At 37.6% G+C, this 72,089-nt stretch overlaps 1 protein-coding gene across 1 annotated transcript; it reads right to left on the bottom strand.

Moving 5' to 3' along the window:
- Nucleotides 1–43,468: 43,468 nt before the first annotated feature.
- LOC139733412 (uncharacterized) lies at nucleotides 43,469–62,856 on the bottom strand. Its single transcript, XM_071644238.1, has 4 exons — nucleotides 62,764–62,856; nucleotides 49,017–49,309; nucleotides 45,316–45,447; nucleotides 43,469–43,654 (listed from the first exon to the last, which is right to left on the bottom strand). The coding sequence occupies exons 1-4, from the start codon at nucleotides 62,768–62,770 to the stop codon at nucleotides 43,475–43,477; spliced, it is 612 nt and encodes a 203-aa protein (XP_071500339.1). The 5' UTR covers nucleotides 62,771–62,856; the 3' UTR covers nucleotides 43,469–43,474.
- Between the last annotated feature and the right edge of the window lie 9,233 nt (nucleotides 62,857–72,089).

Raw genomic sequence — 72,089 nt, 5'->3', positions numbered from 1 at the left:
CCCCATGCACCCATACAATATGAGAAATGAAGCAACAAAATATTCAATGTGGCACAGGTATAGATAATGTCAAGCTGAACACATCCATGTTATGCATAATAATTAATTCTTTAATTATTGCATGTTTCAAATTCGATTTGCCGTTGCAGTTTAGTTGAAATATTGTGAAATGTGATTTTTACGGCGTTAAGCGCCCCATTTGTATGTAAGTGGAATCAAAATGTACATTTGACAATACACTAAGCTTTAGATGAGTCGAGGTCAATTCAGCTGGGAAATCACTTAACTCAAGCAAAACAAAAGCTCATGATTTTTCCTCTGCAGTCAAACTGCATATTTTTACTAAATCCGCGCAAGTCGACACATTTTTCTCGGTTCTCAAGAACTTCGACTTGTCAAAGGTTAACTGTTAAGAAGAATTGTTACTTTTTATATATTCTGAAAATGGATGAGACAATTCTTGATTGGCTCAATTTGTTATTTGTAATAAGTTTGCACATCGATGGACATATTGACCGATTGAAGGTTTTCTAATGATACGATGTCAGTGATATATACAGTGAAAATGTGCTGAAATATATAATTGGCCAAAAAAATAAACATTTGTGTTATTGTGCTTATATACAAGTGAGTTGTACAGTAATATGGGATTAAGAACTGTATAAATTCTAAACATGAATATTTAATATTTGCTTTAAACAACCCAGTTGTATAAAATTACTTTTAAACAACCCGGTTGTATAAAATGACTTTTAAACAACAGTTGTTCAGAGTTTTAAACAACTTTTTTTTAAACAACTCAGTTGTATAAATTTACATTTAAACAACAGTTGTTTAGACTTTTAAACAACTTTTTTTAAACAACCCAGCTGTATAAAATGACTTTTAAACAACAGTTGTTTAAATTTTTAAACAACTTTTTTAAACAACCCAGTTGTTTAAATTTCTTTTAAACAACAGTTGTTTAGAATTTTTAAACAACAAAGGGTTAAAAGTTTAAACAACTACGTGTTGTTTAATTTTTAAACAACAGTTGAGCGATTCACCGGTTAACTTGTGGTTGTTTAAAATTTTAAACAACCTTGTTGATTTTTTTCTAACAGTGTGGGGGCGCTGTTAGCACAAAAAAGGAGCACGTGAACCTCCACTTTTTATTATTTTTCTGGAATTAATAAGCCTTCTTCTACAATTTGGTCATGTTTCGTGAAAATGACATGGGTCTTGAATGTACAGCATAACTTTTATGAACCTTGTCCTTTAGTTCACCCCTAACAGAAAACGTCCCTGTTTGTTTGTTCATTTCCATCTGAGAAGATGGCTGGATATAGCCCATATTCAGCTACGTTATTAAGCTGGTCTTCCATGAGGTCCAGTTGGATGTGAGATGGGACCACTTCACCGGGTTAAACACCCTGCTCTTTGCGATGAATCTGGATGAATGAATGAAGCGGGATCTTTTACGTGCGTGAGTTGTTACTCTCTCATACACGGGACCTCCATTTTATGTCCTATCCGAGGGACAGTGTTTTGCCTCTTGCTAGAGGGGACGGTATGCTTACACACAACATTGCTCAGTCCAGACTCGGATTCGAACCCGGGCCGCGTGATCGTGAGGCAGACGCGCTACCGACTGAGCCAACTCACCGCCCTGACAAGGATTTGAGAGATTTCGGTGTTTTCTGCCGTGTGAGGGCGCTGCTTGCTCAAGAATGAGAATGTAAACCCTAACTTTAAAACCTTTTCCTCGTTTTGGGTACCTTTCTCTGCAATTCTTGCAAATTTTGAGAGAATAACGTGGATTTTGAAAGAAGTATGGGGATTTAAGTTTGTCATTGCAGATTTTGTTGCCAATCATGGTCTTGATCCTGTAACGCTATCAGTTTGGTACTGGACTTCAGATTGTCACATTCTTCAAAGTCCCGTAGAAGAAAAACAAGCACAAGAACCTGTGGTTTTATTTACATATTTGGGCTTCGGATGGATCAAAGTTAAGGTATGGAAAGTTTGAAGAAAATGACATGGACTTCACTTTCACTGAGGAACGTCCTTAAACTATTTCAGCCAAGAAAGCAATACATTATTGGATTTTTTAATAGCTGTTGTGCTGATGCTGTCCAGGTGGCATCAGTTCACGCCTTCAAAGTCTTAAAGGGGCCCTGAAATCCAAATGCATGTTGATTTGTGTTGATTTCAGATACCCTCAACATCACTTTGCGTTGAAACGAATATCTAGAAACATTCCATATTTTAACAATATTTTCTTCTATTTTTCTTCAGATTACTTGGGAACGCCCACAAACAATCCTTCCAAACCAATATTCTTGAGATGACCTCATCTGTCAATCATTGCTAAAGTACTGAAATGTTTAACAAAAGACCTTGGAATGCACCTTCCTTTCGACTCAGCATAACTTGCATGTTTCTGTGATATTAATGTGACTAACAAAAGATATAGCGAGGGAACATGCCGAGTATACTAGGACCCCACGAAAGACCACTGTCGCCCAGCCATCTTCTCAGGTGAAGAATCCCGGAAACAAACAAACAGAACCTAGAACATGAAAAGAACCTGCTCTTTGTAGATTAGCTGTGTAACCGCTGGCTACTTCTGTCTGCATTTCTCATGTTGTCATCGGCTACTCTTTGTGAATTGTATTATCTGAATTCTAATTTGAATAATCAATAGATAATTTACTAATGATACTTGCACCTGATTGATTCCTTCGTTGACCATGATTTGTAATGAAATTAGATTCTAGATATCCCTCAGTCGTCAAGTTCCTTGCAGCTCCGGAAGGGAAAAGCGACTGCACCTGGACTGGGTATGGAAAAACAAACAAACAAACAAACAAACAAACAAACAAACAAACAAACAAACAAAACAAACAAACAAACAAACATTGCATCAGAAACGGTCCAGCTAGTAGCTAGGGGGAACATGTAATGTCATGTAGATCTAACGTTAGACGTCTATACCATACGGTCTAGATGTAGATCTAGGTAACTGTATCTGGTACGCCTTTATTACATATAGGAAAAAGGCAGCCTACAGGAATAACGCTAGTCTAATCAAATAAAGTTTTCACATCAACACAGAGATTTGTAATGTAGAGTAGCACCTAGGCTATAGTGTCTAACGTTAGATACTCTCCAAGGGTAGACACTAGATAGAGTGTGGAAGGTAGTTAAGAGTTTTAGAACAGTAGGACCTACTAACAGTTACGAGTTAGAGGCCAATCTAACTTTTGTTAGATTTCTACTAGGCCCTACTAACACTAAACAGTAACAGTTAGGGACCTAACAGGTTTTAGTACTTTTACTAAAGCAGTACCGTAGTAAAAATCCCCCCCCCCCTTCCCGGTGATTTTATTTCTAGGCCCTGCCTAGCAGAGATCCTGCCGATCTTTGGCCCCAACATTAACATTATAACAATTGAAAAAAAAATAGAGCCAGTGAAAGAAATTACGAACTTTCTTCTGATATTCATTGAAGAGTCTAACTTGGAACAGTCTGAAACCTGCTTCGTCATGTTGCAATCTGCTGACTCTGGTAGAACCCATGGCCGGCGCAGCCGTGGGGGCCGTGGGGGCTGGCCCCCACACTTTTTGTGCACCATACAAAGGAATACTAGTACATAAGGTGTCATCACTTTGGGCCCCCACACTTTTTTCAACCCGGAGGCGGAAGTACGTAAGTGGCACTAAAATAGAAATAGATAGATATTTTTTTTTTTGTTTGTTTATAACACCCGGAAATGGGAGGGGAGAGAATGAGCTGAGGCCCTTTTGTTGTTGTTGTTGTTGTTGCTTGTTAGCTGAAGAAACCCGGAAGTGGGCCCCACACTTTTGAAAATGCTGCGCCGGCCCTGGAACCTAACGTTAGTGTCGCACTTTGGCTTTGCTATGTGAGACGGAGTGCCGTACAAAATGTCAATTTGTCAGGCAGTTTATGTATGTGGATAATGTAGATATGGTCTAACAGTAAACATGTCGTTAGAAAAGTGATCATAAATTCATAGATGGGTGTTCTAACTATTGCTATTAAATTTACTACTGCTATCCTCGGACGTGATACTGATAGTGATACTTTTATAGGCCTACTCTAACTGGGTTACCCTGGCCTAGGCTAGGGCCTACCTGCAGCATTTGAAGTGTGCATCTAACGTTAGACCGTAGACGTAATGCTAACAAAGTTAAAATAGGACTAGTATAGTAACGTTAGAGAGGTCTAACGTTTATGCATTAGATCTAGCATTGTTAGTTGCGTTAGTCTAATCCAGGGGTGTTTCATAAAGCTGCTCGTAAAGTTACGAACAACTTACGAGCGACTGGTAATCAGTTTTGATGTGCTAATACTGCTATATTAATGGGTCCTACTCAGAATTTCCATAGATACTATTACTAAATGTTAGGCCTAATTTAGCTCAAGAACCAGTGATCACCAGTCGCTCGTAAGTTGTTCGAAAGTTTACGGACAGCTTTATGAAACACCCCCCTGATTGCATAAACCGTCCTCCCCGTGGATACATCAAATTGAACTCTTCACTCATCTCGGGCTCAGGATTAAATTCTTTGATGGCTCTAACGTTACTGTTACAAGTCTTCGACTTACTGGGCGTCATCATACATAGGTAATTCGGTGTTTACAAAATACTATCGACTAACCTTGTTATATATCTACACCTTGCTACTTACCAAGTATGGAAGCAGTTTCCCCCACGTAGGCGCCTACCAAATATCATTCACGTGCAAATAGATGTTTATACGCTGAATTCAAAGCAACTTGTAGTTGTATGCTCTTCAATTTTCAGCAGAAAATACTCGCTATCATCATCAAACAAAGAACACACTAGCAACATCGCGTGCTCTCTCTCGTCTCGTCTTGTTTACGCGGAGCGAGTTTAATTGCGCGCATCACCTTGGAAAAGGTGACGACATGAATGGCTTCCCACCACCACTGTCATTATTCTGCGCTTGTCTCATGACGTAACAAAGCAATGGCCTGAAAAAAAAAAAGTTGTAGTAGGCCTACATAACTCTAGTATAGAGTCCGAATCATGGCCCCCTTTTTGTTTTCTTTACATATACGCAACATAAATTACACCGCCGACCAATTTTGTCTACGTTTTCCAAAATGTGAATGTACACGATAAAATACATCTTCTACTTTATACCAACAAACACATAACGTTTTCAGAACGTTTCCTAAAGATTCTTTTTTTTTTTGAGGTTCCGTAGGCCTACGTCCTTGTATAAAATGGACGTTTTTAAAACGTACGTACTACGTCAAAGTTGGGACTTAGCATTTACCGCAGCTAGACAACAGTTTTGTTTTTTGTTTTTTGGAAAACGTTTTAAAAACGTCAATGTACTTTGCAAAACGTTTTCATTTTGTCTGGCACTACGTCTCCGTCGTTTATAAACGTCCACAAAACATTTTTATTAGGTCTCCTACGTCGACTTCGTCTTTAATGACATTGATATTGATAATATTAAATTGAATGATGAATTGATTAATGATCCTCTCCACATTGCAAATATTTTTTTCTCAAAAATAGGCGAAAATTATGCTCAAAATATTCCTGCAACAGATATTCATTTTACTGAATTTTTAGGTCAGCGTAACTCAGATTCCATATTTGATATTATTGATATAATTTCTTCTCTTGAAAATAAACGGTTTTCTGGTTATGACGAGATACTTTTAAGTAGGTAATTTTGTACTTAACCCTATTAAGCTCAAGCTATTTTGACCCCTCGCAGGCACAAGGGGGGGGGGGGGGGGGGAGGGGGGCACAATGTGCCCCCTATATAACTTTTTTTATTATTTGATGTATCATCGTCATATTTGGCGCGTTGGTAGAGTAACTCATACTCTACATGACCGTATATTTGAATTTTCACAAGGTCACCCATGGAGGGCGCTATTTACCAAAATATAAAGAAATACATAGGAAATATGCTAAAAACATGATTTTTCTGTATAATTTCTTTATCCCCATTATATATGTCTTATTAGAGACCAATCATTTTCATATTTGCCACAAATGATAAGCAAGTGAAATTTCATTATTTGTTATGGTTGAAATTTCTCAAGGTCACCACATGGGGGCGCTATTTATATCAACATAGTGGTACATTATGAGACCTGAGATGAAATGTTTGAGATTGGTACATGTATAGTTATGACATTTCATATTTGCATAATACTGGAATTTTGAGATTGCAAATTGATAATATGATAAACTAATGATATCAGAGGCATAACTTGGGTGAAGGAATCAAAATAACTCAAAATATAAGGGCAATCTTTAGAAAATATCATTTTTTTCAATTATCTCTATTATATCAATTGTTTTATGCCTTTGTCACATAAAAACAAAGGAAATAATAAGAAAAACTTTCCAGGACCATAATTACTTCGAATTTTGCTCCTTCAACAAATTTCAGCCAAGAAACACCGATTTCATACACTGTAATGCTGTTAAATGAAATGGGAACAGAAAAAAGATGCAAAATCTGACTGACATGGTTGTCAGTTTATGGTTGCCATGACAACCAGCAACATCAAATATAGCTAAATTATATATCAAAATGTTTGTTATAAGATTTTATGAAAAGTCACCAAATTTGGTTGAAATCGGATAAAGGGCGAAGGAGTGGCAAACGAAAATCTGGTAGGGGGGCACAATGTGCCCCCCCCCCCCTTGGGCTTTTTAGGGTTAAGGGTGTTATTTCCTCGGTTGCTGATCCACTTGCTCATATATTTAATTTGTCAATTTTTAACGGTGTGTTTCCTGATGAAATGAAATTAGCTAAAGTAATCCCGATATTTAAGGCAGGTGATAAGTTTGAAGTCGGTAATTGTCGCCCAATTTCATTAAAATTATCGTCGTTGTCTAAGGTCTTAGAAAAACTTATTTATAAGAGAATGATCAATTTTTTGAAGGTACATGAAGTTTTTACGAATCATCAGTTCGTTTTTCGCGAGAAGCATAGTACTACGCATGCTCTTTTGCATTTTGTTGATAAAGTTGTTCATGCAATTGAAAACCATTCTCATTTAGTTAGTATTTTCTTGGACTTCTCCAAGGCCTTCGACACCATCAATCATGATATTTTACTTTATAAGTTATCGCATTATGGAATACGTGGGAAGGCCTTTGAGTGGTTCAAGAGTTATTCAGTTGACAGAAAACAATTTTTAACAACTAAAAACAATGATTCAGTTGTCAGAGAAGTCAAATGCGGCGTCCCACAGGGAAAGTCTTTTAGGGCCGTTATTGTTCATTATTTATATCAATGATTTTTGTCGCGTATCCGACGACCTCTCTTTTATTCATTTTGCAGATGACACAAATGTATTCTTTGCCCATAATGATATTGATTTTCTTGTTCATGAAATTAATATTGAATTGAAAAAAGTGACAAATTGGGTCAGGGCCAATAGGCTATCACTCAATACTAAAAAAAAAACCGAAATATATGCTTTTTAGTAATACTGTTGATAGTTTAAGTACAAATATAGTATTAGATGACTCTCATCTACAAAGAGTTTCACGTATCAAATTTTTGGGTGTCGACAAACTTTCCTGGAAATCACATGTTGATAATGTTTGCAATATAATTTCACGTAGCAGGCATTATGAATAGATTGAAATTTTATATTCCACAAAAATCATTACTTATGTTATATTTAATTCGTCGTTAATATTGTCTCATCTTAATTATGGTGTATTAGTTTGGGGCAACACGCATCAGAATTTATTAGAGAAAGTGTTTCTTTTACAAAAGAAAGCTCTCCGTGTTATCTGCAATTCCCCTGTACGTTCTCATACAAATATGTTGTTTACCTCTAACAAGCTCTTAGAAATGACAGATTTGTTTTTGTTTAATTTATGGCAATTTATGTACAAGTATTGCAATAACTTGCTTTCATTTAGTGATTCTCATGTTCCTCAAAAATCAATCATTTCATAAATATCCCACTAGGCGTACCAGTGAATTTCATTTACCTCTTTTAAGAACGATTTTTGCTAAAAACACACACTTATTTATGTAGGCCCAAATGGAATTCTTTGATATCATCACATAAAAAATGCTCCATCCATAATCATATTCTTTCAAGAGGAGACTGAAATCTTTTTTATTGCAATCGTATGACTCTATAATACTGAATTAACCTTTTGGCTTTTTTTTTTACATACTGATCTGTTCACTTTGTCCCCTCTTCCAAGAATTAATAGTATTTTTTCCCCCTGGATGTTTGTAATGTTGTCATCTACGATATTCTGCCCATAGCGTCTAGAAGTTGACTTTCCGTATGTTACTCCTGTTCATATGTCCCTCTATTTTCTATTTCCTTGTCTTTCTTTCAGGCGTCAAAATTTTACTTTCCCCTACAATTATCTTCTGTTTCTCTTGGCATGCTTCTGCCGAAGATCGCTGTTTATGTTATTTCTGTTGTTCTGTTACTGTTTCTGTTTCTCTTTTGCGTCCTTGTCTGCTATTTTGTCTTCAGTTCGTCAGTCTTGTCCATCCCGTTTTGTCCTGTACAACTTTTTCTCCAGTATAGTTGTCTTGTTGTCTATAAGTCCTGTCTCATGTTTGTTCGCGTCTATGTAAATGTGTTTTTTTTTTTTGTTAATCGAATTTCTAGTGGGCTTCCAGACTTCTTCCACTTTGTTATTTTTTTTTGTTTCTACGATGATTCAAATTATTTTTCATCGATGTTCTTCTCCAGAGGGGCCCACATACTACAAGTTCTGTCTTTTTAGTGGGTCCCTCAATTCTTCGCACTCAAAGCAACGGTATATATGTATTTCACTTTGATCACTTCTGTTTCTTATTTATACAAGGTATGATTATTATAGGTCCTCAATTGTTGTAGTCCTTTCATTTCACTATGTTCTACTTATCTTATTCTTTGTTATTGAATGAAGTGAAACATATGTTTTGCCGAAAAATGAAATAAACTTTGAATTATATTAAAATGAACTTTTAAAAAAGTTTTAAGACGGTCCGCTACGTGTTCGTCATTGGTTTCCTTATCATGAATATTCATGCTTTACAAATACTCAAATAAGAAAATATAAGATTTCAAAACTAGTGGGAATAGATAGAAGATTTATGCCGGGTTCAAATTTTCTGTATTGAAAATTATACCTACGTTGTCCAATTTTAAATTGTCTATGAAGAGATATTTTCATATATTATTATATGATAATAGGCCTAACTAAGGTGTGTATGATTAAATTTTAGTTGCCATGTTTTCATGCATTCAACATTGGCTGGTATGTAAAAGAATGTGATTACATTAAATGGGAATAGGATGTATTATAGGTATAGATAAATTTTATTGGTTTTTTAAACGTTTTAAAAAAGTTTTTATAACGTCTATTTGAAACTTCTTGAATACGTCGAAAACCTTCCACAAAAAGACGTTGTGAAAACGTTTTGACAAAACGTTAAAAATAACAAAGTTGGAACGTTTCAAGAACGTTCAGAAAACGTCCAAATGTTAGCTGGGATGGTACTTCCTCGGATGGTCACCTATACAATTCTAATAGTTCACCTCATGTCTGGTTTTCAATAAATTGAATTGAATTGAATTGATTTATAGGCCTATTATTTATACCCTATAATACACTGTATTTCTGAGTGTCAAATTCGGGTTTTTTTAATCGGTGCTGTGTATCTATTTCAACAGCCACTGATTTGCCGTTATCTATATAGCTGATATGTTTACAAGTCAATCTAAGTGTCTGACATTGTTCTTTAACTGCTCCATTAAGATTCAATGTGTTGGTTGAACAACCGCTCGTTTCCTAATTCAGTCAGTGTTTCAGTGCTTTATTCTACTGGTGCCGGTATGATTAACATCATAATTATGATTATCTATGTATTCTTATTGTCTTTGATTAAAGAAATATGAAATAAGTTGAGTTTAAAGAGAAAGTCATTCTCTTTACGTCACAAAAGTGCATGAGGACAGAAGGATGAATTTACTGCAAGTTGCCAACTATGAAGGCTTCTGAAATATTAATTGACGTAATAAACACAAGCATCAAACAAATTATGGCATGACTAAATTATATCTTCTGCAAATTCTGTATTAAAAAATTCTTATAGACCTAACGATGTATATTAACACTTTTTCTTTTAAAAAAAGTATTTCAAGGCAGCATTCCTCGTCTGTTAGACCTTCATTTTATGAAGGCGATCTTTGCACATTTCAATGAAACGTAGACTTTATTTATACGTATTGATAATTATCATTAAACATCAGATAGAATGTACGGCCCATTGAACATGCCTGTGCTGTCATGACTGAGGAATAAATTGTGATTACTGTGTCAGTGAAACTCTTTCACCATACAAAAAATCATCAGTACTCAGTTTACGACTGAATCACATCCAGCATCAAGGGTTTACAAAACAACAACAATTCAGAAGTATATAGGCCTAGAAGTATATCTCAGGGACAGTCAGACTCACCCGCGATTTGTTTGCTTTCATAGACCCTGTCTCTGGCATATTACACCATAACAGCTACTTTTGACGGAGTCATCCTACGAGATCTATATTATGCACCCACAAGTTATACGGCCCACGAGTTCAACATCGAATAATTGTCCACATGCCATACAGCCCACATATCTTATTATCGTCATAATAGTCCATGAGTTCGACACTAATTGATAAATAAGGCCCACGAGTTGCGACATTTTATAAACGCAAAAGGATCACGAGTTCGACTTTATAGATTTACAAACAACCCACGGGGCTTAATGTATCCGTCTCGTGCATGCATGGGCATTATGCTTTAATAGTGTCGAATCCGTGGACCTCTTTTGCCTATAGTGCCGGACTCAAGGGCTTATTACTTTGCTTAGCTTCGAACTCATTGACTGTATGACTCGTGGGCTGTGTGATTCGTGGGTATCGAACTCGTGACGTGCCCCCTTTTCTACTACCCTCAATTCAACCTATATACCAGTCACATAATGAAATGATACTTGATTACTATTTTTCTGTATCAGCCATCGCCTGCATTTATAAGATACAATAACAAGAGCCATGTGTTTTAGTCAAATAGCTCTGTTTATTTCGCTTGTAGAGAGTGATTGAAAGCCTTTTTTTATCGCTGATTCAATGGGGCCTTCAGTGATTCCTGATTATCACATTTGCAAGGCAATCTAGAAGATTTGATATTCTGTTTTGTCTACAATCTTAGAAATATTGTGCGTATTCCATGATTTTGTGCAGATTCTTTCTAATTCATCTAATCTTGCTCCAAAATAGTACAATGTACATGCTGTCAACTGAAGATTTATCGATTTAATGATAACAAAATGATAATGCAGTTCAAGTTTGGTATATATGCGCGCAGTGTGTACTTTATTTCCATCAGACAAATAATGCAAAATACAAAGCCAAACATTAATTGTCACAATGGTGGGCTCTGTAATATAATTATAAAGCGTATCCAATAGCATACGTTATTCGTGCGTTGACAGGAAATGTGAACTTAGAATGACATAACAATAATCATTATGGTCACGTGACTGTTCATGCAGACAATATCCATTGAGTCGTGATGAGATTATAATATAATCTCATGTAAATATGTAAATAAATGTAAAATATTTCGCTAATTGTGACCATTTTGACATTCCTGCATGGTAGGCCTACCTGTCATAATATTATTATGACAGGTAGGCCTACCATGCAGGAATGTCAAAATGGTCACAATTAGCGAAATATTTTACATGTATAAAACGAGAACAGAATGCCATTTTTCAGCACAGCAAATAACGAGGGGAAAGAGAAGGAGCAGAGAATAATGTTAAGATCAAAATTAGTCGTGTTGTCTAAAGCATTGTCGCATTTGAGTAATGCGTGTTAATCATCATAATGCATTTCAGAAAAGTGGCTAAATTGTCAAGGCAGTGTCCCTTTTTTGCCCCATACTATTATAGGGCTCACACCTGTAGATATAATGGAATATCCCTGATCTCATCACAACATCGTACCAAAGACACTATTAAAGATTAATGAAGAAAAAAAAATAGTTAGAATTGTGAAGGCAGTTTGGCAAAAAATGAACAGCTGCATGCAGATATTGAGTATGAATTCCTCTACAAACTGCATTTTGGTTGGAAGACGAAAGCTTTCCTCATGGTATTTAAAGATTTATTTTTGAAAAACCCCAATGTGGATCATTTTCAAAAGTGTCCCTTTGAGAAGCTTTAGAACCCTTTAATGTGCAATTTCTCATATGATGTAGGGGTAAATATCATCAAAAACATATTCATGATTTTAAAAAATCAATTAAGAAATGTGACCTTTACTATAGCGCTGCTCACATGACGACATGGGGGGGGGGGGGGGGAGTTGTTCGCCTCAACCTTGAGCGCTACGCGGTATCCGGCCATCACGGACCTTGGTCAAAACCGCTGGACTGGACCTTAGACCAATCAGATATCGAGGTCAACTCGTGGGAATACGTGTAGGCCCACATCCTTCATTTTCATCACCTTGATAACTCATTGTTTTTTTAAGGCGTATCTATTATGAGGCTTACAACACTGTTTATGTGACGTCACAGTTTGTGGGGTTGTTCGTTTCATGTTGATTACTATACAATTTCTAGAATCTTCAATTTTTCCTTGCACGTCCTCCTCATCTGCATGATCCATGAAGTGCCGATCATTCAGTCAGCAGTCTACTAATCACTAACATTATCATTATATACATGCACTTTCTTACAATCTACATTATACCATATAAAAATCGTGTAGTAAACCGCGATGCTCACGAAAAGACGGGTTCATATTCAAACGTTGTTGGAAAGGGTCAAAATAATTCTATATTGAATTACACATAGCAGTGTAATCGCTGTGGTTTTGCATTCCTTTTTCTGTATATATTATCATGCTTCTTATGCACTATCATTTTGAATTATATAGGGCATACATGTATTAATAAATTCACATACAACAGAGCTCTTTGAATGGATTTCGAATGAAGACGTAGATGTATACAGGCCTAGTGTGTCAGTGTGTAGCAGCTCTTTCTTATTTTTTTTTATAGTCCGTTTGGAAAGATGCAATTACGAAATTACCTTTGATTAGGCTCTGAATCATTGGTCTTGTGTCTGTTCTTTTTGATTAGTCATAAAAGGAAATGTTATGGATAATAATATATGCTGATGTGATTGCGGATCTACGCACATTATCATAGATTTTTGTGTTATCAAGGTCACAGGGTTTAACATGCTCTGCATGTAGTGCGACCGATACAGCGTGGAAATCACATATAGAAAACATAAAGAAGATAATCTTCAAGCCGTTCTAAACTAGAATCTGAAATCAGTACAGGCGTTGCTACCCCATCACATTTAACACATATCAAATTCGAGTGAACAGTATGTAAGAAATTGATTAGCCCCCGGTCATTGATATTTTCTTTTTTATTTTGTTCTAGATTCAAAGCACGACGTATATTCGTCGAAAACATTATACGTGTTACTTATCGCTTTTTGATAAGTATGTTGACCTACATGGTAAATCTGTCTTTTAAGTTAAGGTAGCGTGCAATTCAGCGTGCTTAAACTTGAGAAGATGAATTATCAACGTGTGTATCGGTCCGAATCAAAGGATAAAAGACTGAGCTCCTTTTCAGTGGTCGGCCATATTAAGGAAAAATAATAACTTGTGCTGTCGGCAGAGTAAAATGTTTCAGCTCCAACTCAGTGTTGGAAAATGCACAAATGGAACAAAAATATAAACAAAACCTTACAAAGTTCCGCCGGAATTACGTGCATATATCGACAGTTACCATTATTATTGTTATCAATGTCGCAATATTTGTTTTGTTTGTGTGTATCTATGTGTTTTTGCAGAGCTCTCACAGCGGAAAAGAATGCCGATGATAATGCATGATTCAGCATTATCCCAAGGTGCAGGTGGAATTGATCCTTGATTCAGCCTGACACCAATTGCTCTCTCAAACGATGGAAAAAGTCAAAAAATAAATAAATAAACAAGCAAATTTATCAAGGTATAACAAACCAAAAGTGGGCGGATTTACAAGTGTCACTCATTGAACTTGCTACTGTTTCTTTTTTTTTCATGAATTATTTGTTGCTTTGATATTCCTATGAACGTTTTGTTTGATATCAAGTTTGATTTTCATTTGTTATTTGCCAATGTTCACCTATTTATCTTTATAGGAAAGAAGAAAGAACGAACTAACAAAAAAACATGCAGAAATTGGAGGGGGACTCCCAAGAAACACAACACATTAAATCATGGAGCACTAGGGCAATTTATACAATTGAAAATGTATAGGCCTGTCCATGATTTCATCTGTATGAAAATTACATTGTAAGCAATATTGCATTTGTACATTTAATGATTGAACGCAAACTATAGTTAATTGACCATAGGATAACAGCCCTAAAGTTATTCTTTTCGAAAGTGAAAATATGTATGCTATCATACAGATATTCTTCTTCTTCTTATATCATTATCATTATTAGTATTATTATCATTGTTATTATTATTATTATTATGAGCATTATTTATTATTATTATTATCATCATCATTATCATTATGATAATAATAATAATAGTAATTGTTATCATTATTATCATTATCATTATTATTATTATCATTACAAATACTTGCCCTATAGACCATAACACGCGTTGCATTAAAAAAAAGCAAGGGTCAAAATTAAATGCTACATACATTCAGTTTTAGTTAAGAAGTGAAATTGATTTGATTGAGGGAAGTCAACAGACGGGTGATTTTCACTATATGTGACCCTGCCCCTCAAAACAAACAAAAAGTCGCCAGACATGAATTCTTAGTTAAGACCATATTCTGAAAGAACAGACTTTAAGCTTTAAAATGATGTATAACTCAAATCAAATGGACTCTCCTAACCTATCTAAATATTGGGAAGAAAGCACAAACTCAGGAAAAGTGTGAACTGAGAAAAGAGGCTCTGAAGTACCGTGTCTATTCAAGCGCTTAATCTTTACCAAACAGTGCTGGCTGTGTGATGAATGGGACAAAAAACAGGAAGTAAACCACCAGAGTAACGACAATGAACGGATTATTAGATTAAACTGAAATTAAGCATGCCCCATTAACAAATTCTGTCCATAATTAATGTCAAATTTCAAAGCAGTAGCACTATTTTTTCAAAAGTTATTAGAGTTGAAAGTGAAGAGTGTGGACAAGGTTTTTCAGAAATGAAAAAGGGATTCTAAAGACACACCTAATCACACTATTCTACCAAAAACGTTCGAGATAAACTGCTAAAAAGACACACTTTCCTGCCCGTTTTATGATACCAAATTTTAGCATGTAAAAGAAGACCCGCTCTTTCAGAAAATATGAAAAAGTCAAGTTCAGCTATAGGTTGACCCATTTCACTTATTTTCAGTCCTCACGCAAAATCAGTGTGTGCGACTTTATGTTCGTTTTGAGGTGCACGGTCATATGGTAAAGAGAAGTTAGTGAATTTCAAAGGGTCACAGATACTTCAAACGAATATAGTCACAATGACATAGAATATTACAGGGCCTGCATCTTCTTACAACGTTACTGTTCTCTAATAGTATGTACAAAATGGTTTGGGGCGTGTTTTTATTGTCTTTTGTTTGTATTCTAGCAAGTGCACTCCCTCTCACACGGCCAACATTTTCTACGGTCTCGCAGTACAACATTGGATACAAACTTCGTTCTGATCTGGTTTTGTTGTTGTTGTTGTTGTTGTTGTTGTTGTTGTTGTTGTTGTTGTCATTAATGTGTTATGCCAAAGAATGTCAATTAAAAAGAACATCGATTCCAAGTTCAAGTCCTTTCATTTTAATCATCCAATGAAAGATATTACAAGAAATACAGTAAAGATCGAAGTGTCAGTCATGTATCCTAGGATGATTAATTTGTAACTTCATCTCGTTATAACTTGTAAATGCATGAGTTTCTCTTTGACACCAATGAATATCACTGCGCTTACAATAATTCTAATGTCATAAATTTCGAATTTCAATTTGTCTTATGATAATTGCAGTTCTACACTTCCTGATTCAAAAGAGTTTACTCTCTATGATACAAAAGCTAACTTGAAGTTCTGTGCAATGAAATTATTTTCGAAACTCACAACAAAAAGAATAAATTATGGAAAAAGCCCATAGTGAATGGCGGTTATATTGTGATTCAGCATTTTTAAACTCCTTTTACCTAATTCTTCTTCCATTTTGCCAACTTCAAGTATAGCTCCTATAGAACATTGAATTCTTGTGACTTGTACTTCTATTTGTATTCATCATTTTTTTTTCTTTATTATTCAAACAGGATATCACAGATCTGAAAGACATGGAGTTCTTTCTGTGGTCAAAGCGCGCGGTATGCTCTGCATGGTTACAGCGCCCTTGGGTCCAAATAAAACCCTAAAGAAAAAAGTAAAATAAAACATAACAAAACGACCAATAAGTTGAACGTTATTCAAATTCATGAATTTCTTCCATCGAGATGTTTTCATTGCAACTGATTGACAAATTGCCCTGCATCTGCTCGAGTATGTACGCCCATGATTTTTTATCATGGCTACTACTAAAACACTGATCAATTCAGTGCTTATTTACGTCGATGCAGGGCAATTTGTCAATCAGTTGCAAAGTTGAACGTTGTTTCAGGGTTCTCTATTACGTCACAATGCTAGCACAATGCTAGTTATTCCAGTTTAGTCTTTGTTTTGTTTTGCTTTTGTTTTCTATAGACCCAGCGACAAATAAGAAACAAACAGTTGTTACCATGATAAAAAAAGTCACCATATCAGTCATTAACCTTCTAATCTGTAATGCGTACACAAATATCCTTTGCTCTGGGAAATGTTCAATAACGTTGGGAAATTCTATCAGGTGTATTTAGTCTTAACCATAGCATATTCAAATTAGCAGAGTTTGTGATGTCATTACGTAATTAAGTCTTTAATGTTTTGTATGTATTATCAACCAAAGTTTCTTTTTTTTTGACCTGGTATTGATAAGAGTTAGAGTGATGCATACCTTATATATATATGTGTATATATATATATTTATATATTATATATATATATATATATATATATATATATGTATATATATATATCTCAACGTGTGGAAATTTTCATAATCTAAACTAGTTGCAGATAAATGATACACTGACTTCATTGTTTGTACCATTTATCCCATGTCTTTGCTACCAATAATAATTACTATTCTGTGAAAACACTTATTACATGCCTACCTTTATGTATGTATCTGATTTTGATGATATATTTCCCATTTGGCAGTCGGATTTTTCTCTATCTGTTAATCAAAAAGAGAATTGTATTGTGTTCCTCACGGGTCATTCGTAATTATGGTATGTTCGGCAGTTGTATGAATTTAATAATGAAAGTGGAAAGCCATGAGTTGAAGAAAAGGAGTAAAGAATAATTCTGAACACACTTTCAGTAAACGAAGATTATAAAATAAAAACAACGTGGAAAAAAAAGTGTACCCATCGATACTGGCTACGCAGGAGGTTCATGTACTTGACAAACTGGAAATTAATCAGCCATTGTTTTGATCCCTTTCCTGGACGTGTATCATGCACTGAACTTACTGGGATTTCATAGCTAATAAGTTCAATCGTCCTTCTGGTGCTTAATTTGTAACGCATCACGTTAAGGGAATGATTAAGAGAATGTGTATGACAGTACAAACTTTTCTTCAAGCAGGAATACATTTAAGATATTTTTCATTAAGTACAACTCCATTCAGTTTCATACGGCAACTGTAATCTAAAGAAACGTTCATTTCCAAACTTACGTATCTCTTCCTCTTGCAACACTGAGGATTGTAACTGCAATCCATATACACACTGCAAAAATCGGTTGATATGAAACTCTGAGCTGGCATTTCTGGTGCTCATTTGTGGTGTTATACTAACACCTCGGGTGTCACTTCAAAATGTAAAACTAATCTTTAGATGGGTAATTAGCTACTGTCTTTCTTGTTGATTTGGAACTTCAATGAGAAGAACAAGATCTTTTTGATAAAGTATACTTTGATTTTTTTTTATTGTAAACACATTCACGCCACATCAGTAACACCAGTTGTTGTGTTCTCCTATTGAAGCTATGCTGGTGTTATACCATTGACATTAACACCAGAAATATCAAATCAACACCAAGTACATAGTGTCATTGTCATGATTGTTAAATTAACACCAGCGCAGTGTCAGCTACAGTGTCAAATTAACACCAGGAAGGGTCAGGTAAACACTTTTTAACACCATCAAAACGTACTTTCTACACTGTAAAAACATCGGTGTTAGATTTAACACCACGGGTGTTAAATCTAACACCGATCAAACTTCAATAAAAGACCACACCCACAGGTGTTAAAAATGCACTGTGATGGTGTTGAAAAGTGTTCACCTGACACTTCGTGGTGTTAATTTGACACTGTACCTGGTGTTATTTTGACACTGTACTGGTGTTAATTAAAAAATGACACCACATGGTGTTGATTTGATATTTGCTGGTGTTGATATCAATGGTTTAACACCCGTCCAGCTTCAATAAGGGACCACACCAGCTGGTGTTACTTTGGTGTAAATTTATTTTCACATTTTTTCCCAAAAATCTAGTATTTTAATGTAAAATTCTTGATCGTCTTGTTTAGATTAAAGATCAACAAGAAGTGCAGTTACTAAGAAACTCTTCAAAAAACAGTTTAAAATTTGGAAATGACACCCGTAGGTGTTAATTTAACACCATAAATGAGCACCGAAAATTTAACACCAGCTCGGTGTTCACTATTTAACACCGGACTTTTTGCAGTGTACACCTGTCGGTGTGGTCCTCTATTGACACTTGATCGGTGTTAGATTTAACTATCGAGGTGTTAAATCTAACGCAGCTCCTTTTACAGTGTATAGTGTTCGGAACAACGTGTTCTTTATCTGTTCCATGTTGTTTGTCATTTTCTAATTATCTGCTGTCATGTTTGTACATATTTTATCTATATAATAATTATCGTTTCTTCTTCTTCTTTTTCTTCTTCGTCTTTTTTTTTTTTTTTTTGAAGGGCCATGAGCACCGAAAGATGGACCTGTGTGCTTTAGCTACCATAAAACTCGACGAATCATGCCCTCGATATTTTGCCTTGGCCCAATTACTTAGAAATTGCTGTTTCTTTTTGTTGTTGTTGTTTTTTTCACATGAAACTTTTTTTTCTCATCATTGTGGTGAAACTGTAGTCACTAAAGAGGGAATTAGGTGTGTAACTATTCTTTGTTTTGTTCTGCTTTTCTTTTCTAAAACTGGGACACCAACCGCTACAACCGGGAACAGTCGGAAGCTGGAAACCACGAAAACTGGCAATCAATAGTCACGTTGTAAGCCCAAGCCGTAACTGTATATAAACCGGGATAACTTAGTGAGCGATGTAAATCAGCATCTGTTAGCTTTTCGAGCAGTACCGCTTAGGCGTGCGAAAAAAAGCAAAAATTTCTCTTTCTCCGAAGGGGCCAATACTCTTGCCACAGTAAGTTTCTATTTTCAAAACTTTTAGTTTCAAATGTAAGTTCTCATATTCATTTTCATTTCAACAGTTTGTTATGACTGAATCCGTCTTTTAGTCTTTACTGTTCCTTACTACATAATTTGTTTGTTCGACTTCAAAGCATGCAGGTGATGTTGCTTTTCATTTTATACTTTTTTGAGCTATTAGGCTTGGTAGTGTTCTTAGTACGTGTCTATTTATTTATTTTATTTTAGTCTGCCCTTTCTTCAAAGAGTTCTGAAGCAATTTTTTTCATTGTTTCGGATAAGTATTATACATCATCCATCCATCCACCAATCTTTCGATTACTGACCTCATTATTACGTAATGGATTACATGGATTATTATGCAATAGCCATTAAATCCCTGCACAGCTGCGTGCAGTACCAGCCCTCTGAAGCACATTCTCAATCACCCCCTGTTCCATTTCGATAGTTCAGCGTGTAGGCATTCTCTTATTCTCTTTCGCTTTTTTTCTTTTGCGTTCTCTCTCCCCATTCTTTCCGTCTTTTTTGTCAAGTCGTGTCATGTCTTTTGTATTTCTCCTGTCTTGTTCCGTTCTGTCGTAAATTATATCTGTGATAAGTATTATTTTGTAATTTAGTAATTCATAAGTTTGTTCATTTTTTGAGTGGTTCACAACATACAAGCTTGCTTTTTAGTGGACCTCTCAGTTCTTTTTTTTTCTCAACTGAAGCATACTAGTAACTTTGTACTTTTTTACCAGTATGCATTCTTTTGTTTATTTGTATCATTTATCTTTTACAAAGTCGAATGTTTATGTTTGATGTAGTTCCAAATATAATGCGCATGGGCGTAAATCCCGGGGGGGGGGGGGATGGGGGGATATATCCCCCCTGAAATGGAGGAGGGGGGGATGGCCTGTACAATCATCCCCCCCTGAAATTTGAGGGAAATTTGAGGGAAGCAGAAATGTGATCGTATCAATTTTGGCATATTGCATGACGTTCGTACGCCCGCCTCCAGACAGGTAACAGAGCTATTAAAACAGTCTTGTAGGATAACGTATACATAATTTTCTCAAGCGCTCGCTCGCTTCGCTCGCTCGCAAAGACAGTAATATTGAAATGAGGTATGGCCCAGACGTTGACAACGTCAAATAGTATAGGCCTACATGTAAACATGTAAATCCAAAATTTCACCAAAAGTGTGCACCAAATCGCTTAATTTCAGGTCTGAAAATGCAAAATCTTCCTCGTCTGAGAGGGGGATATCACCCCCTCCCACACCCTCCCCCCACTCGGTATTCCAACTCCAAGTCCCTCCCCCACCCACCATCATTAAAACAGAACGATGCCCCTGGGATGATTGCTTTATTGACTTAAATCAAGAAAATAGAAAAATACAATACCTACAGGAAGATAATACCGGTACGTTATTACATACAAAGAAATGGAGATCCATATTACCATTTTATTGAATATATTCGGGCATTATTCAGGACTATGCTACGTTTTTAAAGGGGGGGGGGGGGGGGGTCAAAATCACCTGTCAGTCAAGAAGAAAGAAAATCAAAAGATAAGAGAAGCAACAACAAAAATTCTTCGTTCTTTCAAGGTCTGATTTTCCGCCAAAAGTCGGCTGACAAGCAAAAGAAGAAAAAAAAAAACAAAAACCCAAACAAACAAAAACAAAAACAAAAAGTCTTCATATTTTTTGCAGCCACTTCCCTCATACTTTATATTTCATGCAAAAGAGTGGTACATTCGATCTCTGTTAAGTGTGTGTGTGTGGGGGGGGGGGGGCGCCAAGCTTTCCCCCCCCCCCCCATCCGCTGGTAAAAAAAAGAATAAAAAACTTACCAAAATGGTAATTCAAGGGTTAGTAAACTGCTCTTGAAATCGACATGAAAGGGGGATCAAGAAATAAGATATTTTTCTAAGATTTTTTTTTAACCATAATTAAAGAGGTATATATATAGCGTGAAACATTGTTCAAAAAGTCCGGAGCCGACAAAATATTGCGATTCAGCGTGATTCCTGGTTGGCATTCTGAATATAAGCAGGATGTGCGCAGTGTACTCAGAACATCCGAACGACAAAAAGAGTCGCTGCAATGTTGCGCAATGTGATGTAGAATGTACACCTTTGTACCTTACGCTTCGTTATATCAAAGCTAGATCATTAATGATTTTGCAGTGTTGCTTTACATACTATAGCCTATATCAAAATGCCTTGCATTGCCAATAATAAGACTTGACCTAGGCTATTTCCTAACTTTTTCATGTATATAAAACACACACTCACACACAAACACAAACAATGATATCAGAGGATGTTCTAAAGTGCAGATTTTGGATATCCTTCCCCCATTTGGTCACTTCGACGCCCCCTCGATGGTCATACCTCCCCAAATCATGAACATAAACCGACACCCTTGTCTACCAGTGGCGGATCCGCCCCCCCCCCTCTTAATATCCAAAGCGAAAAAATATAGCTACAAAAGGCAGTTTTGGGACTGCAAAATGTCAAAATTTTCAAGCTCGCTCGCTCCGCTCGATCGCATTTAATCGCTATGCCAATCTCCTGATATTGCTGCCAGTAATTGCCAGCAGTTGCGCCCGGTGCGTCCCCCTTATTCCAAAGTATAGCTAAAAACGGCAGTTTTGAGACTGGAAAATGTCAATATTTTCAAGCTCGCTCGCTCCGCTCGCTCGCATTTAATCGTTATGCTATTCTCCTGATGCCACTGCCAGTTGCGCCCGTTGCACCCCCCCTTAATTTCCAAAGACAAAAAAGTATAGCTACAAACGGCAGTTTGGGGACTGTAAAATGTCAAAATTTTCAAGCTCACTCGCATTTAATGGCTATGCCATTCTCCTGATGTTGGTACCAGTAATTGCCAGCAGTTGCGCCCGGTGCGCCCCCCTTAATTTCCAAAGTGAAAAAATACAGCTACACAAACGGCAGTTTTTGGACTGTAAAATGTCAACATTTTCAAGCTCACTAGCTGCGCTCGCTCGCATATACTCGTTATGCAATTCTCCTAATGTTGCTGCCAGTAATTGCCAGCAGTTGCACCCGGTGCGCCCCCCCCCTTAATTTTCAAAGCGAAAAAATATAGCTACAACCGGCAGTTTTTGGACTGTAAAATGTCAAAATTTTCAAGCTCGCTCGCTTCGCTCGCTCATAATTCTTATGTCATTCTCCTGATGTCGCTGCCAGTAATTGCCAGCAGTTGCGTCCGGTGCGCCCCCCCCCCCCTAATTTCCAAAGCGAAAAAATATAGCTACACAAACGGCAGTTTGGGGACAGTAAAATGTCAACATTTTCATGCTCGCTCGCTTCGCCCGCTCGCATTAATCGTGATGCCATTCTCCTGATGTTGCTGCCAGTAATTGCCAGCAGTTGCTCCCGGTGCGCCCCCCTTAATTTCCAAAGCGAAAAAAATATATCTACAAAAGGCAGTTTTTGGACTGTAAAATGTCAAAATTTTCAAGCTCGCTCTCATTTAATCGTGATGCCATTCTCCTGATGTTGCTGCCAGTAATTGTCAGCAGCAGTTGCGCCCGGTGCGTGCTCCCCCCCCCCCCCCTCCTCATTTCCAAAGCGAAAAAATATAGCTACAAACGGCAGTTTTGGAATTGTAAAATGTCAAAATTTTCAAGCTCGCTCGCTTCGCTCGCTCGCATTTAATCGTTATGCCATTCTACTAGGATGTTGCTGCCAGTAATTGCCAGCAGTTGCGCCCGGTGCGCCCCCTTAATTTCCAAAGCGAAAAAATATAGCTACATACGGCAGTTTGGGGACTGTAAAATGTCAAAATTTTCAAGCTCGCTCGCTTCGCTCGCTCGCATACACTGGCATATAATCGTTTTGTCATTCTCCTGATGTCGCTGCCAGTAATTGCCAGCAGTTGCGTCCGGTGCGCCCCCCTTAATTTCCAAAGCGAAAAAATATAGCTACAACCGGCAGTTTGGGGACTGTAAAATGTCAAAATTTTCAAGCTCGCTCGCTTCGCTCGCTCGCATATAATCGTTATGTCATTCTCCTGATGTCGCTGCCAGTAATTGCCAGCAGTTGCGTCCGGTGCGCCCCCTTCATTTCCAAAGAGAAAAATATAGCTACAAACGGCAGTTTGGGGACTGTAAAATGTCAAAATTTTCAAGCTCGCTCGCTCCGCTCGCTCGCATTTAATTGTTATGCAATTCTCCTGATGTTGCTGCCAGTAATTTGTCGTTTCACACCGTCATTCCATAATCCATAAGGAAAAAAATGACTGCGCAGTGGAATGTATCACATTCCGTTATGTATTGCAGTCCCCATTACAGTTTCCAGACAGCACACGCATATACGCGCACACACACATACACACGCACGCACGCACAAGCATGCATACACACCCTCAAAATTACTTTTCCACGAGGTGCCCCCCCCCATGTCTTGACCAACCCGCCACGGTACGCCACTGGCTGCATCCGTCCGGTTATGGGCTTGTTATGGTGATGGTGACTATCACCGATCATCCCCCCCCCCCACTCCTCAGCACGGATTTACGCCATTGATAATGCGTTATGTTTTGTTGGAAAAGGAAGAATGAAAAATAAATGAATTGAATTGAATACATGTGCATAAGCCTGACTGTTTAATGATTTTTTTTTTTGGTGTGTGTGTTTGTGTGTTTGTGTTCATCCATTCACGTATTGATCACACGTTTCTCTGTCAGTAACTTCTAAAGGCCTGATGCTGAAATTGGGCTTGTGCACAATTCTACCAATATGTTATTGTCAATTGTAAATGTGTTGTACCCGGATAGTGAGAAAAACCTGGCAAAAACCAAGTAATTGTCATGGTTTTTATAGGTCCTCGTTATAACGCCCCCCCCCCCCCATATCGGTTGATGGAAAATGACTGCGTTTGATCGTTAATATAAAGTGTTTTTACTCTTCATTTCTATCTTTCTTGCTATCACAGATGAAATCAATGCTAGCAGTTGGGTGTGTCCTCGTCGTCGTTTTTCTGCTGGCCGCTGAAGGTAGGAGTATTATGAATGATATTACTAATCCGCTCAACAAGATTCTAAAAGAACCTGTCATACAGTATACTTCAGGTATAGTGCGTATATGAAAAAAAAAAAGATTCCAAATTTGGACGGCTAATATTTCATAATTGTCAGCTATGGAGAGCTCAATGTTGGTTGTGAGGAAAGAAGAACTCTTATTCTTTCTATTGGTATACCTAATCATGTTGACAGATGTCATGCGCGACTGAGCACATGAACTTTTAAGACAACTATGGCAAATTGCCCTTTTTCCACGTTTGAGTGTCACATGAAGGAATAATGCATGTCTCACTGGACGGATGAGATATGTCGATGAAAGTGGTCAAATTGCAGGCCAGGCTGCAGGACTGCAGGCTTGTGTTTAGGGTTTCTTCTTATCTTTTAGGGCCTATGGTCCATACCCTTCAACATGGCCATGTTGTTGATAAATTGGTCACTCCCACAAAGGTTTTACCCATTATCCATTTTCTCTCTTCATTTTCAAAGCATGGTTTGCCCCTACGAGCTATGCGTTGAAAATTAACAGAAAAATGACTGGACTGATGTGTGGGTTGGTCTTATGGGAGCGGCCGAGATATCGGTAAGGTTGCCATATTGCAGGTTTAATATGATAGACCATAAAATGTTAGACGAAATTCTGAACACAAACCTAAACACAAACGTGCATTCGTACAGGTTGGTCTGTTTCTTTGGACATCTTCAATGACAGATCCCATCCCTTCAATGAGACATGAATTATTCCTTCATGTAACACTCAAACTTGGAAAAAGGGCAATTTGTCATTGTTGTCTTTTAAGTTCATGTGCTCAGTCATACATGATATTTGTCAACATGATAAGGTACCAATGGAAAGGAGAAGAGTTACTTTTTCCTCACAACCAATGTTGTGCTCTCCATACACCTGATAATTAAGAAATGGTAGCCCTTCAAGTTGGATTACTTTTTTCATACGTACTGAACAGCTCTGTTTTGTTTCATGTCGCAATAAACAAGCGAAATGATTCGTTTGACTCGTCATAAACTTATCTACACAATTCATTTAGATGAAATGCCTTTTTTTTGGGTCAATGTTTTGTGGACATGAAAATTATGTAAAATGTGACTGTCCATAACTCTCTTACACATTTCAGTTCCAACTCTCCTGAAATCTCTCTAATTGCCAGTTTGTCTCTTGATTTCAGTATTTCACATCTCCATTGAATACAGACAAACAAACAAACAATCATTAAAAGGTTAAGTGCAATTTCCCTCTTGCTGCGAGACAGAACTGGTCAGCCAAAAAAAAAAAAAAAACCCAAAACAAAACAAAACACACACACACACACACACACACACACACACACACTCATAAACAAAAACAAAAATACGCAACGATACCCTGCATGACGGTTAGTGGCAACACAGTGACCGTCATGGCGGTGAATACATGTGACGAAGTTTTCAAAAGGAAACACAAACTATATATAAATATTTTGGGATGTCTTTATGGCTTGTTTACACTGAGGACTATCTGTAGTAAACGAACAAAGCCACTCATTCGGGGATTTGGCTAAGACGCAACCAGAGAAACTCAGTAGCATGAAAGGTTTCATTTCGGAGATTTTTCATTTGACTAACATCAACTTCACTTTATAGGCAATGATTTTTTTTTAATTATTATTATTATCAGGGGAAGACAGAAAACAGGTCAGTCCTTTCATTATTTCTTACATCAGCAGTCGTTCGAAAGAACGAGAGAACAGTTTTGTAGTCTTATGGACCGGTGTTGCCGGATCTTTAATTTCTTCTTCTTCTTCTTCTTCTTCTTCTTCTTTGGTTCTTATATAGAGAGCTCCTCGTTGAGAATGGACTTATTCGTAATATAAAGTACCGATGTACAAAATAGAATGTTAACTGTTTATAATTATGATTTATAAGGGAATTCAAAGAGATCTGTCTGTGAAGTTGTGAATAATGAGGCAGGAAATTCACTTCAATAGGGGAAATCCAGTCTTCATATAAGTTAGTCTGATAAAAAAGAGTAAAATCTTGCGAGTTCAACAGAAAAAATTTGAATGAATTCGCATGAAAAATAAATTAGCTATGACATTTTCAAGTTCTGGTTATTTCTGCAAAACAGTACTTGTACAGTGGATATGAATATGCAAATGACAGAGCTAAGCATGTCATAACCTCATAATTTTCCATTCACATGGTAAACAAAGTAAAAATGACGAAAACTCGATATGTCTGTCATTGAAGTCTGAAACACAAAGTTATTCCTCGTTGAATAACTTCAGAATAGTGACCACAAATGAGAAATTGGAAAGTTCAAAATCTTATGCATACAAACTTATCTGTATATGGCAAGTATTGAGCGTGTTTCTACTGAGAGCACCTCACATCCCTGGCATCGCCAGGAATTTTGTCCAACGCAGCACCTCGTATTTTAATTGAGGGGATGACGTGCTCACTTCGCCATTTGCATATTCATATTGACCATTCTTGAATTGTTTCCTAAAAATTAGCGAAACTTCAAAATGTTATAACTTCCTTATTCATCCGATTTCGATCGAAATTTTGCCGTTGAACCAGTAATATTTTACTTTTTCTTATCAGACTAACTTATATTTGGACTGAATTTTCCCTTTAAATTGTTGGAGTCGATGGCTCTATAGCTGAGATTTGCCCAAGTCTTCCAGTTTCACAACATGCATTATCACCTTCTATGGAAGGCCTGAAGGGGCATCGAAAAAAACTTTTCACTCATTCTCGCACAACTCCTCTTATCTTTAAGGTCGACGCGGCGGGGGTGGTAGGGGCAATGGCGGACAAGGTGGCCCTGGTGGCCGTAGTGGCCGTGGTGGCCGTGGACGTGACACTGGGCTCATCGGAAGGCTCGTATCAGGTTTGTCTGAAAAAGTGTGTCCAGCATACAACACATCATCTGAGGAGGCGCGAGCAAACTGCACCGACGCGTTCCTCGAGGGGCTGACGACACGGAACAAGAGCAGGGGTATGGGTCGATCTGAGGAGGCGCGAGCAAACTGCACCGACGCGTTCCTCGAGGGGCTGACGACACGGAATAAGAGCAGGGGTCGGCGTTCCATCACCATGTTGAGCAGTGTTGTGTGCCGCAGAGAGAATGGAACCTCATTCAACAACTCGTGCGAAATCCTAGACCAGATCTGCTTGATGGGAAACAGCAGCGGTCTAAAGAAATGCGAGGTCGAGGGCGGGCATGGATCTGGACATGGTCACCACCATGGTAAGACTGTACACACTACAAAACATGTTTTTTTTTTCAGCTTCAATTAATGTTCACCATTTAAACACAAAATCCCGTACCATCCCTTATATCCGTGGCTAACTTCATGTATAAAATTGCCGGATAGTCATGGGTTTTGGGTTGCATTTAAGGTTTGTGATTAAATTCACACGTTAACGTTAGAGGAGTTTAGAATCAGGTGAAGGGTTTAGGGATAAGAGTCCAGGGGCCCGTTGCGTAAAAGTTACTATTATGGTAACTTTGCCATCCAATGGTAACTTTGCCATCCAATGGTAACTTCCATGGAATTCTTGATTTTGATTGGCCGTTGAGTATTGTAATAACAATTGCCATGGTAGTGACCATTGGATGGCAAAGTTACCATAATAGTAACTTTTACGCAACGGGCCCCTGACGGCATTTTAGCAAAATAGGAAAATTCACTTCTTCATCCGTCAGTACGCATAGATATCATGTCACTCCGTTCCTTGCAATATCCCTCTCTCGTGATCTTAATAATCTCATTTAGCTTTTTAGTGTTTGGTATCGGTTATTCATTCACAGGCACGACAGGAGAGCTAACTGAAAGTAGAGTTTCCCAATCCCTATGACACAGGTAGTTAAAGGACAAGTTCACCTTCGTAAACATATGGATTGAGAGAATGCAACAATACATTGTATTAGTAGAACACATCATTGAAAGTTTGAGGAAAATTGGACAATCGATGCAAAAGTTATGAATTTTTAAAATTTCTGTGTTGGAACCGCTGGATGAGGAGACTACTACAGCTTGTGAGTCATATGCGTACAACAGTATAAAGAAAATGTAAAAGAAAATTCAACATATTTTCACTTTTTTCGCATAATAAAAGAGCTCTTGACTTGCCTCTTTCTAAAGGCAGGGGGAATAATATTGCCCATAACATTTGTCGGTAACGAGTCAGGGGAATGTGTACTTTTTTCAAAAGATGGAATTTTGTGAAATTCTCTTTATATTTTCCTTATATTGTTGTACGCAAGTTATTCATACACTGCAGTAGTCTTCTCATCCAGCGGTTGCTGCACAAACATTTTAAAAATTCATAACTTTTGAACGGATTGTCTGATTTTCCTCAAACTTTCAATGATGTGTTCTACTAATATTGCTACATTCTCTCAATCCTTATGTTTATAAAGGTGAACTTGTCCTTTAAAGACGTCATGTGTCCACGCAAAGCAATATATAATTCGTCGGTCTGAGACGGGTGTGATTCTTCCAAGTGAAGTGAATGTGACCCTGCATCATAAAACCAATAAAAAGTAACTTCATGTGGAGTTTTAGTTCAGGGCATATTCTGAAAGAGTAGACAGTAAAGAGTATACAGCTTGTATAACTCATGCAATACAAATTGACTTTTTTAACCTGTCCAAAATATGGATAGAAGGTACACATTCTGGAAAAGTATTTAATGAGAAAAATTAAGAGTCTTTGGAGTCTGGGGATAGTCTTGCCATTGCCGTGCTCTGTGCAAGGAATGGGACGAAAAGCAGGTCGTAAAACTCCATTGTGGAAGGTTTGAGCCGAAGTTAGGCATCCCTATTAAACACATTCTACCTATGACTAATACCAACTTTCAAGGCAGTAGCATCATTCTTTCAAAAGTTACTTGTGTTGAAAGTGAAGAGTGTATAAAAGTTTAAAACAATGAAAAGGGCCTCTGACAAAAATTGGGATCGAAGACACACCTAATTACACTACAGTATTTTATCAAAAGGTGTTCTACAAACACTGCTACAAACAAATTTACCGTTCGTTTTTGGATCCCAAACTTTAGAACAGTGTAGCAGAAGAATTGCCCAAGCAGAAGAATCGCCCTAGCAGAAGATTATGCAAAACTTAACAACGACTAAGTTGAACAGTACTAACCAAATAATTATGAGTCCTCACATAAAATCCGATTGTGTGACTTTCTGTTGGTTTTGTGATGCACGGTCACACATGGAAAGGCCTCAAAATGGTTGATAGAACGATACTTTGATTCTGATGGTTGGTAATAAAACTGTTGCAGAAAAATGATCTGGACAAGGAATGCAGAGACTCAAACCCTAAGCCCCTTCTGATCTGGAGATTCTCCCGCCTGAAACCCCTAGCGAACGGGAGACTCTAACTTGATGTGCGCGAAGTGCGAAGTTCTAGGGTTCTAGATTCCCTCTCCGTGCTATCTCTAAGGCTTATTTTTCAACATACGTTGACAATAAGTAAGAAATCATTTCAAGCGGGAGACACAGAGCCAGGGCGGGAGAAATTAAATCTGAAGCGGGAGAACGGGGGATTTTGCAAAAATGGGCTTTCGGCGGGAGATCTCCCGTTGAAAGCGGGAGAGTTGGAGTCTCTGGGAATGTGAAGGAGCAGAAATGGAAGCATTGGAACGGAGAGGGTGTGTCAGTGCATTTAACGTGTATCATTGAACAAGGGCATTTGGGAGTTCTGTGTCTCTTAGTAATAGTTACCCGACTTGTCTCTCCCCTAATCTAGGTCATCGTAGAAGGAGGAGCAGCAGTGGGTCGAACTCTGAAGATAGTGATGATGAGGATGAGGATGAGGATGAGGATGAGGACGAACCTACAACCGTTGTCATTAACACCATGGCTGCCGTTACTCCTTAAGCTGCGACAACAGGAGGAACCACAAATTCAATCGTCACATCGTCATCAGCCACTCTTCTCACAACTGGTCCCTAAGACTACGGTCGGCTGGCCGCCTTCTTTTGTGGGAGCACTGTGGTATTGTGGCTGTATGCGATTCAATTCAATTCAATTCAATTCAATTTATTTGTTCAGGCATTGGCTTTAAAAACAGACGGTTCGGGGTTCGAATGCTTCTCGGTGCGTTCATCACTGATCAAGATGTGTAAAATCGGTACAATGGCAATAATTATTCATGTAAACATACTGTCATATTAATGTTAAATGTTAACAGCAATGTTAATACATTGTACTGAAGAGGTTATTCATTAATATCAATATTATTATCGCTATTATCACTAGTATCGTTTTCAATCGTCATTGTAAGTTAGATTAGACTATTACTTGCTATAAACATGCTCTGGCAGAACAGGTGTAGGCCCTCTAGTGTTAAGCCATGTGATTTTAAGCCATGTTAATCTTGGGTCAAAACAATTATTGTTTAAATCGTACTATCAAAGTAAATGGGGTTACCGATATCGCGCGGTCCATGTTGGGGTGGGGGGGGGGGTGGGGGTGGGGACAAACCGATAACCGCTATATTGTCTGAAAATGTAAGGACCCATTATATAGCCTGCTCGAAAGAACACAGTGTGACCACAGTGTGGACACAGTGTAAAATCTCTTCACACTGTTAAATTCGAGTATTTCAAGGCGTGAACACAATGTGAGTCATTAATTCACAGTGTGAAATATAACATTACTATGTGAACACTGTGAAAACCACACCACAGTTTGAAATCATCTTCACACTGTTTTCACATACAGTGTAGTCGACTATGTGAACACACTGTGAACACACTGTGGGACACTATGTTCTTTCCAGTAGGGTAGCGTGGGGAGAATGGTTGACCCGATTGGATCAATTTTCATTCGTACGCTCATCGGTAACGGTCGACTGTATAGTCGAGATTCTTCGGCTGTGTGTGAAGTTACATAGACATCAGTGGTACAGCTGTATTCATACACAATCCAAAATTCGTTTACGGAGATTCTCGAATATACGAGCCGGGCCAGCTTCCCACTTCATGGGCAGTATCCCCACATCACCGGGTCTTTATCAATGGCAACTTTCCAACCTGCATTGCGCCAATGGTAGTATCATACGGTAGTTCAGCTGTATCGGCTCTATCTTAAACGTTATTTGGTTCGTCTGTCATAATGTGACGAATGCGTCCTTTAATAGTCGTAGAGCATGATAATAACTACATCATTGTCACCTATTTCCTATAAAAAGAATGCGACAAAGTAAAAGAATTAAAAACTTGTGTATAAAACCCCATTTAGTGTACCTATACCTGTCTTACTGTTGTATTCTACATCTAACTAAAAATAAAATAAGATCGTGCACTAAAAGCTGTGCCATGTGTCTTTAATTGATGCCTTCATTCCGTCAACGTGGTGGGGTACACATAACGGGTGTAGGGCAATTACTCCTCCCCCCCCCCCCCCCAAACATTCTGTGCTCAGTTTAAAGGGATGATACAGTATTGGTGGAGATGAGAATTGGGATTTTAACTTTTTGCGAGATACCAAGAAAACACTTATGATATAGTACAGAACATACCATTTTAAGAGGAATTCAAAGTTTACATGACAGTATGATGAGAATTGGGTTTGGAATGACTGAAACATCCAAAAACAAAGTAAAACAAAGTGATCGTAGTAAAGTGTGGGTCCCACACTTTATTAGAATCGCTCTTTTTTTTTTTTTTTGGATATCTCGGCCATTTCAAAACCAATTTTCATCAAATAAACGAATTCCACATAGAATTACATGCTCTTTCATATTTCATAAGAGGTTTCTCATTATCTCACCAAAAAATGTTAGAAACCTGAAATTAGGTCTCAACCAAAACTATATGGTCCCTTTAACGTGTGTAAAGGTGTGTGTGTGTGTGTGTGTGTGTGCATTTTTTTCTGTATGTCAAAAAATGTGATTCAGAAGCACAAATGAGAATACAGTTGCTTTTGTTCATATTCGTTTTGTCGTGAAAATAATGCTGATATTGAATACAACTCAAAATAAAGAATACCATAAAGAAGTGTTTGTGTGTGCTAGCTGTCCAAAGATGAGTACAAAATCTCTGCAACCTGCACGATCAACATTATCATCATCATCCAAGTGACTACCATTACATCCCATCACCATCACACCACCATGGCATCATTACAATAATCATCAGTACCACCCTCAACATTATCACCACCAACAGCAGAAAAACAATAATCATCACCATCATCACAACCATTACCATCAACGTCACCATCATCAACGTCAACCATAATCATCATTTGCCATCACCACCATCATCACCACCACCATCACTTTCAACAATCACCACCTTTAGAGGGATAGTACAGTATTGGTAGAGGTGAGGATTGGGCTTTTAACCTTTTGCGAGATACTACGAAACCATTTTAATTATAGTGCAGAGCACACCATTCTATTTAAAGAGAAGTTTATAGTTTATTTGATGAAAATCGGTTTTGGAATGGCTGAGATATCCAAAAACAAAGTAAAATATTAAAGCAATCGTAATGAAAGCTGAATCCACCTTTTATTAGGATTACTCTGTTTTGGGTGTCTCAGCTATTTCAAAACAAATGTCATCAAATAAACGTTGAATGCCTACTGGAATCACATGATCTTTCATTTTTCAAATGAGATTTCTCATTATCTCACCCAAAACTATCTCACCCCCAAATTTTCTTCATTATTATGTAATTCATGTAATTATCATTTTGTGCATCACAACATTGTTAATTTCTAAGACCCCTCTAGAAAACAGCTGTGTTATGACAAACATAGTTGAGTAGGGCTATCCTTCCGTTCATCTTATGTATTATTTTGTTTATGCAATGATTATAATTATGAAATGTGACTTTTTAGCGGAAAATAAATTCAAATCAAATCAAATCAAACTGTTAGAAATCTGAAGTTAGGTCTCAACTAAAAACTATACGATCCCTTTAACAACACCAGCAGGATCATTATCAACATTACAATCACAATAAATCAGGGCATCTGCCAGCGGTCAAGGGCATTATAGAAATATGTTCTTTTTTCATGATCACGATAATTATTTCATACCTTACGGTCAAGGCTTTTGCCGGGAACTGGTGTCTTCTTCAGACTGCTTCGTAGATGGCGGTTTGACGCTTGACGTAAGAGAATGGAATCATTACATGCAAAAGAATATTTTGGCCCGTATTCTTACCACAGATAATCATCGCCCATAAAGATGGATTAGGGAGGCAATTCACATCAGCAAAACCGCTAACACAATGAACAAAGATTCGGACCAATATATTCTCTCGCATATTTGATTACCTACTCTCTCACGTCAAGCATCATACCGTCATCTACGTCGCAGTCTAAAGAAGCCACCAGTTGGAGGCGAGAGTACTCATTAAAGATGGCCCTTCCCTTTTGCATTCCTTCCCAAATAGCACAGAACATGGTATATTCCACAAAAATGACAAGACTATAGTAAATATATAACATTTCTGTGATATTTGAAGGTTGTTAGCCGTTAAAATTCAAATAATGCACCAAACGCTTACCATAACGTATTCTGTGTACTAGGCACAGCTGCATACATTAATCCTCCTGTGGTTGTAATATGATACTTATACTTCGAACAACAGATATGCATGTTAAAGTTGTCAGAAAAGAAGAATTCACTAGCTTCTCTTACTTTGTTATCAATGGCAAATAACAACACACCACTTACATGAACTACAGGTACAACTAAGTGCATCACACAGGTCTGTAAAACTAGACTACTATTTAGATTTGTAATTTTTGCGAAGTTCGCAAAAATTATTCAAATCTTAATGGTCAATTTAACTATACAAATAAAGACCCTCATGAGTTCAAAATTTACAGGAGGTTTCCAAATAGTGCTTTCTTCAATACCTAAGTGTTCTCACCAATTTTCAAAAATTTGCAGGCAAAAGGGATTGTACAAAATAATTTTCGTGATTGTGAAAACAGAACATGATTATTTCTATGAAATTACCAATCAGATGAACCTCATTCAACAGTCAAGGGCATTACAATAATAATAATAATAGTAATGGTAATAATAATGATAATAATAATAATAATAACAATAATAATAATAAAAGTAATAATAACAATAATAATAATGATAATAATAACAATAGTAATAATGATGATGATATGATAATAATAAAAGTAATAATAGCAATATTGATAATGATAGTAACAATAGTAATAATGAAGATGATAATAATAATAATAATAATAATAATAATAATAATAAAACAGCACCAACAACCCTCTACCACACAAAATGACAAAGAGTGCATCCTAAGTAAAAGCAGTCTACTCTTTATTGAACATCCATAGGAATACACACACGCAAGACTTAAAGCACTATAGTCTGTCAAGTTTATACCACATCTCCACCAGTGTAGCTGAGGAGATAATAATTGATGCTCCCAACTTGGTCTCTGGCGGTAGGAGATCAGAAAATGAATAATTAGGTGACCCCCTCCCTCCTTCCCTTCACATCACCCCCACCCTGTCCCCATTAAAACACTTGGAGGGTGGCCATGGATATGGGCATGGTCACTGCCATGGTGTGACTATTATTATTATCCCCATTAAAACACTCCAAAACAATCACAATACAAGACATCTTTTTCCTTTCCTGCACACCAAATTATTAGAATATGGGTAACAAAATGAACATATGATTCCTTTCAGATGGAGACACTTTTAAGATCTAAATGTACAATGTGACTGTTAAAGAAGTCACTATAATTCATTATCATGATATCATTGATATGATTAATAACACCCAAAAATCCTCCCACATGCAGTATGTACAGTGTAGTAACAGCAATGTCATTCATAACACATGGAAAAAATACACACTTCCACGCCATGACATTCCAAAGAGAGATGACAAGTCTCTAAGCACAGACATGGTAATATTCCACACCATCTTAAACTTGGTTTTGAAGATAAAAGAAAAGAAAAGAAAAGAATAGAAAAGAAAAGAAAAGAAAAGAAAAGAAAAGAAAAGAAAAGAAAAGAAAAGAATGAGTAATTGCAACAAAAACAGTAGAGGACAAGAAGGTTCATGTATTTTCTACAATTTCACTCGTGTATAAAACAGACAAGTGATGTTGATACCACCATCTACGCTGCAGTCTGAAAAAGTGATGTTGGTATCACCCCTGTCAACGTGGAGGCCTGTTTATCACAAACCCAAGTACTGTTGAGACTGTGTTGTGCATCTGTTGAGTTCATCTCATGGAAGTTACTTGAAACACTGTGTGCGTAAGGGCACTATCTGTGTTGCAAGACAGCATAGTAATTATACATTCAGCAGTTCTGTCTTCTATTATTGAACAAACGGTTGACTGTAATACGATGTACATAAATACATCAAAACACTCTATAGTCCTATCATTGTCCTCTTATCAATCTTAATGCAAACCAGGGTGTCATCTAGCAAACAATACGAGAATCATACATACATATCCCCCTAAAAAGGCTTAAAACAAACAAACAAACAAACAAACAAGCATTTAATTATTAAAGAACCGAATAAAATTTATGATAGATATATTTCAATCTTTCAGCCTGCTGGTGATACTCAACTGCAAAATTGTACAGTACACAGTGGTTTTAAAAGTGTTTAGTGCCCTATACGTGTACTTGTACAGCACACACCATGCTAGTACCATAGGGATATCACAAGATAGAGCTCAAGTGTATGCAAAATCACATTCATATGCAAATCACACCAGAATGAGGAAACTCTGCGTTTTGAGTGTATTTCAATGAGGGAAATACTTCACATCCATTTTGTTCACCAGTTTATACCTACTTTGCTACAGGTGAACTCTGAAACACGCATTGGCAAATCTTCCCTCAGATTTGTGAATCTTTACTACGGTAAATCCCCCCTCTTATCTCAATCTTTTGCACATATGAATAGTGCAAGATGGGGTACAAACTCAGAGGTTGTGTAATAAAAATTTCAGTTCATAACTTAACATTAAGACTTCAGATATAGTACTGCACTTTTGTCTGGAACTTAGAAATACAATGATCTTTGGAGTGTGAAGTCAGTTTACTGGCAAGAGAGCAGTTCCCGAACACATTATAAATGAAGGCATGTCTTTCAAATAGAATCGGTTCCAGAAAATGGTCAGGATTGCCTGGCATAGCAAGTATGGATATCAACTCGTTGTTATCACACTTGCTATAACACGCTTCCCTGTATCACTGGCAGGCAATGGAAATCTATAATAATAATTACAGTGTCTCTTGTACAGTGCTAATTATAAAGTGACATTTAACCACGAGTCACATTTACTTTAAGTGGAAATTAATGCCTGTCGCTGCCATATCTGAGAAAAAAAAAAAATCCCAGCAGCAATAGGCTAATTTTTCATTGTTTCCATCGTTCAATGTTGCTTATTTCTTCACTACATGATGACATATATGTAATCATGTATATATATGATTATATATATATGTGATGACATAATGTATGAAAAAATATATTTCACTTTAATTTCAGTCTTATTTCAATTTTCTACAGCCTTGGTTTAAAAAAATCCATGGTTATGGAAATGTAGGACAGAAGAAAATAATGACACAGATACAGACAAAAATCCTGAATAATTGATATCAATATTGACAGGGAATAATAGTCAAAAGGTCCCATCCATTCAACAGTTTTAGAGACTGTAGGAGTTTTAACATTATTTCTCTTTTTCACAAATGTTGCTCATGTTGCTCATCACCTTTGCTAAGTTTTACAAACTATTAAGTGTTTTTTTGGTTGTCAGCCAGACTGTCAGGCATACTGGAAAACAGTATGCCTTTATTTAAAATTATTATATCAGTATTAACTAACATACGAACAAAACTATTTCACCTATGAACACAATAATTGATTTCAGGCCAAATCTGTGTCTCCCTGTGAATTAAAAAGACTGCAGTTACCAACTACTATACAAGATGTGTCACAAACTTTGAGACATTTAATGTCTACTATGTCAGAGTTATATTGCATTATAATTAGCATGGGCAAGAATCAACAATGTACAAAAACTTTACAAAATTTGTTTTGCACTAAATGCATTACCTCGTAAAAAAACCCACACCCTGTGTTTGGATAACTGTTTCAGAATCATTCAACACAAATGCCTGATAAAAAGGTCATGCCTTTTCATTAAGCTTGGCAAGTAAATCGACCACGTGGTGGCCGCTATAAACCTCAAACATCCAATTTTTTACACACAGATCGAAAAACAGATTCTTACTTCATCAGACCCCTCGGGACAAGTTTAATCAGATGGTGTATTGATAGTTCTTTTGTTTTTTTGAAAACTAGGTTTAGAAAAGCTTTGAAAAGGCAAGAAAACTAGAGACTTCCAACTTTGTGGCAAGAAGAATCACTCTGTAAACATGAAGTTTATAAACATTTTCCAAACAAGAGTTTTGTTCAAACAAAATTATTACTAGTGAGGTTCTGCTGTCGCCCAGCCGTTGCTGGGAAGAATTGTACAAATCCCAGGAGTTTTGACGATGGCGGCAGCAGCTGTTAACAAAACATAAAATATATCAGCACCTATGTACAGAATCAAGATAACAAAAGGCCCACTTGTGAACAACCCTTGCTCGGTCTGTTACAACAATCAATGCATTTTGCTAATCATATCTGTCAAACTTTCTTTGATCTCAATGAATTTACAGCAGGAGTATGTGATAATGTCTTAACAGCATAGATATATTTGTTGTCTTCTATTTCCTTGCAGTAATTGACAAATGCATTTTTTTAAAACTCTTTATGTGCCATGGTGGAAATCTCCTGTGTGCCACGTTATTCTGAGACACGAAGGTAGTCATGCTTTGAGAAAGAATCCGGTTTTTCCAATTTGTATAACTTCTACAAATTTCTGTTAAGGTGGACACAATAGTGAGCAAAGTTAAAGAAGAATGCCAAACTTTACTTGAATATAAATTGTATGACAAATCTATTTTGAATTTTTCTTTTGAATGACCAATTGCTACACTACTGTGTAAAGGCATGACTTTTGCACACAAAACCGTAACACAAACTTAAACAATACACGCAAATCTAGTTGGGAACACCGCTTGATAGTCAATCACCACATAGAATTCAAGCCGTATGTGAGAGGAACAAAGGCACGAGAAACGCTTTCATTGTACCGCGGGATTAGCGATTTATCGATCGGTGTAAGCGGCTTTGTGTGTTGAGGAGAATATGCGAAGTTGGCACGCCGTCGACTGAGTCGGACGTGCGAACGTGGCACATAAAGAGTTAAAGATATGCGCTCTCAGCATGCAAACAGAAATCTAAAGTAAGAGACTATCAGCCTTATACAAGCCTTATACAAGCCTTTAATAAGACAACACTTCCCAGGCCTTCAATGCCCCAATGGCCTCCTGGTACAATTTATTAGAAAAACCTACAAAATGGACATGAATCATAGAATCATTTCCACAGAATCAGACTACACCACACCCAAATAAGCACCTGAGATGAAGAAAAGTCATAATGTGTATACAAACAATGTAAGACCCAATGTTGGATGGACAATTATAATAACGTAGTACACTGTCATCTGGTAGACCCTAATCAAAAAGCATTTCTGATGGCATGCTTTGTTGTGTGTTTCTAATATAGGGAACAAAGAAAGTAACACCTGCACATAATTTCCTGTGATAATGACCCCTTTGCAAATGCGGAAACTTTTTTTTTTTTTGCCAAAATTTGCACCACTATGTCAAAACTGTATACCATAGTTAGTATTCAAATTTGAATGACAAGAAAATTTCTTGAATTCCATTTATAATAATAATAACAATTTAATTATCATAATAATTATCATTATTATTATCATTATAAACCCTCACAAAATGGCTGGCTTTTCAAACCAGCCACAACATGCATATCATTTCTCTCTCCCCCCCCCCCCCCCCCCCCCCCCCCCCAGCTAAATATGATACAGTTCGTCCCATAGGATTTAGAGTAGGAAGTATGCTGGGATAACAATCAAGCAGTCACAAAACAGATGTTTTATTGATGTCACTCTGCCCAATATCCTCTATAAACCTGACACTATTTTGACCTATGTCATCTTCAATATTCCAATATTCTTAAAGGACAGAGAATTCAACTTCATCAAAGCTTGATCTATCTTCTCATTTTTTTTTTTTTTTCAACTGACAGTAAGAGTTGAAAGTTACCAAAAAGGTCGCAAATAGGATTCAACTCCAAGTTCATACAGGCTGTACAAAGAGGATTCCTGTTCAAGCAAATTTCCACCCCCTATTCAACCCTTTCCCCTCCCTTCCCATCTCCACACTTTAAAGGGAACCCAAACCCAAACAGCAATGTGGATTGAGTGAGAGCTGCAACATTAGTAGAACACATCAGTGAAAGTTTGAGGAAGATCAGACAATTGATGCAAAAGTTATGAATCTTTAAAGTTTTGGTGTTGGAACCGCTGGATGAGGAGACTGCTAGAGGTAATGACGTATGTGTGGACAACAGTATAAAGAAAATATAAAGAAAATTCCACAAAGATTCACTTTTCCAGCATAATGAAAGAGCACTTGACTAACTGCTTTCAGAAAGCAGGGGGAATAATTGCTACCCCTAACATACGTCAGTATCAAGTTGATGGGAATGTGTAATTTTCTATGAAAAACTGAATTTGTGTGGAATTCCCTTTTTATTTTCTTTATATTGTTGTCCACTCATATGTCATAACCTTGTCTTTCTGTCTTTTCCTCCAAACCCCCAAAGTCCCATGATATGGTCATTTTGTTACTACTGTAAAAGTGGATATTTTCACGAGACTAATTATTCGCGCTCGGCCGGGCAAGAAGAGTTTAGCATGTTTTTGATTCCACGGAATCGAGACATCAACTACTGGAACATACGGGCAACAGAAATATTTTGTTGCTTGTTTCTTTTCGCGCTAGTTTCTGGTTGCACGAAATGCGCAAAAGTTTCCACTTGAGGAATAAGTTATGCCTCCACATGAAACCCCACCCATCCAGCATGGTCATTTTGTTACTACCCCTTGAAAGATAAACAATGCCTAAAGGCGTTTTTAGTGGTAGAGGCATATAAAAATCATGTATAACAATCAGGAAGTCCAGTGGAGTAGTACTCCAAATATTGAAAAACAAATGAATATAAAGATGTTCTCTTTTTCAAATATGAAGGCAGAAGAATGAGGGAAAATATGAAAGACATACTCCACACTATAAGAAGACGGTAAATTTTAAGAGCTATTAGATTGTTGTTGCATCATAATATTCACAGTGCATGTGACTGATTACAACTATTAAGCCTGACAAAGCCACTGAATATTGATTTAACCCGTTCCTTTCGCAATTCTCCGAGTGCCTTTAATGCCCCCAAACGAGATTCTTTTCGCCCGTCGACAGAGAGGCACACAGGTTGGTAATCCAGCTGTGTGAAGGCAGTCAAGCGGTTCATTGTGTCCCCCTTTCTACGGTCAACTACATGTGCCCGTGAACAATGGAAATATCGATCGGGTGCGAGGTATGAATAGAGCGTGCGCTGATGAGCTCTCAGAATCTTTTGTTCTACACAAAACCGGGTACCTGAATGAGGTGACTGGAGTTAGCGAACCCGCATTTCTAACTGATCTCAGCCTTGATCATTATGTACATGTTCGTACGAGTTTACAGCAGAACAAGCAAAAAACTAAATCAGGAAAAGGTACATAATACTGTAGAACCTCCTTTTTTTTAAACAGCAGGAGAACAAATCCTGATAGAATAAACTCTGATCTTTTTATCAAACCCACTTTTCTGAGCATTTTAACACAAAGAAATATGAATTTAGGCCACTGAAGCAGGCACCCTTGTCTTCATTTTGGGAACCTGGTACACCAGGTTCCCGTATATCAGTTGCTCTCACGGGAACCTGGTAAACCAGGTTCCCGTAAGGAACGGGTTAACATTGATTTTGAGCATTTCTATTCCCCACATCCTTGACTTTTAAAATGAAGAAAAAAACCCAAACACTATTTCACTTCAAAAAAAAAAAAAAATAAAATAAAATGAGAATAATTAATGCTGCATATAAAATGTGGAAATAATGTACCCACACACTACAAGATGCAGGCAAAATCCATCATATCACAAACCTTTTGAATGCAATTTGTTGATTCTAAGCACCACCATCCTGGGCCTTGCCAAAGTAGAAATGCTTCAGAATTTCACAAGTCTTCCATATAATCATTTAGATGGCAGTTAATAAAGCGATCACAGACTGATTTTCTAACAAATGCCAAATTTCATGACAACTTTACCACCTCCTCATGATCTGCGTTCTACAGAAATCCCTGATATAGTCACTGCTCTCAAACAACATCGGGGCATAGCATAATCCCATTGGCCATACTAGACAAATGATGGTCAAGGTATGCACTGGAATGTCCTAACCACCTCATGGTCTTGTGTGGTCAAAATCTTAAAAGCTAATGGTCAATGGGTTATGATTCTTCTGAGTGATTTGTACACTTCCTATTACAGCTCAATTGGGAAGAAGTAAATGATAGAAGACGCAATGATTGAATAGAATAATTTTTTTTTTTTTTTTTTCGTATTTTCTGAGCACTACACAGAAAGCACTACAGCAGGCAGCCTGCACTAGAGTGTGTGTAACACAGGCATTGCATGTATGGGTCATTGTACAGAAACCTCACACAAACCAGAATTGAGCAAGCACGGATAAGTATTCTACGTTGTACTGCCACATTGGGCACCAATGCCAATTTGACAAATCACGGCAGAAGTTAAAACCTCCAACACATCTTAATTAGCTGCTGAAAATCTATATCATATTAGATGACAGTCTGGTGAAAGAGCTACAAAAAGTTTGTACAATATGTGCTCGGCATTTATACAGAAACACATATTCATTCTTCACATAGAGAATATAATGTATATATATATCTTTTTTCTTTAATATACGTCGGCACGTCTTTTGATCATACTATTCTAGTGCTTTGAAAAATCCACCTATTCTGCAGTAGCATGTCTGTCACGTCAGTCATTTCAACACAAATCATTTTTTGACAGTTTTCCATTCTACAATGTACAGTGCTCACTATTCATCAGCACAACTAAAAAGGGAAGGTATCCCCTCCCAACCCTCTCCAAAAAAACAACAACAACATATATATAAAATATGTCAGACAAGCTTGAAGGAAATATATACAATTCAGCAGCCAAAGTCATAAATATCTGATGTATTGTTATACTTTCTGTTTCTGCATGTTCAACATTTACCTACTTTTAGCGATGTGTACAGAATACAAAAATTAATTTTTGCAAGCATGGTGCTTCTAGCATCACTGCACTGTCCTTTTGATTTTGTCCCTAATTTGTTTATACCAAAATAATATCCTCCAATTTCATAGCCATATTAATCATCCTTTATCACATGATCATGTTCGTCCAATCACTGATGAGCACTTAATTAATCATATAACATTATTGAATATCTACCTGGGAAAGGGGGAGGGTGTTATTTGATAAACACTGATGCACTCAGAGAAACAATCAAAATATCTTGATAGTGCTGAAAAGGACTAATTCTATTTTTTTTTTCTCTTCTAAATGACACAGCCTACAAGTATGAATGGTATGATCAGTATTAGTAATATCATTGCTATATCATTACCACTGGCTTACATTCTCAATGATGAGATCAGCTGTACATGTTAAGAATTCCATCAATCAACCACTTGTGCTTTAATACACAGAGCAAGGTCTGTGTTGTGCAGACCCAGTGGAGAATGACTCAGTAGCCGGTGTAGGTGTTGACGGCCGCAATGATCACCACAAAATAGACGATGATGATGATGATGGCGATGACTTCAAGGATGATGCCGATGACCAGGCCGGCAACGGACCAGCTCTTGGCTGAGCGGGAGGCCTCGAGGGCCCCATTCATGTCTCCGGCTGTATAGCGGCTGCGCACCTGTTTGAGACGGTCCAGAATAAAAGGGTTTGGGATACCTTTGGGCACACTCATACCTACAGTAAACTATGAGTTGCTGATATCCTGTTGTTTTGTATGCTTCCTTTTCAGTTTACCGTTGTCACATTCAATGCGATCATTACTATTTTCATTTTTCCTCTTTTTCTTTTTTTATTATTATTTATTCGGCAATCCAATATACAATACAATACAATCTGACATAAAATACAAACAGAAAATCGTAAATACATGATATAAAAATTGTGGTGGTTCCAGGTGCATGCTGCTGGTTGCCAGGGGAGGAAAAGGCAAACTTAATCAAAGAGGCTCGAGACCTTCCTCCCCTCCTTTTCTCTTACTTTTTGTTATGTTTAACAGCAAGGAAGGCGGGGCATTACACACCTGGTCCATCACCAAAAGGGAGTATTGCTCATAACGGACAGAAACTCCTAGTGACTGATGGAGAACAACTGTGATCGTGCATCACAAAACCAACAAAAAGTTGCATGCACTGATTTTGTGTGAGGACTGAAAATAGGTGAAATGGGTTAACCTAGACAATCTTAAGCTTTTCATATTTTTTGAAAGAGCAAGTCTTCTTCTACAATATACTAGAGTCTGGGATCAACAATATACTAGAGTCTGGGATCAAAAACAAACAGGAATTGTGTTTTTTAGTAGTTTTTCTACGAACACTTTTTGGTAGAATAGCATGATTAAGTGTGTCTTTGAGAGTCCCCTTTTTATTTCTTAAAAACCCTGTCCATACTCTTCTGTTTCAACTCTAATAACTTTGGAAAGGACAACGCTACTGCTTTGAAAGCTGGCATATTAATCATCTATAGAATCTGCTGATCAAGCATGCTCAATTTCAGCTTCATTTGACAATTCCTTGATTGTTGTTGCTCCAGTGGTTAACATCCTGGTTTTTGTTCCATTCATCGCACCGCTAGCGTGGCTTGGAATTAGATAAAGTGCTTGAAGAGACCCTGCACTTCAAAGCCTCTTTTCTCAGTTCACACTTTCCAGAGTGTGCGCTTTCTTTCCAATATTAGGATAAGTTTAGAAGAGTCCATTTAAATTGAGTTATACATTTTTTTAAAGCTTTAATACAGCCTGCTCTTTCAGAATCTGTTCTTAACTAAAAATCCATGTCTGGCGACTTTTTGTTGGTTTTGTGAAGCAGGGTCACAACTGATGATCCCCTGGCGATACATGACTTTACCATCATCTTGTCTTTAAATATAACTTAACTAGTTCGCTCTCTCACTCTCAGTGCTTTATGTGACTGCTACAAGCCCAGCTAACCGGGAATTATAGTAGTGTGAACATTTTATCTAGCTTTGCACCATGAATATGAATGGAGACAGCTGGGAATTCATTATTTATAACTGTTTTCTTTCTCCAAGAATCTTCACCAATAGACACATTGTGTCAATGGTCAGAAATATCAAAATCACAAATGAGTTAAAATCTTGTACTTGTTTCAAGCACAAGAACAACAACATGAAAAATATTGTGTCAACCTTTCCCCTGTAATACAACAAGAAGCTTTCTCCTATTGCTAGAAAATGCTAGTACTATGCGATCATTTCTTTATCTATTCTTTTTATTATGTACACTCTGGCATAAGGCTAAAGATTTTTCTTCTTCAAACTCACATCCATGGACTTGATGATGGCGACGATACCCAGTGGCAGACAGCAGCAGATTGTGACAAATATGGCAAAGGCGAGGTAGTCGTTTGGCTGCGCCTGTGCCTGTCGCACGATGACCGTTGTCTGCGGGGTGGGCTGCATAGAGGGCAATAATGATGATAAAACAAGATACACTGTAATCTGTTCTATAAAACAAGTTTAAACATGTATAAAACTATAACCAGCAAGAGTAGCTTACCAATCTTATTACCGTTAAACCTGTTGAAGACGGGCTGATTCTGCAAGAACACTCATTTCCCACAGACATTTGCCCGAGCATACTTGGGACTCGTCCTCAACATGTTTAAAAGGGAAAAAAATTTATTTACTCTCTTTATATTGAATGATTATAAACAATTATAATACACAATTGATATTTCATGTAAGTTGAAGTCAATTACCCAACTACTGTGTAAAAAGGAAGCATCCTGGGGGTGGAAGTAGCCATTTTGGAAGAATGCACGCATACAATGTAGCACAGATGACAGACAGCATCGGGTCAGGTTCAAGTGGGTGTTTCAAGATGCAAATATACAGACACTCCTCTCTAGACCTGGTGAATGAGACTTTACAATGAACTGACTGAATTGTACTCAGAGAACAATGAGACACATAACATGTAGGTAATCTTTTGAAAACAGTTGAGCCAATCTATAAAGTTACAATTTAGTATTCATTTTCAGGATGAGGCATGGCACACCTGGGAGGGAAACAACACAAAGGTAAATATCAATGAACATCTTGCATCTCTATTTGGATTCTGAAGGCACGTCTAGAGCTACACATTGTAAAAGTTTTACCCCTTCAATTGGTTTTGTGCCCCCTCAAAAAGTGCCTTTGACCCAAATTTGATGAAAGGGGGGGGGGGAATAAACACTGTTAGCATTAGAGCTATATTCAAAGTTTAAGCTCATTTTCACAATGTACAGTATAGACTCCCTTGACGACCGAAGATTTTATTCAAGGCTTACTCAGCAAAGCTTTCTGCTGAAATGTGTGCCAACTGGATTGAAACTCCCTGGCAACCACTGTGAAAAGATGATCTAACTATCAAAACAAAACTTGGCAAACTCACCAACAATGATCTACATGTATGCAACAGTGTACTAGTACCAGTACTGTCAAGTTTCTGTATTGTTTACACACATACTTTTATACCCACTTATATCTTTTGTGTCATGGCTGGAACGCAAAGAACCAAACTTGAGTCAAAATGGATACAAGGTCCACAACAGCCACTTCAAATACTCCTTTTTACAAACATGTACACCTTGCAATTTTACTCATTCAAACTGGGAACTGAGGTAGGACTATGGGCAAGTTCTTACAAAACATCCATAAACCCAAACTACCCATGCTGGCTAACAATGCACATATTATGTTTCATTGGTTTAGATTGCTTTTGTGATGCAACATAAAAACATCATTGGTACAGTGTATGGCAAACTGCATTTTATAATTGAAACATTAAAGCACATCAGATTTGCCTTCCCTCCCATAAGACTATAAAAGTTGTCTTTGCATGGAACTCTTCAAAATTGTATGGTATGCAAATAGAAGCATATTAAACTAGAAATATCACTTAAGGTGATTAATACCCCCGCCCCGTGACGACAGTCTTACCCAAGGAACGATCTTTCCTTAATCTTCTGCCATTTAAATGCCGTTACCATGGCAATGCAGCTTCCGACACGTCCGAAAAATATGTCTTGCACATCTTCCCACCAAGACTATTGTGTGTGCCACATTTCATAAGCTTTTGTCAAAAACTGAGGAAGTAGTTCAATCCACAAGATCTTTCCTTGATCTTCCACCATTAATATGCCGTTACCATGGCAACGCAGCTTCCGACACGTCCAAAAAATATGTCTTGCACATCTTCCCACCAAGACCAATGTGTGTGCCACATTTCGTGAGCTTCAGTCGAATACAGAGGAAGTAGTTCAATCCGCAAGATCTTTCCTTGATCTTCTGCCATTTATATGCCGTTACCATGGCAACGCAGCTTCCGACACGTCTGAAAAATATGTCTTCCACATCTTCCCACCAAGACCAAGGTGTGTGCCACATTTCATAAGCTTTGGTCAAAAAACTGAGGAAGTAGTTAAATCCGCAAGATCTTTCCTTGATCTTCTGCCATTAATATGCCGTTACCATGGCAACGTACTTTCAAGTACTGTCAAAAAATGCGTCTTGCACATCTACAACCAAAGGCACACATCTGTACCAAGTTTCATGGAAATTGGGCAAAAACTAAGGAAGTAGTTTGCAACACAAAATTTTCCATCATTTTGGCTCATAATATGTGAGCTGTTACCATGGCAACATACTTTTTGTCACTGTCAAGAAATGTGTCATGCTGACCTATATCCTAAGACAAACATTCAATATGAATTCCATGAGAATTGGAAGAACACTAATGAAGCAGTTTTGCCATGAAGCATTTTGCCCTATATTTTACCAATAACATGCCGTTACCATGGCAACGCACTTTTTGCCACTGCGGAAATATGTGTCTTGCACATTAACATATTCAGATGAACATCTGTACCTAATTTCATAAAAATTGATCAAAAACTGTGGAAGGAGTTCGCGACGCAAGATTTGTACCCATTTTTGCCCATAATATGCCGTTACCATGGCAACGTACTTTTGGGTACTGTCAAAAAATACGTCTTGCACATCTACAACCCAAGGCACACATCTGTGCCAAGTTTTATGGGAATCGGTTGAAAACTGAGGAAGTAGTTCGCGACGCAAGATTTGCAACGGACCGACCGCCCGACCGACCGCCCGACCGACCGCCCGACCGCCCGACCGACCGCCCGACCAACCGCCCGACCGACCGCCCGACCGACCGTCCGCTGATTCCTATATACCCCCTTCAAACTTCGTTTGGCGGGGGTATAAAAACAAACACTGACTTCATTTGCGGAATTCTGCAAGTTATATTCTTGAAGTAAAGCAACATATGAGAACATTTTTTTTTTCTTTTTAAATTATAGCAACATACCAGAATTTTTCTCTTTTTTTTAGTGTACACATGGTACAGGTATGTACATTGTATGTCATCTCAATGGAATATTGCCGACTTTGCTTTTCCAAAGAGCTAAGAAATCCTGTAACCACTGCATCATTCATTCTTTGAAAGTATTGCTGTGGTTTTTCATCGCCACAAGAACCACAAGCACACAAGCACAACTGCCTTTAAACGTACAGTGCTGAGGTGAGCTAAATTATGACAGGGAAGTATCTTGAATTTACCTTGAAAGCCACATCTCTCTATCATTAAGGTGTTGAAAGTGCATAACTGTAAAAGTGTGGTGTGGCAGGGTCAAAGGGAGTCCCATGGGACCATTCAAAATTCCAGTTGGGATATTGTTCTTTAAAGCTGAGGGGTGTAGAGGCGTCAATGGCAATCTGTAATACTTTGCTTATGTCATTGACAGCTACCTGGCAATAGAAGTTCTTCCTTACGTCAAGGCGGCTTGTTGTTTTGGTTCTACCTTGTGCCATGGTCTCATGTTCTATCATAGCGATACATACTGTACATAAACATACAGTACTTGTATTATATACGGCACATACTGTACAAATGACATGCACGAGTTTCTTTACTTCAGAAAAATCACTCCTTTTCAGAACTAAAACATTAAAACACATACTCCAACAACAACATTCTGTCCAGAGGCAGCATAAGCAGCCTGTCCTTCCCCATAAGCTGGTGGAGGCCCCTTGGCTGGATAACCCTGCTGCTGGGGTGGGTAGCCCTGCTGGGGTGGGTAGCCCTGCTGCTGGGGCGGGTAGGGGCTCTGCTGGGGAGGGTAGGGTGTCTGCTGCGGTGGGTAGGGGGCTTGTTGTGGTGGGTAGGGGGTCTGTTCTGTTGGCACAGGTGCATAACCCCCTGGTTGCTGGGGTGGAGGGTATGCTGCCTCAGCGGCCTTGTCTGGGTATGGAGCTGCAAGAAAGAAATTTAGACAACACATTGAAAGTATCTCTGAATGAAATGCATATTAACAGGACATTAATTTAAAGGATAAGTTCATCTCAATACTGTAAAACATGATATATTCGCTGCATGAATTTTTCATGAATTGGAGCAGACGGCCCTTTTTGCGGCATAAAATTTTTGCAACCTGCCACTGGCATTCAATGCATATACACTGTAGTGTAGACAAGAACTTTCGCGTGCATTTTAATTTCGCAAATCTAGGCGCTCGCGAAATTCGCGAAATTAAAATGCACGCAAACATTTCTCGTTTTACAGTAGTCACCATGTGAATTGAGTGAATGCAGCAAATTATTACATCACACTAGTGAGAAGTTTGAGGAAAATCAGACAATCTTTTCAAAAGTTATGAATTTTTCCCATCGTCTCCGGATGAGAAGGCTACAGCTTGTGATGTCACATGCACAGACTGGAATAATATGTATCAAAAAGAGAAATCATTTTTTTTTTTTTTTTTTTTGGGGGGGGGGGGGGAGTAAACTACAAATGTATTTCCTTCACTTGTTAAATACTGACGTATAGGGCAATGTCATTTCCCCTGCCTTCTGAACAAGGCAAAGAGGTAAGCCCTTTATTATGAGAAAAGTGAAAATATGTTGAATTTCCCTTATTTTTTTTTAATGTGGTACTTTGTACATCTTCTATGCATTTGACATTTCAAACTGTAGTCTTTTCATCCAGCAATGCTAGCACTGAAACTTTAAAAATTCAAAGCTTTTCAACAGATTGTCTGATTTTCCTCCAAACTTTGACTGATGTGATTCTCCTTTTTCAATCCTTTTGCTATCATTCATCCTTAACTGAATGTAATGTACAGGGTGTACATTGCATCTTTTCATTTCTCCACTTCATACGTACTACAACTGTATGTGTACTTTTGCCTTTGATAGACAAAATAACCTTCAGCACGATAAGACGCATGTCAATCCTACCAGCATGTGCTTAGAGCTCCCCCCCCCCATAACTCCTCCATTTCATACAAAGCTGAAGCTGCCCTATTGTTTACTTGATCTACCTTGACCTGGAGGCCTACACTGTATCTCTCATGATTTTTTTTTGTTTGTTTGCTATTTTGGCTATGCCTGAAAAAAGAAAAAAAAAAGCAATAGCAAAAACAACAACAAAACCATCTACAACACTATTTGCTTCTTCGTTGCTTGATAAATCAGCACATGTGCATGCATGACAAAGATTTGATACGAATGTAATCATTCAGATCAACACTGGGTCAATTTCTAGTTTCATACATAGCTGAGACATACTGTATCTTTCACGGTGGTTTTATTTTCGCGCTTTTCGCGCCTTGAGGTTGAACCGCGAATTTAACATCACGCGAAAATGTTTTGAACTCGTAGCTTGTTACAACGCTATCATTACCGACCGCGAATTTAAACACACGCGAAAAAGTTGGCACCGATGGAAACCGCGAAAGTTTCTGTACGCGAAAGAAACCACTTTTACAGTACACACACAAATGACAATTTGTTAATATCGTTGCATGAATTCTACTGAGTCCTAGCTCAGTCACAATCACACAGATATGATTGATAAATGCAGCTCTTTGCAATTGTAGTGATAAGCTGACTTACCACTAACTTGACTAGTAGGCATTACAGTATAATCGATCCCCTCGAACTGGCTCATGAACCCCATTCATGCAAAACCTGTTTGAACAAGTTCCTTGAGCTCGAAATTTTATTTTTAAAATAAAAAGAATGAAAGAAAACTTAAAATGATTAAATATAAAATCCCCATATTATAGCAGCCTGTGTAAAATCATTTGCTGGTTCTTTTCTTTTTAAAGAACAATTTATGTGGTACTTTATGCTATTATGGATACAATGCAAGAGTGGAAATTAAAAATGGCCATCAACCTGTCTATAGTAGCCACCTGCCTATAGTGGGCACATTTTCCCTTGGGTGGCTGCTATAGAAAGGTTTGACTGTACATAGCTTTGTTGTCTGTCCATCATTAAAGGACAAGTCCACCTTTATACATTTAAGGATTGAGAGAATGCAGCAATATCAGTAGAACACATCAGTGAAAGTTTGAGGAAAATTGTACAATCCGTTCAAAAGTTATGAAGTTTTGAAGTTTCAGTGCCACCATCGCAGGATGAAAAGACTACTACAGCTTGTGATGTCACAAGCGTAGAACGATAAAAGGAAAGTATAAAGAAACTTCCACATGTTTTCACTTTCCTCTCATAATCATAGAGCACTTGACTTGCCTCTTTCAGAAGGCACGGGGAATAATATACCCTTAACATGTCAGTAGCGAGTCAAGGGAATGTGCACTTTTTTCAAAAGATTAAATTTTGTGGAAATTTCTTCATATTTTCCTTAGTAATTGTTGTACGCATGTGACATCACACACTGTAGTACAGATGTAGTCTCCTCATCCAGCAATGACTGTGCAGAACCGTTCTTCAAAAATTCATAACTTTTGAACGAGTGGTCCAACTTTCCTCAAACTTTCACTGATGTGTTCTACTGATATTGCTGCATTCTCTCAATCCGTTGAAGGTGGACTTGTCCTTTGAATATCATTAAAAAAGAAGAAAAATCCATGCTGAAGTTTACAGAACCAAAATGCTAAACTGCAAAATAAGTATTTTAGTCAAAGTACAGTGACCCTTGACCTTGGACCTTAGGGCACATTGCCCAATATGTGACAATGCATCACAAAACCAACAACAACAAAAAGTCACACGAGTTGATTTTCAGCGAGGACAAATAAACCCTGTCAATTTTTAGTTTTCAATATTTTCTGGATGAGCAATTCTCCTTCAGTATTTCAAAAATTTGGAATCATGAAACGAAATTTGGGAAATCATTCTTTCTTTTTTAGTTTTTTTCTAGAAAAATTTGATTTGGTCTGACGTACAATGTACAAATTGTAGACATTCTTAGTATTCTGGATTTAGAGCGCTAGAAACCTTTTCACACCCATTTATCACTTTCAACTTAATTAGTTAAAAGAATGATGCTACTGCTTTGTAAGTTAGTATCAGTCATGAATAAGTTTAATGATGGGCAAACTTTCAGTTTAGTTTGATAATTAATCCCTTCATAGCAGTGGAAAATATACAAAGTGTACAATACATGGTGGAAGCTCGACCGAGTGCTTAAAGAAAATCCACTGAGTGGTTTATCTCACACATCACATACACCACCCAGTGATGACATCTGGTTGGAGCACAGATGAATGAATGGACTGACTGACAGATAGGAGATGACTCAAAACATTATGCCTCCTCCACTCCAATGAAGAATGATAATTACAACCTATGCTCTGCTGTCTAGTTTGTACTTTCTTCCATCACACTTCAGTGGTGATTCTCATGAAATATCATGCAACAAAGTAAAGTACTAACTATGGTACTGCAAGTGATAATTTAAACTTTGTGTGAAATACACATGGCGTGGGCTTTGAGTGCGAATGGCACTCAATGAATACCGCCCACGCTGTACGGCACTTCAGTGTATTTTTCATGTCACAGGACACACCTTGACTATCTTCTCCCCTATGGAGATAGCGTACACCCAGTGCTTACCTCACAGAGGCGTACAGCTGTACAGCTGTACTTTCAGGCCAGAAATACCATTAAATGTGCCTTTTCATGAATATAATGTAAGAATGTTTACTGAATGAAATAGCGTGGTATCTATTCCACGGTATTTTGCCATTCATTAGAATGGTGACAACAAATAATCATGGTACAGACTGTATTTCATACCACAGTAATTCTATCTTTTATGCCCCTCATACCGTTAACTCCCATATTCCGACAAGTCCCTTGTATACTCTGGCAGGTGTCTATGGGAAATGTAATGCAAAATCAGCCCTCCTCAATGGATTAATGCAACAAAGTGGAAATTAATGTCCCCAAGTCATAACCTATACTTTATGTACATATGATCAGTTACAACAAGATTTCAATCATATCAACAAAATCAAACTGTAAATGGAAATCAAGGACTTCTTATGACGGGAGTGCACTGTACACTGTACACACACTTTGAAGGCACTGTACACTGTACACACACTTTGAAGGGATCGTACAGTTTTGGTTGAGACCTAATTTCAGGTTTCTAACATTTTTTGGTGAGATAATGAGAAACCTCAATATGAAATATGAAAGAGCATGTAATGCTATGGGAAATTCAACGTTTATTTGATGAAAATTGGTTTTGAAATGGCTGAGATATCCAAAAAAGAGCGATTCTAATAAAGTGTGGGACCCACACTTTATTACAATCGCTTTGTTTTACCTTGTTTTTGGACGTTTCAGTCATTCCAAGCCCAATTTTCATCAAATAAATTTTGAATTCCTCTAAATGGTATGCTCTGTACTATATCATAAGTGTTTTCTTGGTATCTCGCAAAAAGTTAACCCGTTGAGGACGAGTCCTGAGTATACTCGGGCTAGCATCTATGGGAAATGCGTGTTACAGCAAAATCAAACCGTCCTCAACGGATTAAAAGCCCAATTCTCATCTCCACCAATACTGCACTATCCCTTTAAAAAAAGTATCATATTATCAACAGCTATCAAATATCAAAAGCCACTTGATTCAAGGACGTATCTGAGAGTGCTTCGCTACTGTAACAAGGAACTCTCTGAAAAAACAAAGCAAAAACAAAACAAACAAACCATCAACAACAAAAACAAAAACCCAAGACAAATCAAATACGGGAAACAGAGAAATAAAAAGGAGGAAGGATGTGAATACCCGAAGAAACTGAAATCAAAAGTGTATCAAATTTTTGTGACACACATTCATGTATTATTAAAGCCAAATATAGTCTTGGATTGAATGTGGCCATGCATTACAAAACTGCTTACCGGTACTTTGGTATCATACAATTTGTAAGTTCACCTTTTACACATTAGATTTGCAGATTTGAGGACGGTTGAATTTTGCTACAACATGCATTTCCCATAGACATCTGCCCGAGTATACTCGGGACTCGTCCTCAACGGGTTAATATCGTTGCATGAATTCTACTGAGTCCTAGCTCAGTCACAATCACACAGATATGATTGATAAATGCAGCTCTTTGCAATTGTAGTGATAAGCTGACTTACCACTAACTTGACTAGTAGGCATTACAGTATAATCGATCCCCTCGAACTGGCTCATGAACCCCATTCATGCAAAACCTGTTTGAACAAGTTCCTTGAGCTCGAAATTTTATTTTTAAAATAAAAAGAATGAAAGAAAACTTAAAATGATTAAATATAAAATCCCCATATTATAGCAGCCTGTGTAAAATCATTTGCTGGTTCTTTTCTTTTTAAAGAACAATTTATGTGGTACTTTATGCTATTATGGATACAATGCAAGAGTGGAAATTAAAAATGGCCATCAACCTGTCTATAGTAGCCACCTGCCTATAGTGGGCACATTTTCCCTTGGGTGGCTGCTATAGAAAGGTTTGACTGTACATAGCTTTGTTGTCTGTCCATCATTAAAGGACAAGTCCACCTTTATACATTTAAGGATTGAGAGAATGCAGCAATATCAGTAGAACACATCAGTGAAAGTTTGAGGAAAATTGTACAATCCGTTCAAAAGTTATGAAGTTTTGAAGTTTCAGTGCCACCATCGCAGGATGAAAAGACTACTACAGCTTGTGATGTCACAAGCGTAGAACGATAAAAGGAAAGTATAAAGAAACTTCCACATGTTTTCACTTTCCTCTCATAATCATAGAGCACTTGACTTGCCTCTTTCAGAAGGCACGGGGAATAATATACCCTTAACATGTCAGTAGCGAGTCAAGGGAATGTGCACTTTTTTCAAAAGATTAAATTTTGTGGAAATTTCTTCATATTTTCCTTAGTAATTGTTGTACGCATGTGACATCACACACTGTAGTACAGATGTAGTCTCCTCATCCAGCAATGACTGTGCAGAACCGTTCTTCAAAAATTCATAACTTTTGAACGAGTGGTCCAACTTTCCTCAAACTTTCACTGATGTGTTCTACTGATATTGCTGCATTCTCTCAATCCGTTGAAGGTGGACTTGTCCTTTGAATATCATTAAAAAAGAAGAAAAATCCATGCTGAAGTTTACAGAACCAAAATGCTAAACTGCAAAATAAGTATTTTAGTCAAAGTACAGTGACCCTTGACCTTGGACCTTAGGGCACATTGCCCAATATGTGACAATGCATCACAAAACCAACAACAACAAAAAGTCACACGAGTTGATTTTCAGCGAGGACAAATAAACCCTGTCAATTTTTAGTTTTCAATATTTTCTGGATGAGCAATTCTCCTTCAGTATTTCAAAAATTTGGAATCATGAAACGAAATTTGGGAAATCATTCTTTCTTTTTTAGTTTTTTTCTAGAAAAATTTGATTTGGTCTGACGTACAATGTACAAATTGTAGACATTCTTAGTATTCTGGATTTAGAGCGCTAGAAACCTTTTCACACCCATTTATCACTTTCAACTTTAATTAGTTAAAAGAATGATGCTACTGCTTTGTAAGTTAGTATCAGTCATGAATAAGTTTAATGATGGGCAAACTTTCAGTTTAGTTTGATAATTAATCCCTTCATAGCAGTGGAAAATATACAAAGTGTACAATACATGGTGGAAGCTCGACCGAGTGCTTAAAGAAAATCCACTGAGTGGTTTATCTCACACATCACATACACCACCCAGTGATGACATCTGGTTGGAGCACAGATGAATGAATGGACTGACTGACAGATAGGAGATGACTCAAAACATTATGCCTCCTCCACTCCAATGAAGAATGATAATTATAACCTATGCTCTGCTGTCTAGTTTGTACTTTCTTCCATCACACTTCAGTGGTGATTCTCATGAAATATCATGCAACAAAGTAAAGTACTAACTATGGTACTGCAAGTGATAATTTAAACTTTGTGTGAAATACACATGGCGTGGGCTTTGAGTGGGAATGGCACTCAATGAATACTGCCCACGCTGTACGGCACTTCAGTGTATTTTTCATGTCACAGGACACACCTTGACTATCTTCTCCCCTATGGAGATAGCGTACACCCAGTGCTTACCTCACAGAGGCGTACAGCTGTACAGCTGTACTTTCAGGCCAGAAATACCATTAAATGTGCCTTTTCATGAATATAATGTAAGAATGTTTACTGAATGAAATAGCGTGGTATCTATTCCACGGTATTTTGCCATTCATTAGAATGGTGACAACAAATAATCATGGTACAGACTGTATTTCATACCACAGTAATTCTATCTTTTATGCCCCTCATACCGTTAACTCCCATATTCCGACAAGTCCCTTGTATACTCTGGCAGGTGTCTATGGGAAATGTAATGCAAAATCAGCCCTCCTCAATGGATTAATGCAACAAAGTGGAAATTAATGTCCCCAAGTCATAACCTATACTTTATGTACATATGATCAGTTACAACAAGATTTCAATCATATCAACAAAATCAAACTGTAAATGGAAATCAAGGACTTCTTATGACGGGAGTGCACTGTACACTGTACACACACTTTGAAGGCACTGTACACTGTACACACACTTTGAAGGGATCGTACAGTTTTGGTTGAGACCTAATTTCAGGTTTCTAACATTTTTTGGTGAGATAATGAGAAACCTCAATATGAAATATGAAAGAGCATGTAATGCTATGGGAAATTCAACGTTTATTTGATGAAAATTGGTTTTGAAATGGCTGAGATATCCAAAAAAGAGCGATTCTAATAAAGTGTGGGACCCACACTTTATTACAATCGCTTTGTTTTACCTTGTTTTTGGACGTTTCAGTCATTCCAAGCCCAATTTTCATCAAATAAATTTTGAATTCCTCTAAATGGTATGCTCTGTACTATATCATAAGTGTTTTCTTGGTATCTCGCAAAAAGTTAACCCGTTGAGGACGAGTCCTGAGTATACTCGGGCTAGCATCTATGGGAAATGCGTGTTACAGCAAAATCAAACCGTCCTCAACGGATTAAAAGCCCAATTCTCATCTCCACCAATACTGCACTATCCCTTTAAAAAAAGTATCATATTATCAACAGCTATCAAATATCAAAAGCCACTTGATTCAAGGACGTATCTGAGAGTGCTTCGCTACTGTAACAAGGAACTCTCTGAAAAAACAAAGCAAAAACAAAACAAACAAACCATCAACAACAAAAACAAAAACCCAAGACAAATCAAATACGGGAAACAGAGAAATAAAAAGGAGGAAGGATGTGAATACCCGAAGAAACTGAAATCAAAAGTGTATCAAATTTTTGTGACACACATTCATGTATTATTAAAGCCAAATATAGTCTTGGATTGAATGTGGCCATGCATTACAAAACTGCTTACCGGTACTTTGGTATCATACAATTTGTAAGTTCACCTTTTACACATTAGATTTGCAGATTATATCGGGGGTGTGGGGGGGGGGGGGGGAGCAGCTTAAACCTGTTGAGGACGAGTCCCGAGTATACTCGGGAGGGTGTCTATGGGAAATGCGTGTTGTAGCAAAATCAGTCCGTCCTCAGCAGGTTAAGGGACTACAGGCATAAATTTTTTACAGGCTGTACATATGTGAACACCTTTTCCCTGTCTCGGTCTGGGCTTATTGTCTCTTTGAATCCTCAAATGATTAATTGTTGTTTTTGTCAAAATCAAGGCTGACAATGGTAGGCATTCCATGGATACAGTCGATGCTGACCTAACTCTGACGATCTGGAATCGATTACAGCAAGTTTTCTATGGTATCCTTAAGAAGATAACTTTGTTTAGCCACTGCTTTCTGTCAACATTTACCCTGCCTGTATCAAGTCTTTCTGTATATCTGCATGATTATAGACCTCCAAAGCACTTGTGCCTTGAGATTTGCTTAAATGTCATGCTTTTGTGTGTGTATGTTTGTGTATGTTGTGTGCGTGCCGATATCAAATGAAATGCATTTGATATCAATAAAAAGCAAAATAAAAAAGCATACTTATACAAGTGTGTGTGTGTGTGTGAGTGTTAAATCTTTCTTTCTTTCATTTTTCAAATACATGCTTTTGTATTACTTTTTTTTCCACCGTATTTTCAAACTGTTTTTCTTTCCTCCCAATATTTCTTTATTTCCTTTTCAATGTTCTTTTCTTATCTGCTCATTGTTTCCTTGCTTCCATCTTTTCCTTCATCACTACATTAAAGTTTCTTAGCTGTCCTCTCCATATTATACACTGTATGCATTTGTTTTTCATCAAGTCCTATCAAAAAGAATTTTTTTCTACTCTTTTTGTACAGTACAATTGTTTTCTTCTCTATTCTTTTGTCTTTCAATCTCAGTTTTTTTCCTCCTTTCCTCGTTTCTTTTTGAACAAATCTGCTCCTTCTTTCTTTCCTTCCTATTTTCTTTTTCTTTTCATTTCAAGGCTATTTCTATCACCTACTCTGGTTATCTTTTTTTTTTTTGTCTTTTCAATGCTATATCTTTGTACATTAATGAATTTCCCCCTTTTTTCTGTCCTTTCTGTGTTCCACATCTGTTCTCTCCTTTTTATCTAGCTATTCTCTCTCCTGTCTGCCTCTCTCTTTCTCTTTCATTTCTAATATACCACATTCCCTATAATTCATTATTTTCTGAGATCAATGTAAAATCACATTTTTCTTTCTTATTTCACTTACACTAGGCCTACATGTACACAGTGAACACATACGGTGTACACACAGACACACACCCGTAATCAATACCTACAGTGTACAATGTAAGTCTTGCTGGGAAAGGGAACGGAAATCACGCACACGTCTTTTTAAAGATACCATAAAAAACTCACTGTGATTGGTATGGGATCGCCACTTTCAGATTCAACGATCAACTGTATACACATTTTGGACTGCCAAAAGAACATGTTGCATTGATTTTGATGTGAAAATTAATTTTGAGGATTTTCAGTTACGACCAGCCCAGAGAGAGAGAGACGGACAGAAGATTTTCGCATATTGAGCTAAGCTACAATATTTAATAATACTATTAAATATTACGCCATAAAACTGGGATTCAGGCACTTGGTGCAAAACTGCACTAGTACCCTAGTCCTACATTTGTAGCATCAGGCTGGCCATGAAATAAAGGCAAAACAAACATAGATAGACTACAGTTGTAGATGAACCCTCCTGCATCCTGGCTCTCGGATCTTTACCAAATTTTTTTCAATTTCAATTTCATTTTCAAATCATTTCACAAATCGACATTCACATGCAACACAAACCCTTTGAGGGGACATTGTTTTGTATATTTGTGACCGCGCATCACATACAAACAAAAAGTCACACACACTGATTTTGTCTGAGGACTGAAAAAAGGTGAAATTGGTCAACCTACAGAAGCCGATCTTGCCTTTTTCATATTCTCTGCAAGAGCAAGTCTTCTTCTACATTGGTTATACTAAAATATGGGATCATAAAACGGGCAGGAAAGCGTATTTTTTAGCAGTTTATTTCGAACATTTTTTTTGGTAGAATAGTGTGATTAGGTGTGTCTTTAGAGTCCCCTTTTCACTTTTTAAAAACCTTGTATGTCACACTTAAATCACTTTCAACTCTGATAACTTTTGGAAGGATGATGCCACTACTTTGAAAGTTGGCATTAATTATGGACAGAATGTGTCAATAAGCCTCTTTACTCAGTTCACACTTTTTTGAGGGTGTGCTTTCTTTCCAATATTTAGATAGGTTAGGAGGGTCATTTGTTTTTAATTTTTATACATCATTTTACAGCTTAAAGTCTGTGCTCTTAACTAAAATTTAATGTCTAGTGACTTTCTGTTTGCTTTGTGATGCAGGGTCACATTTATAGTATACTTACAAAAGTGAAAAATGGTTTATGTACCGGTACATTATGTACATGTACATGTAATATATAATATACATTGTCCAATGCATGGAATTTTGTGTGGGACCATAACGAGTCCTGAGTATACTCGGGCAGGTGTCTACTGTATGATGGCAATGGGAAATGCGTGTTGTAGAAAAATCAGGCTATCCTCAACGCCCTGGAACGGGTTAAAAAAAAGCAGAGTTTGTTAGAAAAAGGCCCCCAAGATCACAGCTAGCATACTTGCTACATGGAGATGAGTAAAAAATATTATACAAAAAATTACAATGTACAATCTATTGCAGAATGATGGATTGAAGGGCTGAGATGACAAAATTAGTCCATGACCATGGATATGGCCATGACTATACTGTAAAGATGTCACCATGCACTGACATCCTCACTGAAAGAACACATTTCAGTCAGCAACTTCCTGTACGTACTGTACACTGGCATTGCCATTGGCAGAGAGCTCTGTCAATGTCGTGTCATATGACGTTTATAATAATAAACCCATTTGAAGGGGGAAACCGGCTAAAACTAGGCATGATGCACAGGTAGACTGACTTCTACACGCATGCCTACCATTGAATCATACTATTGTCACCTGGCCTGGAGTCTGCAGAAACGTTTCCATCCAGTTCAGTCCGGGAAACCCGCTCATGAGGACCGCCCCCGCGTACGAGGATGGTCCCTCCTCATGAGGACCTCCCCCCCGCCTCATGAGGCCCCCCGGGGAACGCCTCATGAGGCCCCCCATTCACTTCTTATTCATCTCACATCTGACGTACAAATTGTCGCAACTTTGCACGGTGATTTTTTGTTACACACACATGTCCACTATCCATGATGAAAAGAAGAAAAAATCCTGTCTGTTTTTTTTCTTCAAAAATCGAGTTTTAATCAACCGATGCAGAGCGCCCATCAAAACACAGGCGCCAGCGCGTTCGCACAATGCAAGACTGCCGCACCTAGCGGCCTGATCCGACTAAATATTTTCGATGCTTTTTTCTGCGGCTCTCACCTCTCCGCGCACGAATCAGCCTCGTGAAGGTGAAGTCTGACATCTTTTTACACAAATTCGTAATGAGAAAAATTAAATCAGTACTAACCTGATCTTGTCCATATATTCCAAATTACTATTCCACACTGATAGAGTAGGTGGGTAGATGACATACTCCAGTTTGTTAGCAAAATAATCACTTTGTAGGTATGACAAGTTCACTTTCTTCGTCAATTCTGCCCATGATTCCGCCGTTTGGGCGCTTTTTCTGGAATCATCCCGCGACGTCGCATCACATCACGCATCCAGCACATACCAGACTGATATGTGCTGGATGCATGATGTGATGCGATATACGTCGCGTCGCGGGATGATTCCAGAGAAAGCGCCCAAACGGTAAGCGGGCGGCGGAATCGTGGGCGGAATTGACGAAGAAAGTGAACTTGTCATACCTACAAAGTGATTATTTTGCTAACAAACTGGAGTATGTCATCTACCCACCTACTCTATCAGTGTGGAATAGTAATTTGGAATATATGGACAAGATCAGGTTAGTACTGATTTAATTTTTCTCGTTACGAATTTGTGTAAAAAGATGTCAGACTTCAGCTTCACAAGGCTGATTCGTGCGCGGAGAGGTGAGAGCCGCAGAAAAAAGCATCGAAAATATTTAGTCGGATCAGGCCGCTAGGTGCGGCAGTCTTGCATTGTGCGAACGCGCTGGCGCCCGTGTTTTGATGGGCGCTCTGCATCGGTTGATTAAAAACTCGATTTTTGAAAAAAAAAAACAGGATTTTTTCTTCTTTTCATCATGGATAGTGGACATGTGTGTGTAACAAAAAATCACCGTGCAAAGTTGCGACAATTTGTACGTCAGATGTGAGATGAATAAGAAGTGAATGGGGGGCCTCATGAGGCGTTCCCCGGGGTGGCCTCATGAGGCGGGGGGAGGTCCTCATGAGGAGGGACCATCCTCGTACGCGGGGGCGGTCCTCATGAGCGGGTTTCCTGGACTGAGGTTTCACTGTGCACTGTCAGCTGTGCTATGGTCATAAATGATAGAACATATTAACCTTTGCCCTTGCCTGCGCCTGCTTGTGTTTGACGCGGGGCAGGGGGCAAGTGACAAGTACAGGCTGTACCAATACGCAAGCCAAAGGCCAAAGCCAACATTAAAACATTGACAGCACTAAGAGCTGGTAAACTGTGATGATATGAAACCCTTCAGCAGTCAAGCTTCGCTTTCATCAACTAACCTTAATGTGACATTCTGACTAATGACGTACGTTGGTATTTGAGGCAAGCGACAAATGCACTGTGCACTAATGTTAATAGTCCATTCGTCATCGAAATTGCTCTGCTGCATGATGGTCATGGAACCCTGCCCTGTCAGAACGACCTCCCAGCCTACCCGTGTACCAAGAGGCAAGACTCTCACATCCATCAAATGCAGAAGGATGAACACGTAAGACGGGGGTATTACACCAATAAGACTAACCTAACGACTACGAAGTATCAATGAGAATTATCAAGCTGGTCTTTAACACTCACCTGACATTCTGACGATATTATGAAATACCACAATTCAAGCAAAGACACGAAAGGTACACTGCCAAAATATTGAGTAGCCTGGCATTGGTCCGCTCGCAGCAGATTGCACAAAATTTTTTTAACCGTGGCTTAGACTAGTACGCCTGGCACGAAAACAGTGTGTATTGTACATGAAAACGAATGAGTTGAGGCGATGTTGCGGCGAATAGGGTCTCCTTTTATGCGGGTGAGAAAGTAACGCAGGGGCGTGTTCCGTAGAGTAATCAACATGAGAGATGGACCTACGCAGAATGTAGTCTAAGTTTTCTAGACTAAACTTACCATAGATCACAAAATGAGATACCTCGCCGCTACCATGGCTACAGAGTACAGTCACTTCAACATGTTGAATTCAGTTGTACTAAATTGACTGTCGCATGCACTTTTGGGTGTATTTCTTCTGATGATTTGTGTGTGTGTGTGTGTGTGTGTGTGTGTGTGTGTGTGTGAGTTTTGTTTGCTTGGGATGTTTTTGGGTGCGTGCATTTATTTCGTTCTTGTTTAGATACTTCATTGTGATCAAACATTCTTCTCTTTTTAACGTGACTGCATGGGTTTGGAGTCTCAGATGCTCATGCGAATTAAAACTGACACCACGATTCCTTTATTCAATTCAATTTAATTCAATTTATTTGTTCAATTCCACCAAGAAAACAAATTACAAAAATTGTAATACCTCGGTATTGGGTGAAGACAAGAAATCAATGATTACACAAACACGACAGATAGCTAAAAAGAGTTAACATATACATACTAGTAAATGAGGTGGAAAAGATAGGAGTCCTGCTGAGAAGCAAAGCTTGTAAATTGCAGAAACTCCTATTTACAGATACAAAACAAAAAACAGAAAAACACCAGATACACAAAACTGGAAAATTCAGCCTGAAAACTATGTACAATATATATACAATATGCGAAAATGAAATAATTGTGTGTGTGGGGGGGGGGGGGGGGGGAGAAAGCACACTAACGGATGTTAAAAGAAAAAGAATGTATTCAAACAGAATAAGGGATTGAATAATGGGAAGAAAAAAAAATAACTTGGACTTGGACACACAGTTACAGGGACAAGAGTAAAGAGGGTGAAATAAAGGCAATGACTTACAAGATATACCAGTGCTTAACTATAGAATGATGTAGCTCAGCATTAATCAATGAAAAAAAAAGTAAAACCAATAAAGCAGATTATATCAAAAAGCCTACATATATCTAATTATTCATAAAGATGTGAATTTAACACTCAGCCCTATTTAAAGATTACAATTTATGGAACTTTATCAACAGTGGAAACACATGTATGTACTCCCTCTGACAAATTTCAGAGTGTAAAAAAAAATAAAAAAAATATACAGGTTCAAATTTCAATACACAGAAGCGAGGTCAAAATATTTGACACAAGTTGTATGTCACAAAAATCTTTTGTACAGTAGGACCTCAGTAAACAACAATTTGAAAAAGGTCCCAATTGCTATTCATAAAACAGACTCACATTATGCACAAAAATGTATATTCATAACTATGCAAGTTATTTCATCTGAAGTACAGTAATGCAAAAAAAAAAACAACATCAGGATTCATTGTATCTGTCAAGAAGATAAGATTTCATCTTACGTTTAAATCCAGATAGGCTAATGGCCTGTCTAAAAGAGGATTGCAGAGAGTTCCAGTATTTTGGGCCTGCCAATGAGACAGTATTATTTCTGAGTTGGGTTCTGACTGATGTGAAATGATATAAAGCAGCCTGTCCTGTACAATGATTGTGTATTCTATCATTCTTAACAAACATGGACGCTATTGCGTGGGGCACATTGCCATTATTGATCTGATACATGAGGGATGCCAAATACAATGAATAAATATCTTGTATTTTCAAAACATTATTCCCATAAAACAGCGTATCAGTATGAGCATGTGCATTTGCTGCTGACATAATCCTAACAACTCTCTTTTGAAGAAGCAAATTTTTTTCTAAGCGAGTTTTGGCTAGCACCCCAAGCTAATACACCATAGTTTAAGTAAGTCAAAATCAAAGATGAATATAGCATGGCCAAAACGCTATTTGAAGAAAAGACTTTAGTTTGTTCATCATACCTAACATTTCTAGAGAGAAGATGTACAAAGGTGAGTTGTATGCATTTTCCAATTCAACTTGTCATCAATATGGATGCCAAGAAATTTGGTTGATATAACTCTTTCAATCTGAACATTATCAAAAATTACAGGACCAGGCATTAAGGTGTCTCTATTACTAAATAACATGTATTTTGTTTTAAGCAGATTCAAGGATAACTTATTGGCATGAATCCAATTAGTTAATCCATGCAATCCATATTTACTGTCTCCAACAGGACACGCAGGTCTTTGTTAGAGCAAAAGATACTAGTGTCATCTGCAAATAACAAGAAAGAAAAGACATTTTGATGATTTGAAAAGTCATTTACATAGAGAATAAATAACAGCGGTCCTAGAAGAGACCCTTTGGGTACTCCACAGGTGACAGACTGCATACTAGAACCAGTACCATTTAGTTGTACAAACTGTTGTCTGTTTCTAAGATAACTTTTAAACCATTCAAGTGCTGATCCTCTTATACCATATAGTAATAGAGCTTATGCAACAAGATATCATGATTGACAGTGTCAAACGCTTTGGAATAGTCTAAATATATACCAATAGTATGAAGATGATTATCTAGGGCAGATGCTATTTTCTCTACTAAACACAACATAGCATGAGATGTTGTGTGCCTTTCACGAAAACCAAATTGAGAAGTAGAAAAAATATTACATGATTTAAGAAATGCAATAAGTCTAGAGTATACAAGTTTTTCAAGAATTTTAGAAAAAACTGTAAGTAAAGATATAGGTCGATAGTTACCTATTTCTGTACGATTTCCTTTTTTTGAAAATAGGAACAACTTTTGCGATTTTCATTTTATCGGGCACAATACCATAAACGATGGACATATTATAAATGTGAGTAAGGGGTCTTACTATATATTGTATAATTTCTTTTAGCAAATCATTGCTAATTCCATCATACCCAGGACTCTTTTTCCTCTTTAGGCTACTTACAATATCAAGCACAATCTGCTTCTACTACAGGAATTAAAAACAATGTTTTGGGGTTTGGATTATCCAGAAAATCTTTGTATGTGTCCTGCATGTCTGGAATGGCATGTGATAAATTAACACCTACATTATTCATTAAAAGCTTCGCATATATCTTTTTTTTCTTCAATTTCTTCTTCATTCACTACAAGCTTTGGAATACCCGAAGTTTTGGGGTTTTACATTCAAAACATTCCGAATAACTTTCCATGTTCCCTTTACATCATTGCATACAGAATTGAATTGAAAAAGATAGTAATCTTTCTTTGCCCTGCGCAGTAGTGATGTCAGTATATTTCTATAAACAATATATTTTTGTTTAGATTCAAAGTCTGATTTGTTTTATACTTATATAACAACCGATTTTTCCTATTTATTGACCTCAATAATGATTTGGTAATCCATAGCAAACGGGGTTTTGTTTTATAATTTTGATACAGATAGTTCTACATGAACTATAAATCATTTTATTTTACTAACAATGTAACTTTCTTTTGAAGATATGTACACTATGATTGTAAAGAAACTACCCAATTAGGCCTATAGATTCAGAATTTCCCCATTGGTTTGTGCAAAACTAAAAGCAAGCAAGAAAATAAACAATCACATAAAAAAACACACACAATAAACGAAGAAGTCATAAAAAGGTAGTATATAGGCTTGCCCAGTAAATGCCTTTCTTCGAATTTACTTCATTGCCATTTCTACAATTTGTGCGTGCATGGTTTAGGCCTGGGCCTATCATCGCTGTTTTGTGAAAACATGTGTATAGGTCGTTCAAAATTAATTTAATGTTTTCTAACTTTACGTCCTCTTTTGAAGAAACTTCTGTCACACCTCCCTCGTTTAATTCAATCCCACTCGAAGCTTTAACATGCAGATGTAATCTTTACCCGACATAGGCCTATTAGATGTAATTTGCATATAAAATATATCGTCGATCATCAAGAAATCACTCGTAGCTTCATTCCTCCAGTGGCCTGTGGCCCTCAAATGAACATTGTCTTCTTCTATATTCGCTGTCGGCAGGAATAATACCGCATCTACAGTCTTTCAGAAACGAGATTAAAATTGTATACCGTAAACTTCAATTTGAAAAGGAACATGAATTTCCTTGAACATCAAAGCAGATAGCGAGTTGCACTGCAAATAGAGTGGTGCTACACTGCAAAAAGTCCGGTGTTAAATAGTGAACACCGAGCTGGTGTTAGATTTTCGGTGCTCATTTATGGTGTTAAATTAACACCTCCGGGTGTCATTTCCAAATATAAAAATGTTTTTTTGAAGAGTTTCTTTATAGTAACTGCACTTCTTGTTGATTTTTAATTAAACAAGACGATCAAGAATTTTACATTAAAATACTAGATTTTGGAAAAAATGTGAAAATAAATTTACACCACAGTAACACCAGCTGGTGTGGTCTCTTATTGAAGCTGAACGGGTGTTAAACCATTGATATTAACTCCAACAAATATCAAATCAACACCATGTGGTGTCATTGTTGAATTAACACCAGTACAGTGTCAAAATAACACCAGTGTCAAATTAACACCACGAAGTGTCAGGTGAACACTTTTCAACACCATCACAGTGCATTTTCTACACCTGTGAGTGTGGTCCTCTATTGAAGTTTGATCGGTGTTAGATTTAACACCCATGGTGTCAAATCTAACACCGATGTTTTTACAGTGTAGATATGATACCACTGATCAAATAGACACTGACAGGTTTAGAAAGTATACCTGCTGTGATGGTGTTGAAAATTGTGTGTACCTGGCACTTCGTGGTTTATAAATAACAATGTTTTAAACTGGTGATATATTTTTGACACTTCTCTGGTGTTAATTCAGCAATGATACATGGTGTTGATTGTTGCTGGTGTTAAAGGCATCGTATAGTTTTGGTTAAGGCCTAATTTCAGGTTTCTAAATCTTTTTGGTGAGATAATGAGAAACCTCTTATGAAATATGAAAGAACATGTAATTCCATGAGGAATTCAACGTTTATTTGATGAAAATTGGTTTTGAAATGGCTGAGATATCTAAAACCTGAAAACAGAGCGATTCTAATAAAGCGTGGGACCCACACTTTTTTACGATCGCTTTGGATGTTCCAGTCATGCCTAACCCAATTTTCATCAAATAAACTTTGAGTTCCTCTTACAATGGTAAATGCTCTGTATACTATTTCATAAGTGTTTTCTTGGTATCTCTCAAAAAGTTAAAAGCCCAATTTTCATATCCGCCAATACTGTATCCCTTTTATGTCACTGGTAGGCCTTTAATACACCCGCCCAGTATCAATAGGAGACCACACCAACTGGTGTTACTGTGTTCATAACGTTTTAAAAACGACAGTCTTGTTGAAGATCAAAATCAGCAAGAAGAACAGTGACTAATTATCTATCAAAAAAAGAAGAAGAAGAAGAAAACAATGTTTTATAATTTGCATAGTGACACCCGAGATGTTAATGCAACACCACAAATTTTGATTTTTACATTTCAACACCAGATCGATGTTTCTTATTACTGTATTTCAACACCCGGCTTTTTGCAGCATGTATGTGCTGAAAAGACGTGTCCCGAGTAGGGCAGGACCCCCTGATGCAAAGACGTGTCTACCTATGTAGCGCAATGGGCTTGACAGACCCTGGCTCTCCCGCCCTCAACTGAAACCTATAATATATGGGTCAGTGGGAAATTAATGTAGGCCCCATGTCACAGTGGAAATTGACAAAAGTTGCCAAAAATTGACAAAATTGACCAAAGTTGCACAAAATTGTACAAAATTGCATAAACTTTTCACAAAGTTGCTCAAAATTGCGCAAAGTTGTACAAAGTTGCATAAACTTTTCACAAAGTTGCACAAAATTGCGCAAAATTGTACAAAGTTGCACAAACTTTTCTCAAAGTTGCACTAAATTGCGCAAAATTGTACTAAGTTGCACAAACTTTTCTCAAAGTTGCACTAAATTGCGCAAAATTGTACAAAGTTGCACAAACTTTTCTCAAAGTTGCACTAAATTGCGCAAAATTGTACAAAGTTGCACTAAATTGCGCAAAATTGTACAAAGTTGCACTAAATTGCGCAAAATTGTACAAAGTTGCACTAAATTGCGCAAAATTGTACAAAGTTGCACTAAAAATTGCGCAAAATTGTACAAAGTTGCACTAAATTGCGCAAAATTGTACAAAGTTGCACTAAATTGCATAAACTTCTCACGAAGTTGCACAAAAATGTGCAAAGTTGTACAAAGTTGCATGACCTTCTCACAAAGTTGCAAAAAATTGCGCAAAGTTGTACAAAGTTACATTAACTTTTCACAAAGTTATGCAAAATTGCGCAAAGGTTCACAAAGTCACATAAAATTGTAGGGGCAAGCATGGTGTCACCGGACACCATGGTATTACCGGACACGCACATTTTTGCGTACTAATGACATTCTGTACGCGCGAGACTTCGTAGATTAGCCTCACAGAACTTTGTGTGGACCGAAATCGCAAAAAACGCCACATAAAAATGTAAAAAAAAACGAAAAAATTCACATTTTACCTCAAATTTATAGTTGAGTGACCCGTACCTTGTTTATAGTTAATATTTATGCATGTTTGAATCACATTTCGCGACTGAAATTCTATGAAATCCCACTCACATACAGGAAAAATGCTGAAGATTCTATTAGAACCAAAAGTTCACTGATCAATATCGGAAAAATTGTAGCTATCGTCCTCAAACGCGAACGATGCGGAATAGTTGTGCGCTAAGGGGCACGCAACTCATCACCCGCGCGTGCAGCTCCCATAGACAAAGCACGTATACTCTAACCAGTTGTCGATTTCTCACAAGGTTTTATTGCGTGAACTGTTCGAAATGGTCAAGACAGACATTTTACTGTAAAATACGAAATTTGAGCTTCATTTGCAGATTTTTTTTGTGTGTCATCCGCTCGGTGAGAATGTGTATGGTGATTTGTGGGATGAATTGTGATTCTGGTGCAAGGATTAGGTGCGAAAGACCTCGATTATTCGATTACGAAAATAGCGTCCGGTAATACAATGCGATTTTGCACCGCGCAAAAAACCACTATTTTTAGAGGGGTATGTTTGAAGCATATTTTCTAAAAACTGGAACGAAGAAATGACGTAAGTTGGCTGAATTCGTAATTTCCATGAGTCTGTGAATAAGTGGTGTTGTTTTTAGCCGAAATTTCACTCTATGAGTACGGAATTCAAAGCCACAAAGAAAAGCGTCCGGTAATAGGATGTTCCACCCTACTAAGTTCCATTAACCCGTTGAAGACGAGCTGATTTTGCTATTACACGCAATTCTTATGACCCCAGCCCGATTATACCCGGGACTCGTCTTCAACGGGTTAACTTCTCACAAAATTCCACTTTAATTCTTCTCCCTTCCCCAAATGAGGTCCAAATGTGCTTGCTCCGTACATTCTGTGCGTTTTCCTATCTTGTTAACTCTAATATCTTTGGTACTATCAAAGAGTTAACAAGATAGGAAAGCGTGCAGTATGCATGGAGCAAGCACATTTGGACCGCAATCGGCAGTCAGGCACAAGATCGAAATACCGTTCTTCCCCAAAAGAACGGTTTATGGTTGTTTTGGGGCCTGATGAATAATACATAAACCTTAGTCCCGTCATGCTTGCGATGCGTTGCGTGTTATACCTATGGCCAACAAATGTTTGGTTTGCAGTACCGTTTTTCAAAAAATATTTACGGAAAATGTCATGGCTCAATATTTTTTACAAAGCGCATGAATCATGAAGAATACATAATGATACTTCTCTGTTAATATAAAAGAAAATGAGCCATGACATTTTTGAGAATTTCCACTGGAATACGTAATTAGGCTCGATATTTTTGAAGATTTGAACGAACCGTTCCTTATAGACGTGTTCGAACAGGCGCTTTGTCAAATAACGCAATCTGGTAAGGGTATTGTTTGTTATCAGTTGGGTTGCAACTCGCTAATGTTTATCAATGTAACATCTTATCGTGAAGCTCAGAGACATAGAGTAGAAGGGGGGGGGGGGGTGGAGCAGAATAGATGATTTGGTAATGTAGACAAACTATGTATTCACCTGTCAAATACAACCACATCACAATAGTCAGAAGGCGAACTGCATACATTAGTATTGCCAAGTCGGACAAACATTGTAGCTTGTCAAACCTATAGCAACATTCACAGCGGGTGACGATCATTCCATCCATTACAATGTTATTGTTTGTTATCAGGTGAACAAATGTTTGCTTATCGAAATTTAACAAAGGTGTGTGCATAAAATTTGACATTACGAAACCCCTCTATTGAACCGGGGGGTAAGATTATGTAATTGTTCTTGTTTTGATTTCTTATATACCAAGATATGCAATTGAATTATGACAAACGAGCAGGGGAAAACATTCTAAAACGGTACTAAAAACATCTCCCGCTCTGCGTATGGGTCAACACCCTGTTTGGTTTTCAAATTATGGGGTTTGCTTCTCCTGCTTGACCCCCCCCCCCCCCCCCCCCCCCACCAAGCATGCACATCAGGCCAGGTAGTTTTTGGACCATAGTAATCGCGAAATGGAACTGCATTGTCTTAGAATAAAAGCGCTACATATTGAGACACTAAAAATATGTGTGTTTGTGTGTATGTATGTATGTATGTATGTGTGTGTGTGTGCGTGTGTGTATACTACTAATAACGTAACAAAACTGCAATACCTTCAAAAAGAAACTATACTGAGAAATATTCTGTGCATGTGTGTGTGTTTGTGTGTGTGTGTGTGTGTGTGAGAATGAAGTTACCATGTCACCCGTTCACGTATACGCAACTCCTATCATTCTTGCGTGCAGATCGATTAATAATTTTGATGTTTTTGGTTGTTTTGAATAAACGACTGCGTAGAGTCTATGTAGCACGATCTCTACGCCATCACGCGGCGGGTGATTGAAAACAGCCAAAAACCATTCTTTTCCATAAGATCGGTAAATCGATCTTGCGCCTGACTGATCGGGCAGAACTATAATCACAGAGCTAAGAACACAACTCAGTCCGCCCGCAAGCATTGATTATTTATAAGATAAATGGTGTTAATATTATCTTTAAAAGATTTTAAAATTATACACGATTTTTGTGATATAAAGTGCTTGAATCGTAACAAATATTTTAGA

Source organism: Diadema antillarum, unplaced genomic scaffold (assembly GCF_040938485.1).
Source record: "Diadema antillarum isolate AM-2024a unplaced genomic scaffold, OU_Dant_1.0 scf00000025, whole genome shotgun sequence".
In the NCBI taxonomy this organism is placed as follows: domain Eukaryota; kingdom Metazoa; phylum Echinodermata; class Echinoidea; order Diadematoida; family Diadematidae; genus Diadema; species Diadema antillarum.
The sequence above is the reverse complement of the archived record's forward strand: the minus strand, read 5'-3'. Positions and strand labels throughout refer to the sequence as shown.

Coding starts and splice junctions, on each gene's coding strand:
- LOC139733412 (XM_071644238.1), bottom strand. Junction 45,448..49,016: donor GACAGAATGTTGTTGTTGGA/GTATGTGTTTTA, acceptor CCCTCTATGCAG/CCCACCCCGCAGACAACGGT. Junction 43,655..45,315: donor CCATCATCAAGTCCATGGAT/GTGAGTTTGAAG, acceptor CGTCTCAAACAG/GTGCGCAGCCGCTATACAGC.